This window comes from Triturus cristatus, chromosome 1_1 (assembly GCF_964204655.1).
Source record: "Triturus cristatus chromosome 1_1, aTriCri1.1, whole genome shotgun sequence".
NCBI lineage: Eukaryota > Metazoa > Chordata > Amphibia > Caudata > Salamandridae > Triturus > Triturus cristatus.
In genome coordinates, this window is record NC_140579.1 from 484,492,357 (window position 1) to 484,564,445 (window position 72,089).

The window sequence follows — 72,089 nt, forward strand, 5'->3', positions numbered from 1 at the left end:
TTCTCTGTGCCATGTGGCTACTCGGGTCGTGAGATTTGTCTTAATGGCATGTATCACAGCACCCACACAATCCTGTCTGATGGGCATATTCCGATGCCTGACAGACCGGAGACCATCACACATTGGTTATGAACAGGAACTGAATGACCTTCTGTAGTTGGTGACAGCTCCGCAAGTACAATGCCATTGAACCTTGTTCGGTCGCAATCCTTTGCTTTAAAATTTGAGCTTGCATTATTAACGCAATGCATGCTCTCATTGTAAAGAGCATGGGTGCATTTCATTTCTGCACCCGGTCGCAGGTACCTTAAGTTACCAGCAATTGTATCCATTGATCTAAAGTAGTGAGTCACAGGTATCCCCTAGGTTGCCAATCTGCATCCTTTCACCCATATTGTGTGAGATGGATTAAGCCACGCCCTATTTACAACACTAAGTTAGCATAACCGAAATCATAGTTAACAAGCAAGCTTGTCGTTTCTGCTGCGCTGCACACGACACTGTTGTTATGTGTTATTCATTTTAGAAATGCTGACTCGACTTTGCCTTACAAGATAACAAACTGTTGTTTAACATTCTTAACCGTGAAATGTGCCCTTGGTCTGTACATCATGCAAAGAACGCGTCTGGGTCACTAGAAGGTACAGAGTGTTGTATTTAGATTGATCGCACCACTTGTTAGACATATCATGCATACAGCTGCCAATATTTGAAGGACAAGCATCTTTAATATTGCAGAACAGTTTGGTTTTACATTCATTCGAACAAGAAGAGCTGATGCATGCTGTGAGAGCTGATCCTTTGATGTGATTCTACTAAGCTGATCTATACTGTATTGGGTCCCCCCTGTTAGCCTAAGAGACCTTCTAATAGTCTAATAATAATGATGTATTAGATTATAGTGAAAGGAGTGTGGCCGTATACCACTGTCATTAATAGTATGATTGCTCCTTTCATTCTATATGGTATTGTAATAATGCTAATGATTCTGATCTGTACTGTTAGTCTGCTAGTGTTAGCCAAAGTACTGCATCTTAGGACGCGAGGTTTATAAAATAAACTCTTTAAACTTTACCGTGTCTGTATTATTATGTTGTGGACTAATAAATAAGTACGAACAGGTATTTCGGATTCCCACCACTCCTGAGAAATATCTAAGTCGCTTGTTCTGGTTTGTCTATACATTGGGACCACCTAGCTAGATCTAGGTTAACAAATGAGATACTAAGCTAGTCGGATAAGGGGTTCTGGGTTCTGAGGGGAGTTTTCTGGTACACCACAATTCTCTGAGGTCCTGGTCTCCTGCGCATAGTTCTGTGCAAAAGCAGAATCCCTGCAACATGGCGCACCTAACGTTTGGTCTTAACGTCTGAGACGCTTTAGTAGTGCTGATTTTAGTCCACAACAACCCTCGCTCTCGTTTCCGGAAAACTTGAGTGACGTTTTAACCTACCTAGGTTTAGATTAAAGGTTCTATCAAGCTTGAAAATTAAAAAGGTTATAATTTTTGAGCCCAAGTGCTACTGTGTAAATTGTTGTTATTCTTTAAGGAGTCCTTATGGCGGTTAATATTCCCGCTCATAGTAGGGTTCCTCTGCGTGCTCATTAGAGGGCGTATGGGGTACCTGATGACGGGATGTCCGTAGTCTTTGTGGTCAGTGCTGATACCACCTACCCGTATGAGTTGTTTTACTCATGGGTGACCTTTGCGGAGGTGGATACAGACGATAATTTGTTCCACGAATATACAGCCTCGGCTGTACCTGCGGCTTATGCCCCATATCGGACTCTGGAAATTCCTATTTCTGCCTGGCAGCATACAATTTGGTTTAATGGCGCCCTCCCCCATGAGGTCGTATCGGCGAGAATGGGCCCGTTGTCAATTGCAGGGGCTACATGGCCGGTACTGGCCAGATATACTCCACACCCACGCTACCTGACGGTGGGAGTGGGTGATTTACGAACGCTACACACAGCCCTGATTACGGTCCATAGGGCTTTAGTGCAGTATGTGTCACGCACAGTTCAGGTGGGAGCACCTGCGGTTGCTGGACACGGGGCGGATCACCATCACGCGGTGGTGATTAGGCCTGTTATGGTTAACGCGGTTGTCGGCAAGCGCCCCCTCAGTAAGGATGAATTTCCTTACTGGCTTGCGGAAAAATTTGATCAATTAGAAGCCGTGTTTCCAAACACTACACCTGTGGATAAACACAGGATACTCACCATTTCTTTGCCGAAAGACCTAGTCCCTGAACTTGTTGATTGTGACAATTGGGGCAAGGTCTTTGCTGCGACATATTCGAAGTGCTACGGCACTCCGTCTATGGCTGTACTACCCTCCGTCATCAAGAAAGTTCAAGAAAGTCATGGTGCGGAGGCAGCTATTGAGTTGGGAATGAGGCTTGTCGACAGTTTCGATGTGGTTTGTTCCATGGTAATGGGCAACCTCAAAGGAGATGCCATGCAGTTCCAAGTTGGCAATATGCTGGAGCTTCTGGCTGATGCCGACAAGCCTAGGCAGTTCGCAAAAATTATTGCGAAAGCCTACAGGATGGTTGGACGTAGTGCCTTAGGTGTAAAACCCACCATCAAAATTCCAGATGTAGTGCAACAAACTAAGGTGAGTTCGTCTACAAAAGACGAAAAGCCCAACTTTCCTAAACAAAGTTGGCGAGCCAAAAAACAAGAGAAGCAGCAACAGAAATAGGTTTCTCGTCCTGCCTCACCAGTTCAGTCGTATAGTGAACGCACTTATGATTTGCGCGATCGTACTCGTATTAAGTCACCTGATAGGTTTCAGGTTTCTGAACAACGCTCTCCTAGTTCTTCACAGGAAACATCGACTTCGCACTCTGGTGGTGGAGATCGAGGAAGAGGACGGGGCACTCAAGGTCGAGAACAGCCCCGTCAGACTGACGGTAAAGGCAAGCAGGAAGACGCTGCCAGACCACGTCCACCGTTTCAGAAAAAGAAAGTTGCTGCTATCTCAGCGAGATATGCCTCAGATGGTCAGGGCACAGCTTCGGAACCTGACATGGGCACTAACGCTGCTAGACAGCGCGGCGGAAGTTACAGTAGTGCGGGAAGCATTGCGTCCATTTCTGGAGGCGACAGCAACTGACATATATGTGACAGTTGAAACTGCTGATACTCGCGTAGCCCCCCCAGAAAGATTATTTGAAATAGTCCTTAATATTGAGGGTGACATACAACGCAAAATTAAAGTGTTTTTTTGGGATAATCTTACCACCACATATGATATTCTTTTGGCGGAGAAAGATTGGCCTCCGGATTTCATTTTGGATGCCCCTAGGGGCGAGGAAGTTATACTTCCTTCCTTAGGGGACGCAGTGCCCATGGAGGAGTCTACTAGGTTGGCCGGGGAGTGGGCGCAGGTGCTTGCGCCTGCGTAATATCGTAATCAGGTTGGCTGGGATAAATGTTCTCCCAATCACGAGATTCCATTACGATCCGATCCCCAGCCTCAACCCCAATATCCCATGCGTCGCGAGGCTAGACCTCACGTCGCGTCAATCCTTGAACAATTGGAATATCAAGGAGTAATTGAGACATGTGTGTCACCCATGAATAATCCTTTATTCACTGTAACGAAGCCTGACGGGTCGTACCGCCTAGTTGTGGATTACCGGCATTTAAACTCACATTGCCGGACGTGTGCGGTACAAAATACTCATAGTTCGGCTCTCGTGGATAGTCTTGTGAGAAAACGTTTCAAAACTACGCTTGACTTATCCAATGGCTTTTATTGCCATAATCTGGCCCCTCTTAGTTATGAGTGGACAGCATTCACCTCGGGTGGCAAACAAAAATTGTTCAAGAGGCTCCTGATGGGCTATAAAAACAGCCCTGGAGTTTTTGCCGCTCGCGTGGTCTCTCTCTTGGAGATGGTAGACCCAGAAGCATACTCGTATGTCGACGACATCCATCTGACAGACGACGAGTTGCTTCCACACCTTGCTCGTGTCGATAACATAGTGACTATGTTTGCAGACTTCGGTTACAAGTTTAACTTTAAGAAGTCGCACATTGCTGAATTTACAGTGTTGTTTTTGGGGTACAAACTCAATAATGAAGGTCGAGGCTTGGCACCGCAGTTCCTTGAGAAATGCGCAAACCTTCGTATCCCTACGACATTGAAAAAACTACAATCCTTGCTGGGTTTTCTGAATTTCGGTCAATCCTACATTCCTGATTATGCCCAGCGTATCAAGACGCTTTATGCCTTGATACAACCAACTTATACCAGATCTTGCTGGCTGCCAGAGCACTCGTTGGCATTGTATACTTTGCAAACTGATCTTCTTACAGCTAAATATCTAAAAACTCGTGACAACCATACCAACCTGGTCATTAGAATTGTTCCAGGCGCGGAAGGTTTCACGTACTTAACGTTCAATGAGGGTGACACAGTCCCCATTGCTTACAAATCTCATCTGTACACTTCGGCTGAGCTGCGATTTTCCACTGTTGAAAAAGTCTTGACAGCAGTTCAGATGGAGATCTTGAAAGAACGAGCGCTATCACAAGGAAAGCGCATGCTGGTGGTAACACCGTTTCCTGCTCTTGAAGCAGTCACTAAGGCTAGTGTACCAAATTCTAAGGCTTTGCATCCAAGGTGGATACAATGGGCGACCTCCTTAGCTTCGCCTGACGTCGAATACATCTTTGACGCGGCGTTGCAGACTCAGGAGAGTTTGGAGTATGAATTTGTTCATCCTGCTCCGCAGTCATTGCGCCCCATCGAGGAATACCATTGTGTCATATACACTGACGGGTTGGCGCAACCCGCAACTGGATCAAGGCACGCTTATTCAGCGGCTTGCGCAATTGTAGTCGGTACTTTCATGAATGGAGAGTTCAAATCTGATGCAGTGCATACGCAGTCATTGGGTGATTGTACCGCACAACTGGCGGAGCTTCGTGCTCTGGTGCTTGCACTTGAGTTTGCTGATCACAGAGTCACTACTCTTATAGTGAGTGACTCTTACTATTGTGTTCAATCTTACAACGACAATATACTTTTTTGGATTATGAATGGTTTTCGTGATTCCAAAGGTTGCTCAGTAAAGCATAAAACAATTTGGGCTCGAGTGTCGGAACTCAAAGGGAGTCTGCCACTTGTGGATGTAATTCACACTCTTGGTCACCAACGAGTTGGTGTCCATGCTGTCGGTAACAGTTTGGCTGACGAGGCAGCTAAAACAGCAGTGGCGACATATTTAGTAGCAGCAGTTACAAGATCAAAATCTAAGATAGATGCAGACATCTTAGCAGCTATTACGGCATCAGAGACAGGGACAAACTTCCCTAGAGGTTTCCCTTCTCGATACCATTATCACTTAAGTCCTGATAACGTCCCATTAGTGAGGATTAATGACGTTGGTGATAGATTGATTCCCAACGCGGACTGCAGACCAAATCTGATAACAGCTGCCCATGAAGGTGTTGCGTCTGCGCATGCTGGAGTGTCAGCAACTGTCTCTCTTTTGCAGCAACGTTACTGGTGGTACGGTTTGTATAAACAAGCGCGGGCTTATGTACTTAATTGTGACATTTGCCAGCAGATCAAACCTTCTTCTGTTGCGCGGCCGCCTCCAACGCAGCTGCATATATCTAATCAACCACTAGCGTGTGTTTATTTAGATCACTGCAGTCCTTTTACCTCTGATACTGCGTACAAGTACATCTTGGTTGCAGTGGATTCGTGCACACGTTTTCTGTGGGTGTGGCCACAAAGGAGTGCTGATGGCAGGACTGTCATCAAAGCATTGCGTGTCTTTATAGGGAGTTTTGCGTGTGGTACCCTTCACTCTGATCAGGGCCCGGCGTTCGCCTCTAAGGCTTACAAAGAGGCAATGAGAAGTTTGGGGGTCCAAGTCAAATTTTCGTCTCCATACCGGCCTGAGGGCAATAGTGTTGTGGAGCGGATGAACCACCGTGACCTAAAGCAATCGTTGACAGCCAAGGTGTTAGGTACAGGCCGGAACTGGCTTGCCCACTTGTATGACGTCCGACGTGCACTTAATAATCTCCCTAGAAGGTCTCTGGGTGGGCGGACCCCGTACATGATGCACTTTGGAGTGAGAATGTTTGTTCCGGACCTTGATGGTCTAGACATGGCGGCAGCTGCCGCGCCTTTTGACCTCGATGACCACTGTGCTGTATTACAGAATCTACAAGAAGCAAGAGACACTCTAGCAAAGGAACACATGCCCTCTACATCTGAAGAAGCGCTCCTGATTCCGGTGGTCGGTTGGCTGCCTCGAGTTGGTGATCTGGTCCGTGAGAAGGTGGAGAACAAGAAGGAGTTTGGCCCCTCTTATCGTGCACCAGTCCCGGTGCTTGGAGTATTGGGTACACGTACAGTTGTTTTACCACCACTTCCTGGTCGCAAGGAAAAAAGGTACATTTCAATTGAAAATGTCAAGCTACACAGGGTGGCCGATTCTCCATAGTATGACACCTTCGGTTTCCTGCCCTTCAATGCTGAGAAACTCTGTTGTGTTGCCACCATCTGTCATCGTGCCTGAAGTTTCCATTGAGATGATTGCAGTTAATGATCTGCCACCTACTGCTGGTGGTTTGCCCGCTGATCCTGAGTATGCTTATCCTACAGAAGTCGCTTTGCCCCTTTTAAATACAACAACACTTACCCAGTCACATTCTTCCTTTAAAACTGAATCATTGACTTCCACTGTCCCTTCCAAAATCTGTATATTTTTTGCCTGATTCAAGAGACATTTTTTGGTTGCACCTTGGACTTACATCTGGTTGGTGCTGATTTGTATTTTTATATTCATGACAATTGGCTTTGTGGTAGTGTTTTTTAGACTTATCAATGGACACTACCTGAATGAGCGTTCTACAATTCAATTAATTGATGGAACTTTGGCCCCCCATTCCTCATCACACATCATGAAAAGAGACCAGACGTTTGTGAACATCACCGCCTGGCCTGTACGTGATGGGATTGCTTGGGATGCGGTGAACTTTCAAATTCATGGTGCCACCGAAGTCATTAATGTGCCAACTGTTTTTCATGTTTCTATGGGTGATGTAGTTAAACAAAACATCCGCTCAGATGATTGGGATGTACAAGCAATAGAAGCACTGTTTTCTGATTTAAAATATTATGCTGCATTTGATGCTGAAGATCTGTATTTAAATACTGCAAACTATGATGAGCAGTTTTGTTTTCAACATTATGGCACACATTTCCTACACAGAGCAAATACATTCAGAAATGTTGTTAATTTCACACAATGGGAACATTGTCCTGTCCCTATGCCTGGCAGCTCTGCCACTTTATTGAAAAAATTCACATACTTTTCGGATTTTAGTGTGTCAACCCCTGAGTCTTTTTATTTTAAGGTAGCGGTAGAACCCTCTTCTAAGGTAAGACTGACACACACAAAATTATTATATTCCAAAGCCTTTATGGAGGAATTGGCTATTGGAGGTTATGACGTATGGAAAGCTACTATCGATCTTAAATCGGTTTGGGGAACTAAACCGTGGCAGGTACAAGGAACAGAAGCTTTGCATCGTGCCTGTCTTATCCCTAACCATATTTTATTTTTAAATTCATCTATTTTTCAGACCACCTGTTTTGGATTGGCTATATCTAAAAAATTAATTTCCCCCTCGATCCCTGATCTGGGTGCTTATCCTGGTTGGGAAAATCACTCAGATCTGTCCCTTACTATGTTGCAGTCGCTTGTTTCCAATGGCACCTTCAATATTTCAACATTGAATCCTGAGGGTTGGTTGGTATGGCAAACAAGCTCAGATTCCTGTCAACGTCGATTTCTGGATTTGGCTCCGGGGTATACACAACTTAGGGTTGACCCTCGTTTCACATATTCACACACGGTGACTACCTACTCTGTAGGTAAGTTATGTCAGTCATGGCTGCAACATTCCACGTTAACTTCAGTTAAACTTCATTTGTCACGTTTAAATGAAAAAATAGATTTGAATGATTTCATTAATGGTCCTGTAAATGGTAGATCTAAACGATGGGCTTATGCTATTCACAATGAAATTTGGAAGTTGTCGCAAATTGAGGCTGCTTCTAGACTACGTGCTATTGACCAGGCCAATATGGAAAAAGTATTGGCTGTGATAGATAATAGTATTAATACGTTGTTTTCTAGAATTTATACATTAGATAATATTGTTTCTTTTTTCGTAGACATTGTGCAAGATGATGTATCTGTGTTGTATCATGGTCAAAATCAGTTGCTTTCAATTATGCAGTTTGCATGGACATTGCAAACGTTAAAGGCAGGGAAAGTCCCTTGGGATTACATGAATATTTCATCATTGTTCCTTCCATTTAATTTGACTGAAAAACAGCAGTTCATGTCCATGAAAGATGCTACTTATGCATTGCTGCACATTGAAAAATTAGAACCTTTACCTTTTTCTGTAGCTGAGTTAAATTCAGCCGTGTGGTTAATTCACGGATTAGTAACTTTACCGTTCAGTTTGTTCAAGTTTAGTTCGTGCATGAAACACTATGCTATCGGCAGATATGAACAACTTGGTGATGCGTTTCTGCATGAAGTTTGGTCACTTCCGTTCACTTACAGATGCGTGAGGGATGGCAAGGAAGTTTACTTAAAAGGTGAAGAATGCAATTCAGCTCCTGATCACTCTGTTGTTTGCAGACATATACAATTACATGGCGCTTGCAATATACACGCTCCTAATTTAGCTTGTGTCCTAAAGGGGATTCCAATGCCAGTTATAACGTCTTCTTTTAAGCTGCTTGCCAACGGTAGTTATTTGCTTTTAAATAGTGAAGCTTGCTGTGGGATGCTAGTGGGTATTCCTTACATAGTGACTGTTTCACAAAAAGTAGTTTGCTGTAATTATGTCCTTTTCCCGCCCCCGCAAGGCCGACTCGACATATCCATCTGGCCAGCGATTCCAACCTTGAACGCAGAGTTCAATAGGATGAGCAGAATAAGGGCTCTTTTGTCTAAAAAAGAGGTTGCGTTGACTTCATCCCGTGAAACATTTCTTCTTAATGTTGCAAACACAAGCACTGAGGTACAAGCTCTTTTAAATACCGACCTCCCCCTCCATTTTGGAACCTTGATTCAAACTATCTTTAATGCTTCGTCTACGACTGGCCTTGTTCATTTTTTTAAAATTGTGGGCTCCGGCCTCGTGACATCTTTCCAGACTGTTTTTGGTGTGATCCCCGCATATTTACATTCTATTTTTTCGAGTGTCTTCGGAGGGTTCCCCTTGCTCCTCGCTTTAGTGGCTGGGATCCTCTTGTTGATTTGAGCACTTCGATATGGCTGCACACCGGGAGTTGCAAGACAGAATGCTGCGCTTGCTCCATCTTCGTAGCCGGATGCTTGATTTCTACGGCACCTTACCACTGGCGGTATTAAGCGTCAAGTATGTATTGTCTTTCCGGTTTCCCTTTTTTACGTGTGTGCAACCTGTTTTTCATTGCCTAGATTGTCCCTTCCAATGGGCTCTGGACTTGTGCCTGTCAAACTTGGCGTCACCTGACCCGGATTTTGATGAACTAATGTGTCCCTTAGTGGCTCAAGAATTCGACTGTTCTGGTGTCGGGTTTATGGCTTTGGGTGCTGCACACGGAGTCCTTGGAAACTGGGATATCGGAGAGGCAGCTATTGATTTCCTTGAAAGGAGTTATATTGAGGAGACTGACAGTTGTCCTATCATGGTGCTGGATGCTCCGATAATTGATGAACATGTATGTTCCTTTCCCTTGCTCAACTGGATGGCAGATACTTTTGCGGAACGCTCCAATGATTTCCTCTTGGAAGCAGTCGCAACTTACGGTGCATATACCTTTATGGATTGACTGATTGACATTGTCAATGCAGCTTGCATCCAGAATTGTTAATTTTCTACGAAAGTTTTGCTTATTTTTTTACCACATCATTTTTCATTTTCTAAACGAACATTTGTTTTATTCTCGGACTTTACACTTACCTTATATGCCCTTGGTTCCGTTCTAAATCACTTGAACTCTGCGTTCTTGATAAGTGTATCCCTATTGGTTAGTGCTCCGATCATGGGGGGGTGTGAGATGGATTAAGCCATGCCCTATTTACAACACTAAGTTAGCATAACTGAAATCATAGTTAACAAGCAAGCTTGTCGTTTCTGCTGCGCTGCACACGACACTGTTGTTATGTGTTATTCATTTTAGAAATGCTGACTCGACTTTGCCTTACAGGATAAGAAACTGTTGTTTCACATTCTTAACCGTGAAATGTGCCCTTGGTCTGTACATCATGCAAAGAACGCGTCTGGGTCACTAGAAGGTACAGAGTGTTGTATTTAGATTGATCCTACCACTTGTTAGACATATCATGCATAAAGCTGCCAATATTTGAAGGACAAGCGTCTTTAATATTGCAGAGCAGTTTGGTTTTACATTCATTTGAACAAGAAGAGCTGATGCATGCTGTGAGAGCTGATCCTTTGATGTGATTCTACTAAGCTGATCTATACGGTATGGGGTCCCCCCTGTTAGCCTAAGAGACCTTCTAATAGTCTAATAATAATAATGTATTAGATTATAGTGAAAGGAGTGTGGCCTTATACCACTGTCATTAATAGTATGATTGCTCCTTTCATTCTATATGGTATTGTAATAATGCTAATGATTCTGATCTGTACTGTTAGTCTGCTAGTGTTAGCCAAAGTACTGCATCTTAGGACGCGAGGTTTATAAAATAAACTCTTTAAACTTTACCGTGTCTGTATTATTATGTTGTGGACTAATAAATAAGTACGAACAGGTATTTCGGATTCCCACCACTCCTGAGAAATATCTAAGTCGCTTGTTCTGGTTTGTCTATACATTGGGACCACCTAGCTAGATCTAGGTTAACGAATGAGATACTAAGCTAGTCGGATAAGGGGTTCTGGGTTCTGAGGGGAGTTTTCTGGTACACCACAATTCTCTGAGGTCCTGGTCTCCTGCGCATAGTTCTGTGCAAAAGCAGAATCCCTGCAACAATTGTACATGCTGGGGGGCCCCAAACATAGATTCCCAATGCTTTTCAGTGTCAGAAAGGCCTGCACAGAATGGCAGTGGTAATCTGACATTGTAATTTCTCTACAGTAATATAGCAGGGTGAGTGATTACTGCAGGACTTCTGAATGGCTGACGGCCTATCGATGCCCGTGGTAAGACATTCTGAAAACCAAATGGGACTCACTTCCAAACTAATTTATTGAAATGCGTCTGTCTGTACAGAATCCAAACGGACAATACAATGCAGGCAGTAGTTCTTCGCTGGATGTTCGCAGTCCTGACAGGCCGCATCGTAATTGGGCCCTGGGTTAGTCATGCTCTGTGTGGGACAGGTAACCTCTACCAATAACACATCAAGGAGGTGCATCCGCTGAACAGAGAGTAGTATCGACAAAGGGCAGGTTAGACCATGTATTGAGGAGAACCTAAGTAATGATTCTGTGGGAGGGAAGGAAAAGGTTGCTATTACAAGGGAAGAAGGTACCTGAATTCAGTTACCTGAGGAGAACAACTGACTATACAAAATTTCTTCTCCAAGTCCCCTGGCAGGGTGTATTATAACTAAAGTAGAACACAGTGAAGTGTATGCCTACCAACGTCTCGACCTCTACTGGTATCAAGAAAGCTATAGACCAGAGACATAGTAAAAATGCTGGTCAGTGGTTTTTATTCCCTGGCTCATAAATTGACAGTTATCAAACGAAAGCGGTTCAACAACAGCATAGTTGCTGTATAGGTAAAGGGGAAAATTAACTCTAAAACACATCCCACTGTTCACCTCATCCAAAACAAAAGAACGAATGTACATAACTCAGCTTTGAAGCCTAGTAAAAGAATTTACACTTATGTCACTTTTGAACACACGGATCATTTGATATCACAGTGTTCACGAAGCAGGTTTTCTACAACCAAAGATGAAAACATGGTGGTGCCAGCACCATGTCTTCTGCTTTTGAGTCAGTGGGCATAGTCACACTGGAGACAGCTTCACATAATCAGAGTTGGTGCATGTACTTCGACTTGATCTTGGACATCGACGACAATCATGTCACATCTAGGGGCAAGAAGTAGCTCACCTGGTGAATCAGATGTTCAGAAATGGAATCTCCACTTCCAAACCAACAGAATTAGGTTTCTGGGTGCACTCCAGGCATAGAACACCAGTGCGGGACTCCAGGGGCAGAAAAGCACTGTGTCAGCAGGGTACAGAAACCACTGTGCTTCCCCTCAATCCAAGGAACGAGAGCATGTATGACAATCCCGTTTCAAGTGAAGAGTGGTTGACATTGACATTTGACTCGGTTTTGATTCTAGCATGTCAGAAGACTATAATATATAAGCTGTTTTTCACCGTCTGTGGACTTTAAACTGTTTCTTCTTGAAATTTCCCTGGCATTGTGGCTGGACTGCTCTCGTCTAGTGTCAATGACCGTCCACAGCAGCAGCGTACCTGGGGCGATCCTTCCTGTGACAGTCACACTCAAATCCATGCCTAACTGCTAATCAAATCTGCAAGACCTTTAGGGCAATGCAACGTGTTGGGGCAGAAGAGAGGTAAACACTATTCCTAAAGTCCACTTACATGTTGTGTCTGAGGGTGATGGGCATCTAACAAGCCGAGCGGCTCCAGCTGCGGTCTACAACTGTCCTCAGAGCCCCCAGGCGCTCCACATGCTGTTTGGACACAATAGCTGGTGCCCCTAAGCAAAGGCCAACATTTTTTTATGTGCCCCCAAATGCTTTAAAGAATTAGCCACATTGTTAAGTGTGGCATGTCTTAATGTTTCATAAGGCTGTATTATAAAAAACTCTCCAAAACAGATGTTGTGACTTAGATGCTGGGTTGTGTCCACGCCGCTCGCATGCAACTTGGACTTGTTGTGCTTCTGGTCTTGCTCTTGGCTTACAATCTGGATAGCCTTGCCCCTTCCTTTAGGAAGCTGGCTCTTTATATAGTATTTCATAAATCAATATTCTGTACAAAGAGTCCTAGTATTCAAATATAAATGGGCATGGCTTGCTCTAGCAATCCAAAGGTTTCTTTTACGTGGTAGTGTCGTAGAGTATCCTTATGCTCATAAGCGAGGAGTGTTACACAACTGCAAACACACACAATATTCAAAAATTGATTCACACGACTCAAGTAGATCGATACGAATGTATAAAAAACATGTACCTTTATATATATTTTGGCCCAAAAACCAATAAGATCAGTTAAGTACGGTTAGCAAGATAAACATTTTCACATTTACAATGTCGCCAATGCATTTTTCAGAGGCTGCAAATTTGTCCTATGGGAGGAGAAACACATATTCAATGTAATGTCTTTGATGCAACTTACAACAGAACCCACTTTCTGTTAAGTTTAATATGGGCAAGTTCAATGGCAGCAACATCGGTTTACTTCCAGTGGCAGTAGGCTGCAAAGAAGAAATTCATCAAATTAAAATTTGATTCACAATGCAAGTCATTGTTTGGCAAAGCCAGGATTTACGAAGATCAGTGATTTTGGGACACCTTTGGTCCTCTTCTCCACAGTCCAGAGGTGACAAGGGCAGAGTTCTCCTAAGGCGTGGGGTTGTTTGTCAATGTGAATGCCCACGGTAGAGGGAGCATGCAAACAGAGTCTAAAGGCTGCGTCGGGAACCCCACAGCGTAGAAACACAATTGGTCCTGAAGTTGGTATGTTAACAAACTTGACAGAAAAAAAATTGTGTTACTTAAATATCTTCTAAACAATATTGCAATGTTCAAATATCCTTGAATGTAATAACAAGTTAAAAATAATCAAAATTAAGTCCCTCATTATTTTCTTCTTCTGAAAGCATCTGACATACAGTCTGGTTCCCATCGCCTGAGTCATAACCCATCTGCCCGAGTCGGCCGGAATAAAATCTTCCTAACCGATTCGAATGCTCACGGTCGGAAGGGGAACTGTTTGGTCATTCTGAATCGGTCACGGATGGCAATCGGAGATACTGACTTGGTCTGAGGTGATCCGTACAGTTCTTCATATACAGTTTACGACTGCCCTATTACGATTTGTTATTCTGATTGCCATTCTTACTTGGTATGTCCAACACGTAAAACGGATGTTGGAAACTGACTTTTGGGACTCCTATAAGGACACTTGTCATAGTGTATGGTTTTCCGCAGATAGTTATTTCCCCTATAAGAGTTTGTGTTGTTGTGGCGAACACAGGCTCCCATAGAAGTGAACGGGAGTCCTTCCAAATTTTTTGGGATGCATTGTATTCTGTCATGTTCAACCGCCGACCAGTAGTCGGTCAAATCCCTAATATGAGGCGGTGTTGGGCGCAAAATTTCAAACTGACATTTTCATGAGCTCCATGAGCTCATTGTTGTTATGTGAAATAATTCTGTTAAAAATAAACTACAATGAAATTGAGATTTTAAAATTTAAAAATAATTTTGTTATGTTTTCTTATTTATTGGAACTTTATCATAATATTTCTTTTGTTTTGTGGCGAATTTATATGTTGTTTACAATTTGAATTGTACGATTAATGGTTTTTCTAATGTTTAATTTTTTATTTCCCAACTTTTTTTTCGGTTATAACGTTATTGATTTTTGAAAATAAAATTCCATATTTTAAAAAAGTTGGATAAAATATATATTTTTTTAAGATTATAAATCGATTTTGAGAACTTTTTGTGAAGGTTTTTTTTATGGTGGATAAACAAGGGGAGTAATTAAATACATTATAAACATTTTGGTCATGATGAAAACACATTTCATTTTACATTTTTACATTTATCTACATTTAGTTTATATATCAGAGTGTGATGTTTGTTGTTTGATGTTAATTAAGTAGTTATTTATGTTGTTTTAAATTAACATTTGGAGGTTAATTACATTAAACATTTTTTTATTATTATTGGTAAAACAAAAGTTTTTAATTATTTTGCTTTATTTTTTTTAGCCTTGAAAACTTTGTTCAAATTATTTATATTATTTCGAGAATTATTTAAATATTGTAATTTACTTATTTAATCTATTTTAATTATAACAAATTTGCAAACTTCTTTTTTGTTTGCAGGTGTTATTTTAATAAGTCTGATTAGGTGACATTAGTTTTTTGTTTTTGACAGGTTGTTTACATATTATATTCAAAAGTATTTGTTTTTAAAAATATAAATACAAGGTAAATTAATTTTAGATTAGTATTGTCAAAATATATATATTTTTTTACTGACATATACTAACTGAAAGAGAATATTTTATTTCTATACAACAATTATTTTGCATAGAATTATATGGAAAAAAAATGTATACCGTCTTACATTTACTATTTAAAACAAATGTTATTTTAGAATAATTATATGTTACTTATATATTAACAATAGGTGATTATTAGGAGTCTTGTTTTCAGACTTAGGGGCTTATTACAATGTCGGGTGGACCATACCCAAATCTGGGCAGAGCTCCAGTCGGTGGTCCTGACACTGTCATATGGATGCGAGTGCACATGGTGTGGTCTCAAACTACCATTTCCATATGGAAACTTGTGCTGCATTTGGAAACAGATCGCATCACTACCTCCTATATAGAAATAGGAGTTTGTCTAAATCCATGCACAGCGTGACATGCACCTCACACATGCATAGGGATATGGGAGAAGAGGGTCTTGATAGGTGCCCCTAAAGACGCTCTTCAATACCAAATCCATGCCTGAAAGTCTTACATGCATTTCAGGTTGGAAAACGACATCTTAATTACAAAAGTAGAAACGCCTTCTCTAAGGAATCATTAGGCCTTTCCAACAGGACAACATTCTACTTGACACCTTAGGTTTCCATTCAGATCTCCATGCCTCTTTCAACTTCCACTTCCAACTTTGTAATGTGGCGGTTGAACTTTAAAACTTGCAATGTCCTCCGAACAGCCTCCCCACCAACGGGAGGAGAATTTACGAATGGCATGGTAATCAGTCCCGAAATTTCGGAAATTTGAAATCTATACTATATTTTATTATATTTTTTATATGTTTAAAATTTTAACTTTATAAACGGTACATGTCATATATATCAATATATATTTTAAATTAACATGTTTTTGGAATTCATATAGCAATTTACAATATTCATGAATAGTAACATGGTGTTACGTTACTGATTTTGTTTTTCTACAAGTTAAAGTTTTTTTTTAGGGACTACTACTTTGTTATACTTCATGTTCATTGAAGGGGGAAATACATATTTTGGTTTGCCTCTGTACTTTCCATGAGTTATGTTAGATTTCATTTGGGAAGATTGAATTATTTTTATGTTTACTGTTAAACACTTTTTGTAAATATTTTGGGTTTTATATGACTAAATTGTTTTAAAAATGTACTGCCTGCACTTTCTGTGGATTTAAAAAAAAAATTTGTGGGAGTACTATTTTTTTAAGTACTGTACAGCTGCTTCCCACAGTAAGGTTATACTGGAGAGAGATTACAAATTTTTGAATTTTGACTGTCCATTACGTTTGTTACATTAATTTATGCATCTATTGCTGATAGTTAATTACTCAAATTTACCTTTCCGCACCGCCACTAATTATGTTAGTTTAGTACTGGGAATAGTTGTTTTTGTTTATTTTTATTTTTTACACTTCATCTGTATTAAATTAAGTTTCCAATGAAATTTGGATATGTACAGTTTTTATTCTCAAACACCCTCTATGACTTAGCTAAAATATATGATTTGGAATATTGAAATAATTATGCAGAGTAACAACTAATTAACCTTACTTACTTTAGTTGTGCAATGGGGTTAGTTATTTCTTTCATTTTAAGTGCCCAGTAGCTTCACAGAATTAAGTTACATTGGAATGGAAAGAGTAGATTCTATATGTTTATTCTGAAGAGTTTTATATATATCAATTTATTTTTGGAATGCAAAAAATTAATTTAAAATATTTACTGTTACACACCTTCCAAGATTTAATTAATATTGTTTTGAAAATAATACATTTTGTATGTTTATTGATCAGAACTTTTACAGATCTTTTTTTTTACTAGGGAGTGGAAATATTACATTACTTAACTATGGGCCTCATTACAATGTCAGTTTGTAAGCGTCAGATCGCAGGTCTGAGGCATTCCGAGTTACATCGTAGGTTTCACTGCCGCATTACAATGCAGGTTATCGAAAGTGAAACTAACAGGTTATTTAGGCAGGATTCCAACCGGGTTAAGTAGACCTTGTGCCAGTCAGAGGCCCTACCGTATTCGCTAAGCTCCATGTTTCTGCTGTTGTTTTTACAATGTTGTTTTCCGTTATGCTTTTTATGGTGGGCTTTACTACAGTAAAGCCTTTTGAAAAGTTACTCTGGGTATCGCTACCTGGTCCCTCCATTCTCCATGCGGCCTATGTTGGGGGGTCTGATAATTCCTGCACTGTGTGGCAGGCACCCTGATCTGCCGGACACAGAATCCACAGCTTTACATAAATTTCCATTTCACAATGGGAGCTTGTGCTACAGTCTGTTTACTCAAAACCAAAGGGTATGATGGACGTAGTGTTGAACATTGCTAACACTCACCTCGAGTCAACTGTTTTCGTTTTAATACTTCATCATTCTTTAACTCGCTACGCCACCCCAGTTCAGACATGGCCATATGCAAATCAGTCTGACCCTGTGCCTCATGGGAACACTCCAGCCTGAACTGACAAAGCATTTCTTCTGTTTACCGCCGCAACACAAGCTCTCATAGAGAAATGGGACTATTTGAACACACCATGTGCGGTTGCACTGTAATAGCAGTTTTGGGACCGCCGAATGGAGGACGGACGGTCACGAGACAGCAACGTTCACCCAACATCGTAATAAGGTCAAAATTTGTACAGCTCCTTCAATTCATTTTGTTACATTGGAGTGTTAATGAAAAAAAGAAATTACGGTCCAACATATACTGTAAATTATTTAATTCAAAATTACAATGACATTAGTTAATTGTTTTATTTTACTGTCCAGCACCTTTAATGAATTAAAATATATTCAAGTGTGAATAGTAACCTTATGACCACAGTACTATGTTGGTCGTTGATGCCTTCCACCAACAAGGTTTTATTGTTTGCCAGTTCAGCACAAATTAATACTATCCGAACAAACTTAGAGGCTGATTATGATGTCTGGCACAAATCCTTCTTCTGAAGGTTGGAATTTCATTAACCATGTTAGAACCCTTTAGGCGTACTCATTTGTTTACATTCTGAATGACCAATTAATATGTTTGCACTCACTACGTAAATTGCAAGGTTATTTGGAATCTGTTGCATCAAGCTCTTGGAGTATCTTTGTTGGTATGAACCACAATGCCAACTCCTATGGACAGCGTTTCTGTCCTCAGTTTTACGATGTTGCTTTACAACATCCTTTCGGTGCAGACTTTCAAAAAGATAACGTATGACAGTAAGTGACTTTGGTGTGCACTCGCTGACTCCATTCATCATGGTCCCTGCGTTTGTGGGGCCGAGGGGGACATAGCGGACACACTAGAAAACCCTCCTCTGTTTGGTAGGCACATTGGGGCACCCGCAACAGGGTGCATGGTTTTCCAAAAACACATCAAATTTCCACATACCAGGCTGTGTTAAGTCCTGTTGTTGACAAGACCACGAGCTAAAAAAGGAAGCTGGAAATCCAGTAGAGCAGTGTTCGGTTGCATCGATAATATGGTTTGCGGAATTGCTGACTGCGAGTCCGTCAGAACCGGAATCAGAAAATGTGTTCAGCGTGAGGCGTTACAACAAAAAATTGTAATGAACTCTATAGTGTGGTCGCAAACTCACATTTCTCAATTGGGAGTTGTTCGCTATGTTTTCCTGTAGTTTTCCTAGATCGAATTGTTCATATTCAGTGTTTCCAATTTCTAATGTAGTTGGTTCATATTTCTTTGTATTTGTTTTATATTGTATTTTTAAACAGTTGAACATTTTTGATGGGTTTTTATTGTTTGGCTTATTTATAAAAAATTTGCTGTTATAGTCTATTGAAAAATGTATCTGCTGCATTATATAAAAATGTATAATGTTTTTAAAATGTACATGTAGTTTTATATGTTTATGGATTTTATATTTATTATTTATTACAAGTGGGAAAAAAACACTAGTTACTTATGTTCGGTTACAATATATCTGTCAGAAACATTAGTTAGTGATAGATTCCTTTGCTTAGAATTACACCCAGGGGTCAGTATGTATACGTAAAGTTTTCGTCAGCAGTAGTCCTGCGCGTCAAAAGGTGGTGATGTGCGGATCCCCGGTCGTCTTTGGAGTTGTGGGCGTCATGGTTGTTGAGATGATGTTGGCACAGCTACCTAGACGCCACACTTGCGTGCCTACGTCAGTTCCGTACCCGACTTTCTGTGCCAGGAATTAAGAACCATGCAAGATACTGACCAGTGGATCATAGAAACTAGGGCCCTAAAAGGGATGACTTTAACCCTAGAAATCAATTCCCAGAACTGGGATGATGGGTGGGAAGGTATGACTCTATCATTAACTCATTTTTCTTACAGATATATCTTTACCCAAGGTTAGTAATTTGTGCATCTGAAAGAAACCGGTTAGTTACAGATTCTTTACTTTTATAAACATACACCAGCAATACCTAGCCCGGTGCCGGGTCTGGGAACCAAGATCAGACCAGGAAGTCCCGGAGAACTGAATGGCCAAATAAACTTGTGTGTACACGCAATAATGCTTATTAAAAGTGTGCATCTTGGACCAAGTAGCTGCCTGACAAATGTCTTGCAGTGGCACACTACGTACCAATGGTGTAGTGGCTTCCGTCGCAGTGTTAAAATGGGTGCGCCGCAATACAGGAGGCTACTTTTTAGTCAGACAATAACAGGCTTTAATAGACAAGACGACCCATCTGGAGATAGTCCGCTTGTGTAAGTTCTAAACTATTTTTGCACCCACGTAGCCAACCAACAGCTGGTCATCCACCCAGCACTGTTGTGTGTGATTTAGGCTAAATGAGAGCGCACGTTTTGGGTCCAGAAGGTAGAGCCTCTATTCCACTCTAGAAGGATGCGGAGGTGGAAAGAGGTGGCCAAGGTGATGGTCTGGCCAATTTAAAAGTATGTGAAAACCTTGGGCAAAAAGGATACACGTGTCCTGAGCACAACCTTGTCAAGATGGAACAAAAACAAAGTAAGGTTTGCAAGAAAGAGCCTGGAGCGCAATCTCTCTACTGCTGAGGTGAAGGTAACCAGGAAAGCATTCTTCAATGTTAACAGACTAAGAGGACAGTTCTGAAGAGGCTCAAAGGGAGCGCACATAAAATATGTGTGAACCAGGTTCAAAGACCACTGTGACATTACGAAGGGAACAGGAGTGCAAACATGAGTAATGCCTTTGAGGAATCTATTAACAACAGGGGACCTGAAAATAGAGGGCTGATCAGGAAGACATAGAAATGCAGGAATAGCAGAAAGGTAGTCCTTGATAGTGCCCATAGCAGAGCCCTGTTGAGCCAAAGAAAGAAGGAAAAGTATTACTTCTAAAAGAGGTGCAGAAAGGGGATCCACAGCATTCGCATTACACCATGTCAAAAACTGGTTCCACCTGCAGGCATACACCAACAAAGTGTAGGGACACCTACAAGCCAAATTAACATCACAGAAGTTCAGCGCAAAGTCACATGGAATCAACCATCGCTGTTCAATGTCCTCGCCAAGAGGTGGATACTATACATGTACGGCTGGAGAACCGTCCCCTTATGCTGCGACAGAAGTTCCTCCCGAAGAGGCAATCTGATCTGGTGATCGATAGTCATACTGAGTAGCTTTGGATACCATACTCTTCAAGCACAGTCAGGAAACACAAGAATGACTTTTGGCCAGTCGCGCCTGATGTTATTTAGCACTCTGGCCAGAAGTGGTATAGGCGGAAAGGCGTACAACAGACCGCAAATCCACTTTCAACGAAAAGCATCACCTAGCTAAGGCCGGCTTGGAAATTACAACGTGCAACGCTGCTGACATTGCATGTTGTCTTAGTGGTGAATGGATCTAACCAAGATTATCCCCACTGTTGAAAAAGATCTTTCACCACCTCCTAGTAAAGACACCATTCATGATCCATCATGCTCCTGCGGCTGAGTTCGTCCTCCCTGGCGTTCAGTGAATTTGCCAAGTGTTGAACCACCAGGGAAATGCCCTGTTGTTCCAGCCAAGTCCAGAGGTGCAGAGCCTCCTGACTAAGATGCCACAACCCCACCACGCCTTGTATTTTTCAATACCACATGGCGCTGATGTTTTCTGTGAACACCTGCACTACTCTCCCCTTGACAGAGGGAAGGAATGCCTTCAGTGCAAGTAAGCTCGCCCCTGAGATCCGGAATGTTGATATGGAGCCTGGACTACGCCTGAGACCAGAGGCCTCTGATCTCCGCATCTCCCCTTTGGACGACCCATCCCAGGAGGGACCCATCCGTCACCACTGTGTGATCTGGGTGTTTAGCCAAAATATCGAGTTTTAAATTTCGACCTACAATAATATCGTGTTTTTAATATCGTAGGTACAGAATATCGAAGTCAAGAATATCGATGGACAGAATATCGATCCCAAGGTAAGTAATATCGAAGTTAATAATATCGAAGTAATTAATATCGATGTAAGTAATATCGTAAGTAAAAATTTCGATGTCAATAATATCGATATTTATTTAGTGTAATGTCATTTAATATGTATTTTATTTGTATGTTAAAGATTATTGTAATGTATTTTAATACATTTAAAAATAAATGTTTAGAGATTTATAATTATTTTACATTTAATTTAGCGTTTTAGTATCAGAGCGGGTTGTGGGTTTATAGGGGAATAGGGTGGGAAGTAATTTAATTATAATTAATGAATTAATATGTATTGTGTAATTGGTATTTATGAATAATTAATTGGTAATTAATTAATAATTGGTAATTAATTGATTAATTAATTGTTAATTAATTATTAATTGTACAATTATTTTATTAATTGGTTAATTATATACATAATAATTAGTTTATTATTAATATTTATTTATTGTTATTGTTAATTACTTAATTGTTAATTAGTAATTAATTAGTGATTTAATTTTATTAAGTGATTAATTGATAATTAAATTAATTATGTGAATTTTTATGTGTAGTGGGTTGTGGGTTTATAGGGGAATAGGGTGGGAAGTAATGTAATTATAATTAATGAATTAATATGTATTGTTTCATTGGTATTTATGATTAATTAATTGGTAATCAATTAATAATTGGTAATTAATTTGATTAATAGAATAATTAATTTTTAATTAATTATTAATTGTAAAATTACTTTATTATTTGGTTAATTATATAAATTATAATTAGTTTATTAATAATATTTCTTTATTGTTATAGTTAATTAATTGTTAATTAGTAATTAATTGGTGATTTAATTTTATTAAGTGATTAATTGATAATTAAATTAATTATGTGAATTTTTATGTGTAGTGTGTTGTGTGTTAAAGGGGGAATAGTGTGGGATGTAATTTAAATTTATTTATTTAAATATTTATTTTACATAATTGGTATTTAATAATATTTTTTTTTAAAAAACATTGTTAACATGCAATTTTTTTATAAGAAATTATTGAATTGGTTATCATGTTAATAGAATCACTATGCTATCTAGTGGTTTCCCAACTGTTTTACTATCTGGAGTGGGAATAGTAATTTTTACCCCTACGCTATCCAACCTTTTCTCTACTGTTGCACTGTCTGGAGTGGGAATAGTGCATTTTACCCTTACGCTATCCAACACTTTCCCTACTATTGCACTCTCTGGAGTTGGAATAGTAATTTTTACCCTTACGCTATCCAACACTTTCCCTACTATTGCATTCTCTGGAGTGGGAATAGTAAATTTTACCCTTACGCTATCCAACACTTTCCCTACTATTGCACTCTCTGGAGTTGGAATAGTAATTTTTACCCCTACGCTATCCAATGTTTTCCCTACTGTTGCACTCTTTGGAGTTGGAATAGTTATTTTTACCCCTACGCTATCCAACGTTTTCTATACTGTTGCACTCTCTGGAGTGGGAATAGTAAATTTTACCCTTACGCTATCCAACACTTTCCCTACTATTGCACTCTCTGGAGTGGGAATAGTAAATTTTATGCTTACGCTATCCAACACTTTCCCTACTATTGCACTCTCTGGAGTTGGAATAGTAATTTTTACCCCTACGCTATCCAACGTTTTCCCTACTGTTGCACTCTTTGGAGTTGGAATAGTTATTTGTACCCCTACGCTATCCAACGTTTTCCCTACTGTTGCACTGTCTGGAGTTGGAATAGTAATTTTTACCCTTACGCTATCCAACACTTTCCCTACTATTGCACTCTCTGGAGTTGGAATAGTAATTTTTACCCTTACGCTATCCAACACTTTCCCTACTATTGCACTCTCTGGAGTTGGAATAGTAATTTTTACCCCTACGCTATCCAATGTTTTCCCTACTGTTGCACTCTTTGGAGTTGGAATAGTTATTTTTACCCCTACGCTATCCAACGTTTTCTATACTGTTGCACTCTCTGGAGTGGGAATAGTAAATTTTACCCTTACGCTATCCAACACTTTCCCTACTATTGCACTCTCTGGAGTGGGAATAGTAAATTTTATGCTTACGCTATCCAACAGTTTCCCTACTATTGCACTCTCTGGAGTTGGAATAGTAATTTTTACCCCTACGCTATCCAACGTTTTCCCTACTGTTGCACTCTTTGGAGTTGGAATAGTTATTTGTACCCCTACGCTATCCAACGTTTTCCCTACTGTTGCACTGTCTGGAGTGGGAATAGTAATTTTTACCCTTACGCTATCCAACACTTTCCCTACTATTGCACTCTCTGGAGTGGGAATAGTAATTTTTACCATTACGCTATCCAACACTTTCCCTACTATTGCACTCTCTGGAGTTGGAATAGTAATTTTTACCCCTACGCTATCCAACGCTTTCCCTACTGTTGCACTCTTTGGAGTTGGAATAGTAATTTTTACTCTTACGCTATCCAATGTTTTCCCTACTGTTGCACTCTCGGGAGTTGGAATAGATATTTTTACCCCTACGCTATCCAACATTTTCCTTACTGTTGTTTTTGTTGAAGTTGGACTAGTAGTTTTATTGTGTCTGATATTAAATATGTTTTGTAATATTTTAGCTATTGTAATATATAATTAATAATAAAAAAAATTCAAATTAAAATTAATGATTATTATTTGCTATATGTAATTATTTAATATTTATTAATGTTATTGTTTTATGTGTATAGATGTATTGGTAATTTAAATAAATATTTAATAATTTATATGTTACAGAAATTATTATTAAAAGTAATTATTAAGTAAGTGTATATATTATATATTATATATATGTTTAATTAAAGTTTCATTTAATTATATATATTTGTTATAAATTTTACATATTATACAATATATTTAATTATGTTTCTTTGATTTATAAGTATTATTTGGTTTATTTTACATATATTTTTAAACTAAAAAAAAAACGATATTTTTGAATTACGATATTTTTGACATTGATATTAAATTATCGATATTTTTGTACTTACCATGTTGTAGATAGGATGTCGATATTCTTGACCACGATATTTTTGTTGCGATATTTTTGTAGGTCGAATTTTTGTCTTTCGAAATTATGTCATACAATCGTGATCTGTATGGGGAAGGGAGTGGGATCTCCATTGACCCAATGCCGGTACATGAGACACCACTGCAATTGTTTTGCAGTGCCCTCCGAGAGTTGGACGTAATCTGACAGGTTGCCCTGATGCTGCACCCACTGGAACTTCAGGTCCCACTGCAGAGCCTGCATATGCCATCTGTCATGATCGACCAGCAGGATGCATGAGGCCACGAGGCCCAGCAGTTTGTCTTAAGTCAAACTTAAGACAAAATCCTAAGTTTAATACTAATAAATACCTTCTAATAAATACCAAAAGTAGTAGGACAGACTTAAGACAGACTTAGGACAGACTTAAGACAGACTTAAGACAGACTTAAGACAAACTTAGGACAGACTTAACACAGACCTAACACAGACTCAAGACAAAATCCTAACTTTACTACTACTAAATGCCTTCTGTGAATACAAAAAGTAGTAACTTTAGGATTTTGTCTTAAGTTAGTTCTGTGAATCGGGCCACCTGTGCACGTCAGCTCTGCCAGGGAAAAGCCTGACGTAGCATCAACAGTCAGATCACGCAATATGCCTTGGCTAAATTGCAAAGGTTACTCCAAGCATATTAAGAGTTTCCTCTCAGTCAGGGTTTACATGGCAGTTGAAGCGCCATGAAAAACATGTTGGAGAGGAAATAAATGGGGCAGTGCAGAGCCCCCCTGTGCCTTCAATACATGTGCATGCACACAGAGGGGCATAACATGTGCCAAACTGTGTGCATGCACATAGGTTCATGTACGTCATGGACTTTCAAGTTCACGGCGTTTATGAACCTTGTAGTGAAGTCCCATTACAATGACTCTAACAGTGGGGCAGCCTTACAATGAGGCATCGCCATGGTAATGCCACGCCGCCCTTGTCTCCGAATACTATAAATTCATAATCTGGTGATAATCAGGCGTTACCTTTAGCGAAGCAGTGGCAATGCTTTTTTCAAAGCATCCACATTGATTTGGTAAAAGCTTTTCATAGACCCTTATTGGGTATTTAAAACTAGGGCATAGGATGTGACATTGCATGCCCCACAGCATCGGCGTATTACAAATGTGTTGATCGAAACAGCAAAGGACAACTGCAACCTATGTGGATCAGCGAACCATCTGACTTGCTGCAACAGTATTGTGTGCCAATATGCAGGCAGTCCCAATACAACAGCGACAAGCATATTATGAGTTTCCAGAACTTTTATTGTCGGGAGGCCTCCATGAGAAATGTCGCAGTTAATAAGGTAAGAGCGTCTTACAAGTGACCCTGTTTTGCAAATCTTCTTTGTGGTGCATGCAGAGCGGGAATCTGCACAGCCAGTAACAGCAGAGGAAGAAATGCAGTTTGTGTTTACGTGTCTTCCCAGGCTGGAACGTGGTTTGTTGGTGCAAACGTACTTCATTAGTAAGGTTCTCATAGTAGCCTTATAAGGGAGGACAGTGGGAACACAAACTAAACAAACACAAGAACATGTTTTAATTAATATTAGTGTAGGAGGTGTGACTGTGCGAGCATTGATTGCCACTACAAGAGTGCAAAACCCCTAATCAAGACATAAGTTAAAAGAGCAGAATGGTCATGCCTGCATATTAATTTTTTTTTAATTTAAATCAGTTGTAACCACTGCTTGCAGGAGGGCTTAGCACATCTCTGGAAGATGATAGATCAGATTAAGTAGTAAATAACGGAGGGCAACAAAGTTGTAGAGAACCTTTTTAAAAAAAAAATATCGCTGATGATAACATAAACTTTGACAGTTCTCGAGGATATCAAATAAGAAGCATGGGCTTCATTATTAACTGAAACTTTACATTACAATAATCATATTCGATTGATAATTCGAATTAGGCGCACACATATCAGAAACATAACATACATAGAGAGTTAATCGAATTTTGTGTATGTGAAAATTAAAACGTAAAGGGAATTGAAGATTATTACTTTATTAAATGTGCCCCTGAACTTCAAAGGAGACCTAAAAAACACTATTTCATCAAATGACTATGTTGGGTAATAACATAAGTTTGTCCAGTGTCCCAATCTTGTAAAGAAAACATAACCATAAAAATGAAATAAAAAATCTCACCTGTAACACAAACTTCTGGCTAAGCGAAAACCAGTGTACTCTGTGAGGTCCATAAGTTACACAATACCAAAAGTAAAGTGTAGAAGAAGTCCGTTTGTGAAAAAATTGGAAGAATACTTTTTGATTATAATAAATCAAAACTACTGCATTGTTATGAGTACCTTCTAAAGCCCTGTCTGCATACAATAGACAAGACGCCTGTTTTGAAAAAAAGGGTACACTAGAACATAAGTGACTACACAAAAGGTGAGCTGCTTTATGCAGTGTTGTAATGCGAAGCAGGACACATAGTAAATAGAGCAAAACAACAAGAGCAAAGGAGGAGTGAACAAGGGGGAATTATAGGATGATGCCCTGTTGCAGCAGATTCCAGCAAGTACGATTCATATAGAAAACCAATATCCGTACGAATCGTACAAAACTACGTACGGCTAAAAAATACCAAAGATTCTGATCCGGGACAGCGCGTACGTGACGTCCGTACGGAGTCAGGCAGCGTTTTACGGACCAGCAAGTACGATTCGTGCCTACGTCACTCCGCACTGCTTATTTTTTACGTCAGCCAAAAACTCCTGGGAAATTGAGTACGACGCGAATAAGGCCCTCCTAGCCTACGACCTGGTGCACCGAAACAGCCGCGCACGCCACAGAAGGTCAGAACAACACCCAGGGGCAAAGGGGGGGCGAGGGGCAGGAACCATAACCCCTACCCAATTGAAAAACTACTATATTCTGTACATACATTACCTCCAGGGTCTGGTCACTCTGGGGGGGGCGTGTCCAACAATCCCTGCGTCCCGCAACAACGGAAGTGGATGTGGACGCGTACCCCTACGTCACCACTAGATTATTGATACGCACCGTACCCACACATCCATAGCGTGGGTACGGTCCGTATCACTATTGTAGTGGTAACGTAGGAGTACGCGTGGTACGTGCCGTACACACGCTCTCAGAGCGGGTGTACGGCCCGTACCACTATTGGATTGGGACCTTAGGGGTACGCGTGGTACAGTCCATACACACCCTCTGAATGCGGGGGTACGGCCCGTACCACGCGTACTGCTAGGTCACCACTACAATAGTGATACACACCGTACCCACACATCCATAGCGTGGGTACGGTCCGTATCACTATTGTAGTGGTGACTTAGGAGTATGCGAGGTAAGGGCCGTACACATGCTCTCAGAGCAGGTGTACGGCCCATACCACTATTGGATTGGGGACTTAGGGCTACGCGTGGTACAGTCCGTACACACCCTCTGAATGCGGGGTTACGGTCCGTATCACACGTACCCCTACGGCACCAGTACACTTGGGATACAAGGCGTACACATGCCACGAATGGTGTTGTATGCCCTGGTGCAGCATATCACCATTATATTGGTGTGTGTGGAGGTCAAGGAGAGCAGTGTACAGCACCAAGGGGGTGGGTGGGTGGGTGTGTGGCTGCATAGGATTCCCAGCAGTGGCCAGAGACATGGGGGTGGGTGCACATCACTACCAGCAGTGGACCGACATATATGGGTGGGTGCACCTCACTTCCAGCAGTGGACAGACATATATGGGTGGGTGCAGAGGACTCCCAGCAGTGGACAGACGTGAGGGGTGGGTGTATATGACTCCTAGCAGTGGCCTGCAATATGAGGGGTGGGTGCAGAGGACCCCCAGCAGTGGACAGACATGTGAGTGGTGGGTGTATATGACTCCCAGCAGTGGCCTGCAATATGAGGGGTGGGTGCAGAGGACTCCCAGCAGTGGACAGACATATATGGGTGGGTGTATATGACTCCCAGCAGTGGACAGACATATATGGGTGGGTGCACCTCACTCCCAGCAGTGGACAGACATATTTGGGTGGGTGCAGAGGACTCCCGGCAGTGGACAGACATGTGAGGGGTGGGTGTATATGACTCCCAGCAGTGGCCTGCAATATGAGGGGTGGGTGCAGAGGACTCGCAGCAGTGGACAGACATATGTGGGTGGGTGCACATCACTACCAGCAGTGGACAGACATATATGGGTGGGTGCAGAGGACTCCCAGCAGTGGGCTGCAATATGAGGGGCGGGGGCAGAGGACTTCCAGCAGTGGACAGACATATGTGGGTGGGTGTATATGACTCCCAGCAGTGGGCTGCAATATGAGAGGTGGGTGCAGAGGACTCCCAGCAGTGGACAGACATATATGGGTGGGTGCACCTCACTCCCAGCAGTGAACAGACATATATGGGTGGGTGCAGAGGACTCCCAGCAGTGGACATAGACATGGGGGTGTGTACATCATTAGCATATGCCCACGACTCCATTCGTGTATGTACGCATCCCTGAGTTTTGACTATGATAATAGTGCCATAACAACACATCGCTGACAGCAGTGTCCCACTCCCAGGAGGATGGCTGTCTTTCCCCCACTGCATGACACACCACATGTGGGTGTGGGGACAAATGACACATGCATACCCACCCCTGGCAGATGCAGCACAATACACACACTGAGATCATGCCACAAGACTGTATAGTCATGTCACTGCCTACTAAACTAAGAGAGCCAAAGGGAACACACATGGTCATGCACATCCCAGGAATGATAGGAATGTACAGGTGCTAAGCCAGCCACCAAGATGTCGTCTCTCATGGAAGGAATAGGGTGGAGTTTCCACAGATACAATGCCCACAATTGTGAGTCACGTGCCCAAATACCCTGCAGAACAAGTACCAGATGTGTGCTAGGCCTGGATTACACACATGCATAGTGCTGAAAAGGGAGAATTTCCACATGAAGGCATTTCAACATACTCAATACACAAGTACAGTGACTAGCAAGGCTGGCACAGACGATGCAGCCGGAGACATTGCTGAGCAGGCATGGCCATAGTTGAAGGGATCCGTCACCAACAAAGGAAATGTAGACACAGGTCAGCACAACAATTGGGCAACTCTTTGCAGGGAAGATGTCAGGTGCCACAGAGGAAGGAACACTCCTTGGGACAATGTCTCAAAACCATCATAACACACACTACAAATGATACTTGGCAGAGACCTTGTGATGGCACGCAGATACCATGGTCAACCTCAACACCATCAGACTCGAACATTTCTCAGAAAAATAACACATTACCACAACCTCAACTCCTGGAGCCTCAGCACCAACATCAATACCTGAAATGCAATAGTGTTCAAAGGAAAAATAAAATGCTTTATTCAGCATTAAACAAAAGGAAGTAATAAGACTATATACAAAGGCCAATGGCCAGTCCATCATATAAGTCCTTGGGGGGACACTGGGGCACATGACTCCCCTAGCTTGCCTGCACACTGGAACCCTCAGGTTCGTCGACCGGGGGGGGGGGCATCATGTGGGGAAGGACCAGGCACCGCAGGGACAGGAGGGGGAAGGGTAGGTGGGGTGGGTGCAGGGGTGGACGTGTCCACCACAGGGGGTGGGGCAGCGCCAAAAGGTGGTGATGAGCTCGGCGCTGCACACTTCTGCAAGGGCGGACAGAGTAACCCCTGCCCCGGAAGAAACCCCAGGGACAACGGAGGGGGTGGGCGCAGGGATGGGTTTCAGCGCTCCTGGGGGAGAGGGTGGACATGGGGGTGGACTCAACTCCCCTGCCGGTGGTGACACAGTGGGGGCAGGGAAGCCAAGGGGAGTGCTGGTGGAGGGACTGGGTTGTGAGGCATGCATACTCAGACTGTGGCTGCTTGTATGGCTTTGTGCCCCAGACCCAGTGGGTGTGCCTATCTCCCCCTGAGTGTGCGTGTCAGGATGTGTGCGCTTGCCCTTTCTTGGTGGTGTGCTGGATTTGTCTGGTGTGGTGCGTGCGTGGAAAGGTCTGTGTGTGCATGGGACAGGTATGAGAGAGGGAATTGTGGATGGGGCTGGGGTAGGGGGGGACGAAGCGATGCAGGAGAGACACTGCTACCATCAGTGAAGAGTCCATGGACTGCAGATACCGGCGTTGCTCAGACATCGCTGATGACATGTCCTCCATGAACGACACCATCTGTGTCAGCAGTCTGGTGTGGCCATGGAGGACATTGAGCATCGATGCCTGGCCAACCTGCAACTGCCGCTGTATGTCCACAGACTCAGCACTGAGGGCAGCAGGGGTGACAGGGGCAGGGGGTGCGGTGCCTGGACCGAAGGAGACAAGGTGGTGGTCAGCACGGACAGAAGGGACCGAAGCAACTGGGAGGGCGGTGATGGGAATGGAGGAGGCGGGACCAGATGTTGGGCTGCTGCAAGTTGCAGTGGCAGCCTCCGCCCCCTCGATGAGGTCAGCCTTGGACCCGTCTGCGTCGTAGTTGGTGTCGCCACCAGACAGGTCCTCTGACTTCCCTCGCCCTCCGTGCCACTGGCTCCCGAAGACTCGCCAGCACTGGTGCCACTGGTGCTGGGTCCCTCCTCAAGGTCTGTGCTGGTGTCTCCCTCGGTTACCGTTGATGATGCTGTGGGCAAGGTGAACATACAGAAAAACATCAGTCACCTATATACATCTGACACATGAGTACCAAAACAATAGGTCACAGTGCATATCAGGCAATGCTTAATGAGTAACAGCTAGATTACTCCGCACATATGTAAGCCCTGTACTCCCCAGTTGGTAGACACACCATGCCACTAGGACACAAGGGAAAATAGGACACACCATCCCAAAATTATACTGAGAAATATACTGAGAAGCTAGTGATTGGGAACAGGTGAGCACAGCAATACAATGAAGTCATGCCACCTCTTGTTTACCCTGAAAGAAACACGAGTGGTGCACCCAAGGCAAACTAACACACCTCAATACTAAAGGTGTCCCCACACTCAGAGCCTTGTAAGTAATTTTGAACAGTAACCCCAAAAACTTTAGTCACTTGGGAATAACAATACTTCACACAATCGACATGTCAATAATGTGGGAATGTTCCATTTTGTGAACAGAACACACATGTGCCTGTATAAAAGATGTCTCCAAAGGAGGTGCACACCAAACTACATTTACCCAGTCATTGAAGAAGGTGGCAGCCTTATCCACAGGACCCACTGTCCAAAAGAAATGGTGTTGCAGAAAGTACATATACATGGTCCCACAGAGGTCCTGATGACTTGACACTCGTAAGTTGGTATCACCAACAACCAAGCACTTACCCAAATTCCACAACACTCTGGGAACAACTATATGTATAATCTGCTAAACAGTCTGATGAGAACAGTGGCTTCTTTTCAAAAGTGCCAGCGTGTTCCATGAAAGTGTAAAGGTGGTTTGTTGTGCACTTCCTTGGGAGACATCTGTCATGCATGCACATTATTGTTCTTCACACAAAAACATCAAACTAAAGCATTGAAAACTGGAAGACATGTTGACAAGTGGAGTGAGTGCCAAGGTGCAAGACTCTTTTGACTAACAACTTTAATTATGCCAGTTGTCACATGGCCATCCGTTCCCTGATGACACAGTTGGCAACACATCTGACCCACTGCCTGTCATGTGGAGTGGCACACATGTCCAAACACAGGACAATGCAAAAGCTGCGGGGCCTGCAATTGGGTCGTAAAAAGGCACACCTGCACTGAGCAGACACCCTCATGGCAAGCCAGAATGTCCACACAGATGTCAGCACACACAGAAAAAACTACGTAGCATCTGGACCACACACTGGTGCCAAAAATGGATGACCAGGAATCATGTATTTAAACTATTGACACATGCTGCAATGCACAAACATTAAACAACGCACAACATGACTGGGTCACTGCACGTTGAGTCTCTGTCAAGACAATTATTGCACACAGGTCAGAGCTGGTAAGGAGACATAAGGTTTGGCCATGTAGGCCTCGCCCGCACAAACCCCCCATACCTGAGACAAAGTGATTGAGACAGATCAAGAATTGACACCTCTTAATCAGTGTTTTCTAAACTTTGCTCAAATGCTCCCAAAATTTACTCAACATCACCTCGTGAGGCTGCCAACACATATATGTGACAAACAACCATCAACAGATAGTTGTGAATAGCCACACAGGCACTGCCCAGTGTGAGTATGCACAAGCCAAATGGGGTCTCCCTGTCCAGTGAACACATGGAGCACACTTCGGATAAATATTAATAAGGCCAGGGAACAATGCCACAGAGGCAAACCAATGCTGAACACACAGAGAATGGGCACAATGTTGGATGACACACCTGATTACGAGGCAAGGGTGTCTCAGGGGCCTGTAGTGGGCACACTGCTCCTTGTTCCTGGAATGATCTGACTGTGACATGAGCAACCGTCCTGGCACCATGCATATCTCCCACTCATGCACATCATGTCTCAGGCCACAACATCGGTCATGCATGCTGCAAGTGTGTTCGTTCACTGGAAACCTCACACTCCTATGGTGAGACTCATCATCAGTGCAAACCGATATGGACCCCCAACTGAGTGATGAGGACAGGGCACAGGCAAGATACCAACACATGTCACAGACCACCCTCACACATGATGCATAAAGCAATGTGCACTTGGATTAACTGGCAGCCCAGATGACCATGTGCAATAGTGATTACACACAGACCAGGGTACACATGTCAAGGAGGGGAAGGGATGAATAAGAGCACCGTTTGACTTTGGGGAACAGAATATGCACTGCACATATGAACCCTGGCAGTGTATCTAGGCGACAGAGCACTTCGAAAGGCTGGTGACACACAACAAACACACATGTACCTACCCCCTCCTTGCTGCTGTATCTCCTGTACCCGCCTATCCAGCTCAGGGAAGACCACCGCCAGGACACGCTGCATGTGGGGGGTCATGCGTCGGCGCCTGCTGTGTTTGCGTGGAGGTGATAGTTTCAGCTGGACCCGGGCGATCCGCCGGGTCCAGCACCAGATGTCGTGCCAGCGTTTCCGGACTTGAGCCAGGCGCCGTCTGCGATCCCCCGCCGCCCACACGGCCCTGACGATCCTCTTCCAGATGACCCCCTTCTCGTAGGCAGTTACCTGTGAGGATGACAAAGTGAGACAACATCACTACACATGCTCCATGTCACAGAGACACACATTTGAACATCTTTGACATGTTGGACAGGGCATCGGATGCTGCCAATGAATTTATTATTTCTCATATGTCCATTGGCCTCTGTGGAAGCCCCAATGCACTACATGGCATTGAAAGTACACAGGTGGCAGGAGGGGTGCCACACACTCCCTGATCATGGCACACACTGTGCATCACATGCAACACCAGGCTGATGGACAGCACCTCTAAGCAGTTACGTGCCCTAGGCCACAGACGCAACCTCAGCAGAGTACACAGACACACACAGGCACAGAACAATCACCTGCCATTGGCAACAGCGGATACATACATTACTCTGCACATGTGCCACTTGCCTGTGGGGTGTCACAGGTGTCGGGCTACCTCATCAAGTCAGACACACAGCACAGCTTACTTCTCACATCAGATGGTTAGAGCTGTTGCCTCCTCCATGCAGCTGTGGTGCAACACTTCACATACACACTCACCCACATGACAAGGAACATTCACACACATCAATGTCCATGGGGTGTACACATCACTTGGACACTCTCACCACAGCTCCACTCAACTCACACACATCTGTGGGTACAGTCACCTGTCACACTGGGGGGACCACTGAATCACCTTAGAACAATAGACAAAATAGGGAACAAAGGATTTGCCAGGCTGAATGTGTCATACACTATGCAGTGAATGTCACAGTAAGCACAATGCAAGAGAGGAATGCACACCTGAACTACATCATGCTCAGCATGAGAGACATAAGCCTTTCCCCCCCCCGGGACCCACTGTAAACAACATTGCATGTCTGTCACACCTGCACACAATGGCAGAAGTGGCAGTCACAAAAAAGGTGCACAGTCAAAAGTAGTGGAGTCAGCACTCACCTGTTGCCCTGGTCTCCCATACAGGCTGGGGTACTGTGGGAGGAGCACATCCAACAGGGCCTCATTCTCCTCCAGGGTGAATGGCTGTGCCCTCTCCAAAGTCCTTGACATGGTGCCAGAGAAAACACACACAGCAGCAGTGGTCGACAGGAAAGTTGTGCAGGCAAGTGCCCTCTCATGGGTTCAGCCTGACTTATATCTGTCTTGCTGGGGGCTTTCATTTACAGGAGTACAGAGTGATTGGTCAGACTCATTTGCATCCTACGTTTCCTCCAATCCCTTTAAACATACACCAATGACACGAATTTGCATGGTTCAAATTTTGAGCATCATAGCAAGGCAAACACCACTTTGCAACATTGTAATTTTTGGGCCAACTGACTTTTCAAGCTGACATGATGGCCACATTGCAACTGAAATCTCTGTATCCATGATAACCAGCATGCATTTTGGGCCTAATACTTGTCCCCTATGTAATTTTTGATTCAAAAAAACATGTACGGTGCGTTTCACACGTACCCGTACATCACCACTACAATAGTGATACGGACCGTACACACGCTCTGAGAGCCTGTGTACGGTCTGTATCACTATAGTAGTGGTGCCGTAGGAGTACGCGTGTGTGTACGGAGCGTACACACACGCGTACTCCTACGGCACTACTCCTATAGTGATACGGACCGTACCCACGACGTGAGTACAGTCCGTACCATGCGTACTCCTACGGCACTACTCCTATAGTGATACGGACCGTACCCATGACGTGAGTACGGTCTGTACCATGCGTACTCCTATGGCACTACTCCTATAGTGGTACGGACCGTACCTACGACATGAGTACGGTCCGTACCACACGTACTCCTATGGCACTACTCCAATAGTGATACGGACCGTACACATGCTCTGAGAGCGTGTGTACGGTCCGTATCACTATAGGAGTGGTGCCGTAGGAGTACGCGAATGTGTACGGAGCGTACACACACGCGTACTCCTACGGCACTACTCCTATAGTGATACGGACCGTACACACTCTCTCAGGGCGTGTGTACGGTCCGTATCACTATAAGAGTGGTGCCGTAGGAGTACACGTGTGTGTACGGAGCGTACACACACGCGCGTACTCCTACGGCACTACTCCTATAGTCATACGGACCGTACACAAGCTCTCAGAGCGTGTGTACGGTGCGTTTCACATGCTTACACTGGTGATAGGATGCGCACACGAAAGGAATGGAGATATCAGACTCGCACAAGGCTGTACATCAAGTCATTGTCATTGCAGACTTTTGTGTGCATGGCCTAGGTGTGTCAGGCAGTAAAATTGCACATGTCTCCTCATGTAGTTGCACAATTGATGTGTGATGACCTGTGTACACATGCCATGTGTGATGGGGCACTATGTGGCACACTTCCCCTTCACACTTTGCACATGTGTGCCTGTACTCCACACCTGTCACGCACAGCTTTACTGGCATGGCACAGTCACCACCACCCACAACTGTCCCCTGATGCCATGGACAGGGACACCACCAACTGACATTTCACGATCAGCCTGCCCCGATGTGACTATGTCATGTGTGTGTCATGTGTTCCCATGAGCTTGCTGTTAGTGTTCCGTCAACTACATCTGCTGTTGCTGCATCCAACATGTGTCTGTGTGGAGATGGGCATGGCACACATCTGCGCACACCATGCCACATGTGGATTCCCACGTAAGCATGGTCTGTGTGCATTGGACATTACATTTTCACATGAGGACATATCTGCGTCGTATCAATGTCTGTGGTTTCTGTTTTCACGTGTACCCCTTCATTGCAATGTGTTGGATCTGTACATTTGACATTCCATGTGACCTGTGCGTCGAGCTTGCCGTCAGCTGTCTGTATGTATGAGATGACATCCTTTAAATGCAGCTATGTGGATGTATGTCACTCCTGTGATGGGCATGTCATGTCGACTTGCCAATCAAGGGATGTATCTTGGTTTTTGTAGGAGTCTCACCAAGCTGGCATACGTGTCCTGGATGTATTGCACAGACCAGACCCTGTTTTCATCTGATGTGTGGTAGCAGTTTAGCATGTGCTCTGTTCATTGACATTGATGATGTCATGCTCAAAATCTTTGGTATTCAATTCAGTTTTCTGCAGGGCACCGCCTGTCCCCGACCAATGCCAGACTTGGGTGCCATGAGGGAACGTGACTGCATCCGACGGTACATATTCACACCACAGTTGATTGAGGACTTGACCACTAAGCTGGAGCCACACCTCTAACCGCGACACAGGTATCCTACTGCGCTGACCCCCAAGATGAAGGTGATGGCAGCCCTACATTTTTTTGCCACCGGTACATTTCAATTCACCATAGCTGATGTTGATGGCATGTCCCAGACAATGTTCAGCCGTGTCCTGCGTGATGTTTTGGCAGCTATGTTGGTACACCTTGATGAATTCATCCATTTCCCTACTCCTGAGGAGTTGACAGGTGTCAAGGGTGATTTTTATGCCCTGGGAGGGATGCCCCATGTCATTGGGTCCATTGATGGGACAGATGTAGCTTTGGTACCACCACAGGCACAGGAGGTAGCCTATCGCAACCGTAAACATTACCATTAATGCCCTTGTGGTGTGTCTTGCTAACATGCTGATTTCCCATATCTGTGCACGGTTTCCAGGGTCAGCACACGATGCCTGCATCATGAGGCGTAGCATGGTGCCACAAATGATGCTGCGGCTGCACAACAAACGAGCATGTCTTGTTGGTGGGTATACTCTGTTTGGCCTGTGTGTTGCAGTATCTTTTGCGCTTACGGTATCTCCTGACCCACTTTTTTACATGATGTTTCCATGTAGGAAAGTCAGGATATCCCAACATGCCATGGCTGATGACACCTCTCCGCAACCCAAGATCAGGTGCAGATCACCGCTACAACAATGCACATGGGCAGACAAGGCGAGTGATTGAGAGAACTTTTGGGCTCCTGAAGAGCAGATCCCGGTGCCTTCACAAGACTGGCGGGTCCCTCCCATATGCACTAGTGAAGTTCTGCAATATCTTCCTCGTGTGCTGCATGCTGCACAACATGGCAGTGGAGAAGGCAGTGCCACTCATCCTGGATCCTGTTGAGCAGGAACATCCACCCGTGGAGGATGAAGGGCTTGGTCATGAGGCAAGTGACGAGGAGGAGGAGGATATCCAGAGGCAGCTCATACGCAACTTCTTCTCATAATGGTGAGTCACTGGGTCTGAGGGTGCACGCTTGTATCCTTGGGTGGCATGTGTTGCAATGTGTGTGTCCAGCTGACTGTATGCTAAGTGACTTAGATGTGTGTTCTGATGTGTCACTCGAATGAGGATGTCATTCAACACATTTTCCCAGAGACACTGTCTTTTAAATTAGCATGGGGACAACATTGTTCAGGTTTAGCAAATGACCATGTATGCGTAGAAAACTCTTTGCGCTGACTTCTTGTGTGTCTGTCATTCCCAGGTACTTGCGCATGTTGTCTGCTCGTGTCATTGTTGTCCTCCTGCTATTCCTCATGAGTATTGCAACATGTGGTGAATCAGCGTTCCATGCACGGACATGGGGAAAGGTCATTTTGGGTAAGGATTGAAACAAGGCAATTTTTGGGGTGGTAGGTGTTTGGAATGTGTGGGTACTGCTCCTGTGCATGTTGTGTTCCCATGCATACATGTCGACTCACCATGGGGCACATAACATGTAGCATGACTCCCATGAATTGATAGTCACCCTTCCTGACAGTCATTCTGTAATGGGTGTAGGATTCAAGTGAAGGCATCAATGTGTGTAAAAATTCCCTCTGAAACCTATGGGATGCTACGGGTGGACATAGTGTGGGACATCCCCATGACAGGCTCAATGGGGAATTGCAGCCTCTCCGTGTGCAACAAGAGGTGTTTGGCTCATCCCCTTAACTTGTGTGCCAGTTCATTTGGATTTACAACATCCGTGTTTTGAAGGGGGTGTCCAGCGTAGGTCCCACATGTTCAGTCAATTGACCTGTAAGTCTGTGCACATAGATGCATTTCCCTTAGTGTGAGTTTGAATAATAAAGGTGTTCCTCACACTCATAAGTGCCTCATCTCTGTCAATGCAGGTCTCTTGCCACTTTGCACGTGTCATCTCTGGCATAGTTGCCAAAGATTGTGCCTAGGAGTGTATGTGTATTTCGTCAACATGCATGCATTTCTTCATGGATAATGATCTCTATTGTGCATGAGGTCCATGGGTGTGTATGTTTTTGTCCAGGTTGCTCACCCCAACGGGCCAGACATGCCTGCTGAGGGTGTTTCTCCTGTGCGCAGATCGGCATTCTGTTCCCTGATCCTTTGTCAGTCATCTTTGGTGATTGTTCAGCCATTTTCTCTGGGTGAACCATGACTAACCTGACATTCCTTCCTTTACGTACGCCTGTTGCAATTGTTGTCCTTTCTGACCTCCTTGTCTTTGTGTGCTACTTTCGGCCTAATTTCCAGTACATGCCGCCTGCTGCTGCAGCCCCTGCGGCAAGGGCCCACCAAGTTCCCGGATTCTGCAACCCACACGCCTCCAAGTTGCTCCTCCCTTCCTCCCTCCACCCATTCATTGGGCTGGCATCAGCTTGTCTGTGCCACTGTTGCCGCCACGCGGTGCCAAAGACAGGACCGTCAGCGCATGCAACGTGCACATTGCACGACACTCATGTCCTTGCATGACCCACATCACACAACAGTCTCATGTTGCGGCCACCCCCCAAGCAATGTGCAACCAAAAATCAACCACATGCTCTCAGCCATACCCTAAGCACGGACATGACCCCTTCGCATGCTGAGTGTGCAACTCCAACTGCCTACACATCGCTGCCCCGTCTTCCAAGCCCGAGCACACCAACCAGGTCATGTCCCTCCTACTCCACACCGGCTCTGTCCAACAGCACACCATTGGACTCTGATACCTCCTCAACACAACAGTACCACACATCACCTTCATGACAGTGACGTGGATAAAAGCATCCGCAGCACACAACTTCTTAATTGCCATCTCAGACGGCTACAAGAGCAGCTGCAGGCACAACACTAACAATCCCGGGGGAGGAATTGATATCTATTCCCAAGTATGCACTCAGGGTCACTAATCGGGTTTGGCACAAACCCCCTGCAAACCCTCAGAGTAACACTCATCTACAGATCTCCAAGCCTACATCCACAATTCAACAAAGCCATCAACACGTCCATCTTCACGCACGCACTCACATCCACAGGATACATGTGGCTGTGGGCCCAGAACTTCTGGCTGGATGAGAACCACACCAGCAACCATCATTGGTCCATCAACATTGGCATCCACGTTTCTGACAATCAACATACTGCCACACACCCCGCTACCAAACCCCCACAGATGCTTGATGTAAGTCAACACAGACATGCTGTGTGGGACACTGGAACCAACACCACCGCCACACCCTGCAACCTCACACACTGGATCAGCAACTGATCCAACAATCTAGCCACGTTGACGGACTTTCCTGTGACGCACATCAAGAATTACGCCACCTGTGACCAGGCACAGCTAGTGGACTCATACAATAGTCCTCTATCAGGACTATTGTGCACAGCTTGCAACACAAATAACCATCAGTGGCCTTACAAGCAGGGCAAACGGCACACACAGCCATCACCATGTCATCATCAAGGACAATTGGAGATCCTTCAGAAGATGCAGAGGCAAACACAGCGCACAACATCAAGGAGCTCTTCTGCATTGTGAGTGCACTGACATCAGCTCTCCATCCACAAGACAGCCCACCCTTGCAAGGCTGAGCCAATCCCTTTCTACTTTCTACCACTGCAAGCAAATGGACATACACGCAAGGCTTGGCACACAGAGGCAGAACACACTATTATACGCGGGACCAACCCCCCTCAGGTTTAGCACTTCCATCATCAGGAGATACAACACCCGGCTCATGTGCAACATCCACTGGGGATCTCCATCAGGCCCCTTCCCACACAACATCTCAACCACATCATTCCCCATCCTTGTAGCCCCCGTCCAGCACATCATGTATGTATCATTGGAGTTAGCCACATTCCATGGTAGATAGATGCATGCAGTGACCCAGGCCCTTCTTAGACAACGGACGGCAGGAACGCAGGCTCCCAAGGAACATCACCGTGCTTCCCTAGCCAGCAAATGTCATCAGGAAGACAGGCAACGAGCAACTGACAGACTTCCTCCACGCAAAGAGCTCCAGGCAACCTGCACAAGGCCATCTTCCACTGTAATCATCCCACTGCAAACGTCATCATTACCACCAACAACGACAACTTTGCCCTGCTCCACAATGGTGAGGCCACCCCCCTTGACCATTCCACAGCATTAGACATGATGTGCTCACACACTGTCAGCTCACACATCTCCAACACTGGTATCCAGGGTATGGACCCTGATGAAATCAGCTAGTAGCTCACCGGCAAGGCCATGGGAGTGGGACTCAAGCCTTAAGCATGTAGTACAGTGGCCTCATCTGGAACATGGCCAAGGGCTCATCTCTCAGCGTGTCAATCTTCAATGTGTCCATGACCCCCTCTCCACCATCACATGCGCACACAACCTCATCATCATCTCGTATGCCATTGACAGCCAGCTGCTCCTCACCCTCACCAAAGTCACAGCCATTGCCGGTTCCAACATTCAAGTAGGCATGAGGTCCGTTGATGAATGTGTGAGCATCAGCCACATGAGACTGGACTTGGCCAGGACGGAGGTTAGAATCTGAGGATTGTCCCCTTACAGCTGGGTCAACTCCTTGTGTCCCACCCGCCAGGGCACTGCACCAGCACCCAGTGACCACGCACACAAGATGGTGTGCATCCTGTACTCAACGCTCACAATTGCCATGCTACTCACCAGCATCTGTACCTCATGCTGCAACACCATCCGCATGATGCACATGATCCACAGATAGATACACTCCAAGGCAAGACAGACCATCCCCAAGGTCCACGACACCAGCTGTGTCAACTACAGCCCCGCACCATACAGAGATAGTACAGCCAAACCCCCGGCAAACTTGTCCACATCCAGGGTGCATCTGCACACTTCAGCTTCAACATCCCGTGCACCAGCCACATCAACGTCCACCTGAGATAGCTGCAAGGGATCACTGTGTGCTGCAGGATGTCCTTCACACTCCTCACACACACTCAGGGGGCAGTCAACAACCCCAGACCCCAAAATCAACCTTGTACGTCTGTCATCCAAGACCCCATTGGGCCACCTCTATGCATACAAACTTGCCCTGGCCACCATTCTTCACATCCACAAAACTCCAGCATGAAGGAGATGGTTCTCCCACCTGGCCAAACATACCTGGGACTCCCTTCCCGGGAACCTCCACATGAGCCATGACCTCTAGGCCTTCATCATCCTCTTCCTGATTGGTCTGTCCGCACAGTATTGCAAGCAGCAGCTTGAGGCCATCACGGGTGAGTATTGGGCTCCCAGTCTGTATCGGATGATACATTGTGACCCATGTGTGTCCTGTACCGGACTCAGATCCCAGGGTATGGATGGCTGGAGTTAGTTAGTTAGTTTGACATTTACCCACAAGTATGTTGTGGACTAATGCAAAATGACTGCAACATTTAATAATAAAAAATTATTTTTATTCTCGGTGGGGTGCGTGTTTTGTTAGAAATAAATAAGGTGCTCTGCCGGGTGCATAGAATCCAAAGTTCACAGGGGGAGATGGGATCCTTGGCATTTGAAGTCATCAGAGTCCAGACCACAGTGTTGGTCATCATTGGTCAGACTGTGACCAGCAAGTCCATGTGGCAGAGAATGTCAGTGAATGAGGTGATGCTGTTGCGCATGAAGGCCAGGTGCCAGGCCAGGTGACCTGGGAGATGTGGATGGTCCGCTGCCTCTCACAGTCTTTTCCGTGGACGACCCACCTTCCTCTGGGGACCCTCAGATGCAGGCCTTGACGATGCTTGGGACGCTCCATCGGATGAATCCTCCTCCTCCTCCTCCTCCCTCCCTGTGGCTGGTGGTGGTCTTCGCCTGGTGGCACAGGGAGGGTTGCCCATGTTGTCGATTATTCCGACGGAGTGAACTGCTTATGTCCGTTTCCACCGCCAGGAGCTCAGCCAGTCTTGCATCCATCCATCCTTGGTGTTGTTGTTGACTGGCGTGTTGCTCGGCCTGCTGATTCTTAATGTCTGTGAGGGTCGCCACTACCTGAATGATGGCCTTGGTGTCGCACCGGTATGCCTCCATGATGTTGCGTACGTGTGACATACCGGTCCCTTCAGCTGGCTGGTCAGGTTCTCGCCTCCGCCTGCCTCCACTCCCACCACCCCTGCCCACATGAGCCTGGCCTGCCGTTGTGGGCACATCGGGTCTACGGGACCCCTGAGGGATGGCAGTTGCGGTGTTGTCTGCCTCCTACTGGGTGCCCGGCGAACCTTGTCCCTCCAGGTCAGACTGGCTCAGTTGTTCAGTGTGGGCAGGGCTCCTGGGTGTCTCCTGGGATGTGGCAGTAATGGGGGTGGTGGTTGGCACAGATGTACCTGAAGCAGGTGCTGCAGGGGCTTGGACACCAGAGGGGCCAGGTGGGTTGGGGTCATCCGCGGAGTGTTGTGAGGTGTCGCTGCCGGTGGGATCAGGTTCCTCCTGAGCCTGGGACCGTGGTACTTCCCCCCCATTGTTGGGGGGAGATCCATGACGTTGCCCTGTGTGTGTGAGAGAGACAATATTCATGCTGTTTAATGCGACATCTATGTTTCATACATATTCTAGTTGCCACAGTTACTCCAGGTAGTTGTATGTACCTAGCATTCACATCAATGTTCACTTGTGGATGGGTATGTTGCAGGGGACTGATTGAAATGTTCTCCAGAGTGTTTGACATGTTTGAATTTGGGCTTGGATGCTTCTTTGGCTGTGGCTTGATCTTGTTGTGTCACATGTCCATTGTGAGAGTGGGTAACTCCATTGGCTGCCCCGGGGGTGTGTGCTTGTGTGAGGGGTGTGTGATCATCCCTCAGCCCGACGCTGTTCAACATCCACATGGCCCCCTCACACAAGTGGCCTGCCACCACAACCTCAACATCATCTCCTACGCCGACGACACCCAGCTCATCCTCTCCCTCACCAAGGACCCTCACACCGCCAAAACAAACATCCACGAGGGTATGAAGGCCATCGCCGACTGGATGAGGAGCAGCCATCTGAAACTGAACTCGGACAAGACGGAGGTCCTCATCCTCGGACCCACACCCTCAGCCTGGGGCGACTCCTGGTGGCCGACCGCTCTGGGGACAGCACCGACACCCACTGACCACGCACGCAACCTACGATTGATCCTCGCATCCTCCCTCTCCATGTCCAAGCAGGTCAACGCCGTCTCCTCCTCCTGCTACAACACCCTACGCACGCTCTGCCGGATCTACAGGTGGATCCCAACCGAAACAAGTAGAACAGTGACACAGGCCCTCGTCAGCAGCAGACTGGACTATGGCAACGCACTCTATGCAGGACTCCCATCCAAACACCAACGGCGGCTACAACGCTTCCAAAACGCCTCCGCATGACTGATCGTCAACGCCCCCCACCACAGCCACATCACCCCCCTCCTGAGAGACCTGCACTGGCTCCCCATCGACAAGAGGATCACCTTCAAGCACCTCACCCACACAAGGCACTCCACAATGCCGGACCAGCCTACCTGAACATCAGAATCAGTTTCTACACCCCCACCCGCCAGCTCCGCTCCGGCAGCCTCACCCTCGCAGCTGTCCCCCGCATCCAACGTACGACCGCCTGCGGCAGATCCTTCTCCTACCTCGCCGCCAAGATCTGGAACACCCTCCCAACCCACCTACGACTGACCCAAGACCTACTTGCCTTCAGAAGACTCCTCAAGACCTGGCTCTTGGAGCAGTAGTGGAACCCACCCCCCTCAGCGCCCAGAGACCCTCACGGGTAAGTAGCGTGCCTTACAAGTACCCTGATCGATTGATTGATTGATTGACGGTGCCTGCTGGTGGGTGTAGTGTGATTTGGCAATGGGTCTCCCAGGTGATGTATCTGTCCCCCCATGGAGCATGCTGCCATGTCAGTGAGTGTGAGTTCCTGTCCTAGATATCTGAGCTTGTTGTGTTTGTGTTTGAGTTTGCAGTGGTCACAGGAGGGCCTTGTGCTGCCTATAGCAGGGCCAAGTGTCAGCTACCTTGTCAGTACTTTGCCAGTCCCTGTGCATTGAGCATGGTGCATGGGTATGTACCTGGGCCATATGGGCTGAGGGCAATGGTGTCTGTTTCTGAGTTGTACAATGTGTTTTGTGATCTCCACCCTCCCAGCATCCCGGCCATTCAGTCTTGGGTTAGCGGTTTGTGTAGCCTGGGACATGGCATGGCCTTGCTTTGTGAATGGGGCATACACATGTTAGTGGCATGAGCGTTGTTTTTGAGTGTGGTTGTGTCCGGTGAGGGCTTGGGGGTAGGTGAGTGCATTTGTTGTAGTTGGGGTGTGGATGCCATTACCCCCATGTTACGTAAGTTGTTTGTGTACTCACCAGGCTCGGCAACTCCTTTGACTCCGTGTACTCCAACCGGCGGAAGCAGGGCCATCACCTTCTCCTCCCAGGGATGGTAATGTACCGGTCTGCGGGGCAGCCCACCTCCAGTGATGTTGCTCTGGGCGTAGTCCTCGTTCATTTGGCGCTTGACTGCCCTCCGCAGATCGTACCACCTGGCTTGGCATTCATTCCTGGTCCTTCTGATGGGCGCAACAGCATTCATCCGATCGACGATCCTCTGCCACATGCGTGCTTTTTCGGCTATACTGGTCTGTCTGACCAATGTTCCAAAGAGCTGTGGCTCGACTATGATGACTTCGTTGACAAGGATGTCCAGCTCCTCCCTTGTGAACTTTGGATTCTTGTCTGTGGGCATGGTGTGGGGTGAGGGTGTAGATGGTTGTGGGTGTGTGGGTGTGAATGTGAAGGTGTGTGTGGGAATGTGGAGAGGGGATATGTGTGAAGAAGTGTGTTTGAAGGTGAATATGTAAAGGTGTATGGGTGCAGTTGTTGTGGTGTGGTCTGTATCTGCAGTGAGTCTGTTGGTAAGGCTCATGGTTTGTGTGTGAGGGCCCTTTTTATTGGTCCATTTGTGGGTGTGCCTGAGTTTGAAATTTGGGTGGGTGTGTTATAAGAGGTGGTTGTGAGTTTGGGCCTCTGTTTGCCTGTTTAGATGTGCCAGGTCAGTCATTTTGATGTATTTTCTCCTGTAGACGTGTTTTGTGGTGTTGTGCGAGTTGAATTGACCCTCGCTGTGCTGTTTTACAGTGTCCTGGTTTAGTACGAGTCGTTTTAGCGTATGTACGGTGCGTACAGACGTGATGCTGGTGTACAGGGCTGGGGTACGGTGCGTCCAAGTACGGGGCTGGGGTACGGCACGTCCAAGTACGGGGCTGGGGTACGGCGCGTCCAAGTACAGGGCTGGGGTATGGGGCTGGGGTACGGTGCGTCCAAGTATGGGGCTGGGGAACGGGGCTGGGGAACCACGTGCCAAGTACGGGGCTGGGGTACAGGGCTGGGGTACTGCGTGTCCAAGTACGGGGCTGGGGTATGGTGTGTACAAGTAGGGGGCTGGTGTACGGGGCTGGGGTACGGCGCGTACAAGAACGGGGCTGGGGTACGGGCTGGGGTACAGTGCATCCAAGTACGGGCTGGGGTACGGCACGTACAAGTAGGGGGCTGGGGTACAGGGCTGGGGTATGGCGCGTACAAGTACGGGGCTGGGGTATGGGGCTGGGGTACAGCGCGTCCAAGTACGGGGCTGGAGTACGGCATGTACAAGTAGGGGGCTGGTGTACGGGGCTGGGGTACGGGGCTGGGGTATGGCGTGTACAAGAACGGGACTGGGGTACAGAGCTGGGGTCCGGTGCGGTAATGGGGGGGTACGGTGCTGACATACGGGGGGTACGGTGCAGACATACGGGGTACGTGCACCCATATGCAGGGGGATGGGGGGGCTGTACGACTCGTATCCCGGGCACAGGTTTACCCGGGATACGAGTGGTACGGAGTTCGCTCCGCACGGGACTTTTTACATCCGCTTGTGTATTGGGAAGGGCGGTACGGATCGTACTTGTGCGCTCGGACTTCATTTTTACGAGTTGTACGGTTGTACGTAAAACATTACGACGACGTCTCGTAGACATTTTCCCGATATGAGTCGTATGTATTTTACACGTACGAATCGTACTTCACCGGTGGGACGACACTTACGGATACGAGTCGTACGGTAATTTTTTTTAACGGATCGGAATCGGCACCTTATATGTAAAACCTTAATCAATTTGAATAAGAAATTATTTTATGAAAGAGAAAGTTTTTAAAATTTGAAAAAACGTAAGGTACAATAAAAACTTTTGTCTCATGTGAAAATACCATATTTCCTTTATAAACTATACAAAACTCACTGAAAGGGTGTATTTGAAAAGGACTTACATTTACTAATCCAGTGTGACGCAGTGCAAGATTAGTGGTAACTTTTTTCTTGCAGAGCGAAAAAATTAACTAGTACAATATTGGTAAATCTTGAGATAGTAAAATGTTTTTTTTTTTTTTTAAATGAAATCTCACAACTACAGTCAGTGACTTTAACCGTATATTAAGTGTTGGATATATGAGGAATGAAAGGTATAATTCACTGTCCATTCATTTGAAATTATGAGCCTTAGTTCAATGTAGGATGATAAAACCTACAACCGCTAATCTAGGCGTTTATACTGAAATGTGTTGTTAGAAGTCCGTCAGCAGGGGCGTGGCCAAGGGCGTCAAGATGGCGGTCGCACTCTAAGAGTGCTCCGGACCCCCTCTGTCATCCGCCTGGCATCCGCTGCCATCAGCTGCCTGTTTTTTCCTAAACTGCTCCTACCTTCCTCCCGGACCTCCATGGCTGTTTGTGGAGCCGTTTCGGCAGTGCTGGGGCATCCTGTGGACCCGGATTTGCCCAGGACTGCTCGGCGCAGCGGCGTTGGGCTCGGCGGCTGGGCCGCTCCAGGGCTGTAGAGGGCCGGTGGCTTTCCCCTTCTGGCACCTTTCCTGGCAGGCCTTCTGAGGTCCGGTGGTGTGGAGGGTGCTGCGGGGCCCCGGCGGCGATTCGGAGCCGGGCCGCCCTGTACCTGGTGAGTGGCCGTAGGAGGGGGTGTGCTGGACTCGGCTGCCTGGGCTGGGCAGTGGCGGACAGCGGATGGTGTGCCTTCGGTGGTGTCTGGGGCCTTGCTCGGCCGTCGGATCGGGCGGCGGCACCCTGCGGGGGGTAGACCAGGCCACTACCGTGCTGGGGCTGCGGGCAGCGTGACCCTGCCTAGCAGGTGCGGGCCTGTAGGAGCGTGGCCACTATCTCCTACGTGGCCTTGTGGGCTCCTGGCTCCTCCCAACTAACCCGTGCATCCGTGTCTGGGCCCTTGATCGGCTGTCAGGTCGGCCAGCAGTGCTCTGCCTTGGGCAGCCCAGGATTTGGCATTACTGGCGGTGTTGGCGGTGTGAATCCGCTCTGCAGGTGGGGGCCTGCTGGAGTGTGAGCCCTAGCCTCATGCACAGTCTTTTAGGCCCCTGTCTTCTCCCGGCTACATCTGAGGCTGCGGCACGCCCTCCCCGATTGAGACTGCGGCACTGGGGGCATGCCACGTGACTGTGGCTTCTTAAGTGCAGTGGGACCTGGGGCACTGGCTCTCTGCTCCTGCTCAGCCACTAAGTCGGGTGGCAGCGTGCTGCGGGGGTCGGGCCCTGGGCCGTACTTGGGGCTCGGTTGCCGGGGTACCCGCGGCAGGACTTTGAGGGGGACAATCTGGGAGGGTGCTTTCTCCCCTTGCATCAGATCGCGGTGGGGGCCCTCCCCCTGGCGGTATAGTGCCTACTAGAGACCTCTCTTGGTGGAGACAGCCATGGTGGGATGGTGCGGCCCTGTCATCCTGCTGTGACCATGCTTTTACCTGTGGCTAGGGTCCGGCAAGGGGTGGGGGCCCACTGGCGGTCGGTGGGGACGGTGCCCTCCCTCCTTTCTCCTTTATGACGGCGGTGGGGGGAACCGGCCATCATGCCGGGTGGCTGGGCATGGTGGAAGCTGGTTGCCCTCGCCCACCCTCCCCCGTAGGCACTGTGGTGTCTTTTGCTGTCGTTTGCCCGTTGGCTGTGGCTTTTGTTGGTGTATCGGCTGGTTTCCGGACTGGTGAAGCCCCCTCATGAGGCCTGTCCCAGGGGCCGTTGATTGAAGTTGCCTGGCTCCTGCTGGTTGGCCCTGCCTTCGGGTGGCAGCCGGACCTAACATCGCCAGCGGGACGGGATCGGCCATCATTTCGGGTGGTGGTGCTGGTGGGTGGCACCTCTGCTTCCGTTCTCCCCCGCCTCTCGGTGTACGGGCCGCGCTGGAGGGCTCCTACTGTGCTGGGCGCCTTCGCCGCTTCCCCCGCCTAACTTGGCCCTATCCGCACGGGCCCGAGTGGCACCGGCCGTGGTGTCGGGGGTTCCCCCTCCCTCTTGCTTCCCCTGTAGTCCCACAGCTACAAATGGACTCCAATTTGAGGCATTAAGACCCACGCCCCTTCGGCCGCCGTCCCCCTGACTCAAATTAAAATGGATCAGTTCACCACGATGGAGCGGGATTCAGGCGGGGGGGCTCCTGCTGCACCGGGGGTTTCAGGTGGTGACCTCTCCGCCATTCTCCAGGCGATCAGCACGTCCCAGGCCTCTGTTGAAAGTAAGATCGGTGAGGTGCGGGTGGGCGTGTCCCTCCTCCGCCAGGATCTATGCTACGCCACGGCACGCATCTCGGAGGCGGAATCCCGTATTTCTACTGCGGAAGACGATATCAGCCAGCTTAAGTTTCAGGTGGTCCGCCTCGAAACCCAAGCCTCCGAGATCCACCGGCGTGCGGAGGATGCTGAAAATAGATCACGGATGAACAATCTGCGCCTTATTGGCTTTCCGGAGGGCGTAGAACAGGGTCCCGTCGACACGTTTGTAGAGACCTGGGTGCGCTCATGGATGCCTAAGGTGGACCTTTTGACCTGGTTCGCCGTAGAGCGGGCCCACCGCTCCCTGGCTCCTAAACCCCCACCCAGAGCCCCTGCCCGCCCCATAATTTTGAGGGTACTGAACTTTCATGACCGGGATGCCATCCTCAAGGCGGCCAGGGCACACGGTCCCCTCCAGTTCCAAAATCATCGTATCATGGTGTTCCCTGACTATTTCAAAGAGGTGCAGTCCCAACGCCGTTCCTATGAAGATGTCAAACTGAAGCTCCGATCCATGGGAATACGGTATGGCCTCCTCTTCCCCGCCCAACTCAAGGTTATCTTTCAAGACATGACACTTTTCTTCGACACTCCCCAGGCGGCTTGGAGCCGGCTCACGGAGGAGCGGCCTCTCCGGCAGGGGCTGGGGCCTCCCCGGCGGGGTTCCTCACGGCCCTGCTCAGACAGCCGGGGCCCCATAGGCGCCGGACCAGGTCCCGTAAGAAGACTGATCATCTGGGGCGTCGTCCTGATCGCTGGGCCTCCTGTCCCAGGTTCCGCGGGGGGGTCTCCCTCCCCTGGCCCGGCTGATCCTCCGATCGACCTTAGCGGCCTCCCCGGGTCGTCGGACGCGGTGCGGCACCCTGTGTCAGACTCTGACTTGTCCCGGAACCCAGAGATCCACCAATCTGGTACCGATGAGAATGATTGAGGGGGCCACACATGAGGATCCTTGTTCATGCCTTCTGACTGCTTCTATAGTGTCACTGGCCTTAACACCTTGTAGCGAGGAGGTTCTGCTTCATAGTGGGGGGGGCCGGGTGGTATATGCCCTAATTGCTGGGTCCTATTGGTGTTTTTCCAGGTGCAGAAATGCTCTCCTGTTATTAGCAGCGGATGACGAATATCCATCTGATTCTATGGAGGGGGTCCATCTCCGCTTTATCCATGTTCAGCTAACCGTTTTAGCTTAGCATTTAGACTCATTGGTGGGTTGTGTTATATGCTGTTCCTTTTTCAGGGCGACAGATGCTTCATCTTTGGAAGTGTAGGGAGGGGGGTGTTGGGGGGCGAGGGACCGTTGTCTCCCATTTGTTTGTTGTTTTCCGCCGCCTACGGGCTGCTGTTTTTAGTTTTTCTTGGCAGAGATCTATGCATGCCCGCTCCTGGCGATGCCCATGGACTCAATATATTGCACCGCTTTCACCCATCCACTGACCACTGCCCGACGCCGCCCCTGGGACTCGGGTCCACCCGTGCTCGCGGCCCATTCACCGCATATTTTCCACTCGAATGGCGTCCACGCTACTTAGAACCCTCCATGTCCTATCCTGGATCGTCAATGGCCTCCTGGATCGCATAAAACGTACTGCCTTGGTTACGGCTAGATCAATGAGCCCGTTGCACAGTCAGCAGGGCCTCAGAATACTTAACAGACAGTCTTAACGACGTTGGAATTATGATGGCACTTACACATAGCAATTCATGTCGGATTTCCGAGAACTGCTCTTAGAAAGTGTATTTGGGGGCCATGGCAGGGCCACCATCTTCTTAAGGTATCCTGATGTGGCCTTTGGGGGTACCTATGGTGCAACATTAAAAATGAATGCACTGTGTGGCAGCACCAATAAGGTACCTGACACACAGTGCAGGGATTTACACAAAATTCTAATTCGATGTGGGAGATTGTGCTGCGGGCGGTTTCGCAACCATAACACAAGCATAAATAAAAAAAATTGAGTTTGCGCGCGCACCATGGGCCCGCTTATGATGTAGGGTGGACTTAGGTCTTCACAAACACTGTCGTGGAATCAGTCCCACACATATAGGAGTTTAAGGTACCGCTGCCGCATTATATTTCATCTGCTTTCACGACAATCGCAATGTGTATTCTTTATATTGCTGCATGTGCTGTGGCCTGCAGCACACTCTGCAAATTTAAAACGAAATATATCTGACATATACATGTACTATGTGGCAGGCACCACAGTGCAGGAATATGTAGGGGGGCACCATAGGTGCACCCCATGTGCCATCTTAAAGTGCAAAGGGGAAAGGGGTCGACTACAGGGCCCAAAGACCCTATTTGAGTGCATTTTTATGGCGGGTTAACTGCCATGAAACAGCAAGCAGAAAAGTATATAGTAATTTCTACGGTAATCGCTTCGGCGGTGCCTGATCAGGCACTGCCACTGGTGTAGGGATTACAGTCCCTATGACGACCAAATTGATCATGTCAGATACATGGCTGTCAATGCATCTGCCCTCCCTCTCTCCGCCCACCATGATAATGCGGTGGGCGGTCCAGAAGGGTCAGATGGCGGTGGGCAAGGAACCGACGGGCCGATGTTGGCGGACAAACCGCAATCCTATTGAGTGCCAATTTGCGGTTGCATACTATTCCAGTACGCATAACCAGTGAAGGTGTAATTATGAGGCAACAATAACGTATATCATAATGATGCCCTATGTGAAGTGTTGGATTGCAGAGGGGTAACATTAACTCACACACATACTTTCAGTGAAACAATAGAGTAAGTGTTTGATTTGGAGGGGTAAGCCAAAAACGTCATGTAATGCAAGAATATGATAAAGTATTGGGCTGTAAAGGAGTTTAAACTTCGTATTCTCTCAAAAGTGGTGCAAAAAGTATAGAATTGTTCTGGCTGCGGAATGTTAATATTTAGTATTCTACACCATTAAATTGAAATGTACTAAATGAGTAATGCACTACTAATTAATAAATGATTTTAAAGTACATAGTAAAAAAAATATATATATAAAAGTGTTAATGACCCTGATATTGACATAAAATGAAAAACGAATTAAAGATGGCTTTCAATGGTTCAGTGACATGATATTGATGTTAAAAATATAGATGTAAAAAAAGTAGATTAAAAAATGTTGAATGCAAAAATAATGACTACCTATACTTAAACAGGTAAGTACAAAATTTTGTTGTTATAAGTATAAACAAAATCCAAAATGATAATAAATAATCAAAGTATTAAATTATTAAAATATATTATTTTTATGTAAATATTGAGTTAATATACATTTTAACAAATCTATAAAATAAAATATAATTTAATAGATAAAAACTTATACCTAATTTATCAAGTTGTATATATTTATTTTAAAACAATAATTAAACTATTTATAAAAAAATGTTTTATAATTTAAAAAAAAATATATATATATAAAGATTGACTAATATATACATAAATTAATATATACATACACACACATTGATATGTATATATATATATATATATATAGATAGATAGATAGATAGATAGATAGATAGATAGATAGATAGATAGATAGATAGATAGATAGATAGATAGATAGATAGATAGATAGATAGATAGATAGATAGATAGATAGATAGATAGATAAATATATATATTTGTTTATATATAGCTATATATATATATATAAATGTGTATACATACAGAGGTGAGATAGTCTTTTTTAAAAACCATTATTTTTTAATTAAATACTTAAGGTATTTAAACATCTTTCAAATTAAATTGAACACTAAAATCAGTGCAACAGTAGGAAAACTGTTGGATAGTATAGGGATACCCAAAAACTAGTCACACTCGAAATAAGTGTATCAATAGGGAAAGTGTTGAATAGTGGAGGTCTACAAATTACTATTCCCACTCAAGTCAGTGCAATAATGGTGAAAGTGTTGTATAGCGGAGGTGTAAAACTTACTATTCCTACTACAGAGAGTGTAACAGTAGGAAACGTTTTGGATAGCGGACATGTCCAAATTATTATTCAAACTCTAATGAGTGCAACTGTAGGGAAATTTTGTAGAGAAAAGGGGTAAAACTTACTGTTCACACTCCAGTGAGTGCATGAGTAGGGAAAGTGTCGGATAGCGTAGGGGTAAAAATTATTTAGCCCACTCCATTAAGTGCAACAGTAGGGAAAATGTTGTATAGAAAGTGTACCAGTAGGTAAAGTTTTGTATAGCGGAGGAATACAATTTATTTTTCCCACTTCAGTGAGTGCAACAGTAGTGAAAGAGTTTGAAAGAGGAGGGGTAGAAATAAGTATTTACCCTTCAGTGAGTGCAACAATAGTGAAAGTGTTGGATAGCGGTGGTGTAAAATGTACTATTCTCACTCTGGTAAGTGTACCAGTAGGGAAAGTGTTGGATATTGGACCTGTAAAAATGAGTATTCCCACTCCAATAGATAGCGGAGGGGTAAAACTTACTGTTCCCACTACAATGAGTGAAACAATTGGGAAATAGTTGAATATCCAGGGAGTGCAACAGTAGGGAAAGTGTTGGATAGTGGAGGTAAAAAATGTAGTATTCAAACTCCAGTCAGTGCAGCAATATGGATAGTGTTAAATAGCAGAGGGGAAAATTTACTATTCACCATCCAGCAAGTGCAACAATATGGAAAGTGTTGGATAGCTAGGGGTAAAAATTAATATTGCCACTCCAATAAGGGGCCGATTCTGATCTCGGTCGGAAGGGCAACAAATCGGGTTCGGCAGTAGCGGATCCGATTCCGATGCTTCTTTTCCGACCGATCCATAAACGGGTCCGGGCGACAAAGTACCATGCGAAGATGCGCAAATTCTCCGACCGACTCGTTCCCCGCTCCGACCCGGTCCGTCCAACTAAGTCGCACGCAAACCGACACGCGCAATGGAGACAATTCTCGACCAAATGAGTACGATGCTTGAATTAGACAGCTCGAGTCGGAGCATCCAGCTCGCAAAAGCTCTCAGAGTCGGACTTCGGGTGTCCGCGTCGGACCCCCCGACACCTGCAGCCGTACGACACGCACACAGGGGGAGACACATGGGTCTCCCCCACACAGGCATGTACGGCACTGATGGCACTGGCGAATACCCACTGTAGGGAACGCACTTGTTCGAGACATACCCATTCAGTCAATGGGAGCGCATGTACACGTCGTACAACTGGCTTCCATTGACTTCTATGGGAGTCCGACCAAACCAAGTCCGACAGCATACGTGCGCATCGTACTCACTCGGTCGGACTGTAGGGGTCCGGCTTGGTCAGAAAACACTCCGGATCCGACTAGGTCAGAGTGCTTTCCAACCCGGACCAGAATCGGCAACTAAGTGTAACAGATGTGAAAGTGTTGGCTACCGGAGGAATACAATTAACTATTAACACTCCAGGTTGCTCCACAGTAGGGAAAGTGTAAAATACAGAGGAGTAAAAATTACTATTCACACTAAAGTGAGCGCAAATCTAGGGAAAGTGTTGGATAGTGGAGGTGTAAAGGTTACTAATCGTACTCCAAACAGTGCAACAGTCGTGCTACTATTGGATTGCTGAGGGTTTAAAATTTATATTCTCAATACAGTCAGTTCTAAAATTTAAAAAAAATAATAATTAATCAAGAACTTTTTGAAAAGAAAAAAGCTACAGAAATATATAAAGAATTTATAAATTAAAAAACAAATATATTTAAGATTCCAAATGTAAATTAAACATATTATAATGCAAATGACGCATGCCTAGAGATATTAAAGAAAATTAAATCCAAAAGTATATATATTTAATTTGAAATTAATTATATATAAAAATCTCATTTCATTACCTACATTTAATTTTTATTTTTCATACCCTATAACACGACATGATTCACATTACAAATATAAATTTAAAAGCTAAGAAATTACTTAAATAAACTATATAAGAAGTATTGTAAGAAATGTCAATCATGAAAAATAATTAAAATAGACAATGTTAATAAAGTTTAAACCTATACCAACCACAAACCACATCTAAATTATACTTTTGCAAAAAAATATTTACATATTTAAAATTATGTTTCATTTAAAAAATAAAAAAAAGGATTTAATAAGTAATTAAAAGGAGGTTAAAATTAAATGGCTCCACACCCTCTACCCTATATAAATGAAAAAGCAACCCCAAAAAATATAAGTAATTGTGCCAATTAAATAGCCATAAATATTTAATATCAACGATAAACAAAATATTATAAAAATAAACATAAATTAATTACCAACCTTAACGCCTATCAACCACACAAGCCACACATAGAGAAAAATTTGAATATTTCAGTATTTTTTGTTCAAATAATTATTATTAATTATGAACTATTAATGTGAAAAAAATAGTTACCGGCATTTATAACTTTCAAACCCTGAACCCACAAATAAAATTAATCACACAATGTACGTAATACAATTCCAATCAATGAATTATTATCATTTTGTAACAAATTAATAATTAATCAAAAAAACATAACTTCCCAAACTTTACCCCTATAAACCACAGAATAAGTATAAAGAAAAGTTACATAATTAGCATTATTAATTAGTAAGTAATTAATATTGACTAACTATAAATTTATAAATAATGAATAATAAATAAAGTCCCAAAATTAACGGTATGAAATATAAAGTAAAAAAATAAAATAAATTAAAAAATAAACCTTGAAATTACTATAATGAAAATACTTCACACCCTAATCCACCATTAAAATAAGAACCCGCAACGAAAGTAAATTAAAATAAATTGAAATTACTAAAGCTATAACACATTTATAAAAAAAAACAGTTCTTATACCAAAAAAGACTGCACTTAAATTTAAATTGTATAATAAAATACATAACACTAATTATGACTTATACATTTTATACATGCATTTTTTAGGAAACACTATTGAATATATTTATATATTTAAAAACTATATTAATTAAATAATATAAATATATAAATAATATAAATTAAAAATGATGTTCATGAAGACGATATTCTTGATGTTGAGATTTCTGAGTCATGACATTTAGGGGCTGATTCCGATCCTGGAAAAACCGGGTACGAATCGTCGGACGGAGCGTTTTCTCCGTCCGACTCGTACCCGGTAAAAATACCTTACAAACATGCAAGTACGATTCGTACGGAAACACCATTTCCGTACGAATCGTAAAAAACACCGACCGACGAAAATATACATACCAATGTGATCCGGGAATGCTCCGACGTGACGTCGGGACGCATGCAGGCTGCGGTTCACGAACCAGGAAGTACGATCCGCACCGACGTCATCCCGCACGGATTATATTTTCCGTCTGCCAAAAACTGCCGGGAAACCAGAACGACGTGCACAAGGAGCCCCTGTACGCGATGGACAGCCATGGACAAGAACCTACGTGTCATCCCAGCCCTCATAGCAGTCCACCTGCTCTACAGGCACCGACGCAGATGCCGCAGAAGGTCAGAATAACACCCAGGGGCAAAGGGGGGGGCAGGGGCAGGACACATAACCCCCACACAAGTCACAAATCACACATGCCCTGGACATACCTGACCTGCAGGACCTGGTCACCTCGAGGGGGTGGGGGCGTGTCCAGCAACGCAAGCGTCCGCCACAACGGAAGTGGATGTTGACGCGAACCGGCAACACAACAATACCGGTACGTACCGTACCCACGCCTTAAGTGCGTGGGTACGGGCCGTACCACGCCCACCACTACGTCACCCCGACAATGGTGGTACGGCCCGTACCCACGTTCGAATGGCCTGGGTACGGGCCGTACCAGCATTGTTGGGGTGATGTGGGGGTACGCGTGGTACGACCCGTACCCACGCTCTGAAGGGCTGGGGATGGTGCGTACCCCTACGGCACCCCATTGGGGGTCTGCACCGTACCCAGGCCGTCAGAGCGTTGGTACGGGTCGTACCACGCGTACCCCGACATCACCCCAACAATGCTGGTACGGCCCGTACCTAGGCCATTCGAACGTGGGTACGGGCCGTACCGCCATTGTCGGGGTGACGTAGTGGTGGGCGTGGTACGGCCCGCACCCACGCTCTTAAGGCCTGGGGACGGTACGTACCCAGGCCTGCAAACCATGGGTACAGGAATGTACGGAGCGTACCCCCACCCGTGTATGAATGGAGCGTAACCCCACCCCACCAGTGTATGTACGGACCGTGCCCCCACCCCACCAGTGTATGTACGGAGCGTACCCCCACCCGTGTATGAATGGAGCGTACCCCCAACCCACCAGTGTATGTACGGAGCGTACCCACACCCGTGTATGAATGGAGCGTACCCCTACCTGTGTATGAATGGAGCGTACCCCCACCCCACCAGTGTATGTACGGACCGTACCACCACCCCACCAGTGTATGTACGGAGCGTACCCACACCCGTGTATGAATGGAGCATACCCCCACCCCACCAGTGTATGTACGGAGCGTACCCACACCCGTGTATGAATGGAGCGTACCCCCACCCGTGTATGAATGGAGCGTACCCCCACCCGTGTATGAATGGAGCGTACCCCCACCCCACCAGTGTATGTAAGGACCGTACCCCCACCCCACCAGTGTATGTACGGAGCGTACCCACACCCGTGTATGAATGGAGCATACCCCCACCCCACCAGTGTATGTACGGAGCATACCCACACCCGTGTATGAATGGAGCATACCCCCACCCGTGTATGAATGGAGCGTACCCCCACCCCACCAGTGTATGTACGGACCTTACCCCCACCCCACCAGTGTATGTACGGAGCGTACCCACACCCGTGTATGAATGGAGCATACCCCCACCCCACCAGTGTATGTACGGAGCGTACCCACACCCGTGTATGAATGGAGCGTACCCCCACTCCACGAGTGTATGTACGGAGCGTACCCACACCCGTGTATGAATGGAGCGTACCCCCACCCGTGTATGAATGGAGCGTACCCACACCCCACCAGTGTATGTACGGAGCGTACCCCCACCCGTGTATGAATGGAGCATACCCCCACCCCACCAGTGTATGTACGGACCGTACCCCCACTCCACCAGTGTATGTACGGAGCGTACCCACACCCGTGTATGAATGGAGCGTACCCCCACCCCACCAGTGTATGTACGGAGCGTACCCACACCCGTGTATGAATGGAGCGTACCCCCACCCGTGTATGAATGGAGCGTACCCCCACCCCACCAGAGTATGTACGGAGCGTACCCCCACCCGTGTATGAATGGAGCATACCCCCACCCCACCAGTGTATGTACGGACCGTACCCCCACCCCACCAGTGTATGTACGGAGCGTACCCACACCCGTGTATGAATGGAGCGTACCCCCACCCCACCAGTGTATGTACGGAGCGTACCCACACCCATGTATGAATAGAGCATACCCCCACCCATGTATGAATGGAGCGTACCCCCACCCCACCAGAGTATGTACGGATCGTACCCCCACCCCACCAGTGTATGTACGGAGCGTACCCACACCCGTGTATGAATGGAGCGTACCCCCACCCCACCAGTGTATGTACGGAGCGTACCCACACCAGTGTATGAATTGAGCATACCCCCACCCGTGTATGAATTGAGCGTACCCCCACCCCACCAGTGTATGTACGGACCGTACCCCCACCCCACCAGTGTATGTACGGAGCGTACCCACACCCGTGTATGAATGGAGCGTACCCCCACCCGTGTATGCATGCAGCGTACCAACTCCCCACCCGTGTATGTACGGACCGTACCCCCACCCCACCAGTGTATGTACGGAGCGTACCCACAGCCGTGTATGAATGGAGCGTACCCACACCCGTGTATGAATGGAGCGTACCCACAGCTGTGTATGTCCTGACCGTACATGCCCAGACATAGGAGGGGTGTGTGCAGAGTCCTCCCAGCAGTGCCCAGACACAGGAGGGGTGTGTGCAGAGTCCTCCCAGCAGTGCCCAGACACAGGGGGGGTGTGTGCAGAGTCCTCCCAGCAGTGCCCAGACACAGGAGGGGTGTGTGCAGAGTCCTCCCAGCAGTGCCCAGACATAGGAGGGGTGTGTGCAGAGTGCTCCCAGCAGTGCCCAGACATAGGAGGGGTGTGTGCAGAGTCCTCCCAGCAGTGCCCAAACATAGGAGGGGTGTGTGCCTATCACTCCAGCAGTGCCCAGACATGGGAGGGGTGTGTGCAGAGTCCTCCCAGCAGTGCCCAGACACAAGAGGGGTGTGTGCCTATCACTCCCAGCAGTGCCCAGACATAGGAGGGTTGTGTGCAGAGTCCTCCCAGCAGTGCCCAGACACAGGAGGGGTGTGTGCAGAGTCCTCCCAGCAGTGCCCACACATAGGAGGGGTGTGTGCAGAGTCCTCCCAGCAGTGCTCAGACATAGGAGGGGTGTGTGCAGAGTCCTCCCAGCAGTGCCCACACATAGGAGGGGTGTGTGCAGAGTCCTCCCAGCAGTGCCCAAACATAGGAGGGTGTGTGCCTATCACTCCAGCAGTGCCCGGACATGGGAGGGGTGTGTGCAGAGTCCTCCCAGCAGTGCCCAGACACAAGAGGGGTGTGTGCCTATCACTCCCAGCAGTGCCCAGACATAGGAGGGTTGTGTGCAGAGTCCTCCCAGCAGTGCCCAGACACAGGAGGGGTGTGTGCAGAGTCCTCCCAGCAGTGCCCACACATAGGAGGGGTGTGTGCAGAGTCCTCCCAGCAGTGCCCAGACATAGGAGGGGTGTGTGCCTATCACTCCAGCAGTGCCCAGACATAGGAGGGGTGTGTGCAGAGTCCTCCCAGCAGTGCCCAGACACAGGAGGGGTGTGTGCCTATCACTCCCAGCAGTGCCCAGACATAGGAGGGGTGTGTGCAGAGTCCTCCCAGCAGTGCCCAGACACAGGAGGGGTGTGTGCAGAGTCCTCCCAGCAGTGCCCAGACATAGGAGGGGTGTGTGCAGAGTCCCCCCAGCAGTGCCCATGGAAAGAAAGGGGTTGAGTACACACAGATACAATGGCCACAATTGTCAGTCAGGTGCTCAAAGACCCAGCAGAACACGAAACACATGTGTGCGAGGCTGGGAGTACACACATGCATAGTGCGGAAAAGGTAACATGTACACATGAAGTCCTGTCAATATACTCCAGTCACAAGTACAGTGACCCCCAAGGATGACACAAATGATGCAGGTGGAGACCTTGGCCAGCATGCATGGCCAAAGTTGAAGGGGTCCGTCACACACCCAGCAAATGTAGACACAGAACTGCACAAATGTCTTCACAACACCCTGCAGGGAAGATGTCAGGGTCCACAGAGGAAGGTACACACCTTGGGACAATGTCACCATGCAGTAACAGCTTACATGAGCAAAGTTTGATAGCAAATACCGTGTGATGGCACACAGATAACAGTGTCCACCCCACGAACAGCACACTACAACATATCCCAGAAAGCTAACACATTATCGCCACCCCAAATCATGGAGCAGCACCACCAACAGCAATGCCAGAAAAGCAGTAGTGTGCCAAGGAAAATAAAATAGCTTTATTCAGCAATGTTCTAAAAAGAATTGTATGAAGAGTTCCATATGCACAAGGCCCATAGGGCAGTCCATAGTTCCAATCCAGGTGGGGGACACATTGGGATGCGTGTCCCCTAGCTTGCCTGCACAGTTCAGATTACAGGGGGGGGGCATCATGTGGGGAGGAAGGACCAGGCCCCACAGGGACAGGAGGGGCAAGGGTAGGTGTTGTGGGTGCAGGGACGGACGACTCCAACACAGGGGGTGGGGCAGCGCCAAAGGTGGATTCGAGCACAGCGCTGCACACTACTGCCAGGTCGCCCAGCGTCTCCCCTGCACCCGAAGGAACCACAGGCTCCAAGGAGGGGGGGGGGGGTCGCAGGGATGGGTCGCAGCACTACCGGGGGAGGGTGTGGACAGGGGGGGGACACAACTACCCTGACCGGGGACTCCTTTGACCGCTTGCGGGGTGGTGTCACTTTGGGGCTCAGGAACAGAGCGGCCATGAAGGAGTCTTTGGTGGAATCCTGGCCAGGAGAGCTGAGGGGAGTGGATTTGGAGGGTGGTGGTCGTGAGGAATGTGGACTCCCACTCTGGCTGCGTGTCTTCCGTTTCCCCCCCGACCCAGTGGGTGTGCCTACTTCACCCTGTGTGTGCGTGCCAGGAGGTGTGCACTTTGCCTTCCCTGGTGGTGTGGTGCCTGTGTCTGGTGGTGTGCGTGCATGGGGACGTCTGGGTGTGCTTTGGACAGGCATGGGAGTGGGAAGTGTGGATGGTACAGGGGTAGGGGGGGGACGTAGCGCTGCAGGAGACCCACTGCTGCAGTCAGTGTCGCGTTGGTCAGACTGCGCAGCTGAAATGCCCTCCATGTATGCCTCCATCTGGTTGAGCACTCGGCTGTGGCCATGGAGGACATTAAGCATCGCAGTCTGACCAACCTGCAACTGCCGCAGGATGTCCACAGACTCGGCATTGGTGGCAGCAGTGGAGACAGGGGCAGGGGGTGCGGTGCCTGGCAAGAAGGAGACACGTGGTGACCTAGCACGGCGGGAAGGGACACAAGCAAGTGGGAGGCCGGTGATCGGAATGGAGGGGGCGGGTAGTGATGGAGGGCTGGAGTCAGCTGTGGGAGCAGCCTCCGCACCCTCGGAGTGCTCAGCCTCGGACCCGTCTGCGTCATAGTCGGTGGTGTTTTGACTGGACAGGTCCTCCGCTGCACTCCCGTCGGCCTCCGTGCCACTCGATGTGCCAGCCAACTCAGCACTGCTGGCACTGGTGCTCACTCCCTCCTCACGGTCCGTGCCAGTGTCTCCCTCGTAGTCCCCCGAGGATGCTGTGGGCAAGGTGAAGAGACAGGAGAAATCAGACACCTGTATACATATGTCACATGAGTCAACTCTACATAGGTCACAGTGCATAGCCCTAAAAGCAACAAGAGTAACATCTACAATACAAGGTACATATGTAGTCCCTGCAACACACAGTTTGTTGACCCACCATGCCACTGTTAAAATATGGATAGCATGACACAATAGCAAATAACTTGATAATAAATTGTACAGAGGAGCCAGGCTCTGGGGACAATCTAGCACAGCATCAGCGACACACAGCGTAGCCAAGAAAGGGATGAGCAGGAACCATGTCTATCAACTCTTGGGACATGCTGCAAAGGTAATACTGAAAACCATGGCAAACATGACTGGGGCACTGCACCTTGAGTGTTTGGCCACACAAACATCACACACTGGCCAGACCGAGCAAGAAGACTTCAGGTTTGGACATGTAGTCCTTGCCCGCACCAACCCCCCCCTACCTGAGACAATGTGATTGAGACAGAGGAAGTACTTACACTTCTTAGTCTGGGATGAAAACACATGGCCTGCAATTAATCCTGATCGTACACAAACTACCCCTGGTGCGCCTGTCCACATATATCACTGACAAACAACCATCATCAGATAGTTGTACCAAGACACACAGGCACTGGCCCCTGTGAGTTTGCACCAGCTAAATTAGGTCACCCTGTACAGTGGACACATGTAGCACAGTACACGTGAATACAAATAATGCCAGGGTACTATGCCACAGGGCCCAAACTATGCTGAAGACACAGAGAATGTCCACATTGTCTGATGACACACATGATACCTAGGAAAAGGTGCCCCAGGGGACTGTAGTGGCCACACTACTCCATGGCCCTGGATGCATATGACTGGAACACAAGCCACCATCCCTGCACTATGCATATCTCACACTCAAGCACATCATGTCAGAGGGCACAACATTCGACATGCAGGCAGTAAGGCAGTACACATGAAACACACACTCCCATGTCGGGACTCAGCATCAGTGCCAACTAACATGGACCCCACAATGACAGAGCTGGCCAGGGCACAGGCAACGTGCAAAAACCTGTTACATACCACCCCCACACATGATGCTGCAAGCATTGGGCACTTTGAGTAACTGCCAGCCTAGATGACCTTGTGCAAGAGTGACTACACACAGATCAGGGAACACATGGCAAGGAGGGGAAGGGAGGAAGAACAGCACCGCTTTACTTTGGGGAACAGGATATGCACTGCACATTTAAACCCTGGCAGTGTATCCATGCAACTGCGCACTTCCAAAAGCTGGTCACACACAACAAACACACATGTACCTACCCCCTTCCTGCTGCTGCTTCTCCACTAGGCACCTATCCAAGTCAGGGAAGAACACCGCCAGCACACGCTTATGGATGTGGGTCAGACGCCGGCGCCCACGGTTTTTGTGGCTCACAGGTGAGTCCCCCAGCAGGACCCGTGCGATCCTCCGCGTCCAGCACCGGATGTCCTGCCAGCGTTTCCTCATCTGGGCTAGGCGCCACTTCCGACCCTCCGTCCTCCTCACGGCACTGACGGCTTGCTTCCAGATCTCCCCCTTGGCACAGACGCCTACCTGTGAGGATGCAAAAGTAACAATACATCAATCCACCTTATCAATGATACAGAGACACACATATTACAAATTATGCATGTTTGGACTGGCCATAGTATGCAGCCAACTCATTGCACCTTTGTCATAGTGACATCATCCTCCTGGGAATGGGCAAATGCAGTAGGTGCCATTGAAAGTACACAGGTGGCATGAGGGGTGCAACACAATCAATGATGCAGGCTCACACTGTGCATCCCAAGCTACAACAGGAATCTGAACAGTACCCCTAAGCAGTCACATGCCCCAGCCCACTTACGCTACCTCAGCAGAGTACACAGACACACACAGGCACTGAACAATCACCTGGCATTGGCAACTGCCGCTACAAACCTCACTCTGCACATGTGCCACTAGACTAGGGGTGTCACAGATGTGGGGCTGTCTCAGCACGGCAGACATCCAGCACAGCTCCCTGCTCACATCAGATGGGCAGGGTGTATCCATCCCACATGCAGCTGGGGTGCAACACTCCACATATGCACACACCCACATGACAGGGGACTCACACACACACACCAATGTCCAGGGGACGACCACATCATTTGGACACTCTCACCACAGTTACACTGAACAGACACACATCTGTGGGTCCTGGCACCTGTCACCCTGGGGGGAGCACAGACTCACATCAGGGCTGTAGAAACAACATTTCCAGGAGGATTAGGCAGTCCGAAAGCGGCATGCACCATGCAGTGATTGTCACAGTAAGCACCATGCTAGTGCGTTGTGCACACAGGAACTACAGCATGCTCTGCATGGGAGACATGAGCCCTCCCCCCCCCTGGGAACCACTATAAAGAACCCTGCATGTCTGTCACACCTGGACACAATGCCAGAAGTCACAGTCACAAAAAGGGGCACAGTTTAAGCTAGTGGAGTCTGCACTCACCTGCTCCCCTGGTCGACCATACAGCATGGTGTACTGTGGGAGGATCACATCCACCAACGCCATATTCTCCTCCATGGTGAATGGCTGGGCCCTCTCCACAGACCTGGACATGGTGCCAGAGGAATCACAAGCAGCAGCAGTGTTGTGGAATGAAAGGATGTGCAGGCAAGTGCTCTCTCAAGGGACCTGGCTGCCTTATATCTTCCTTGCTGGCCTGTTTCATTTACAGGAGTACAGAGTGATTGGCTCAGTCACATTTGCATCCTACGTGTCTTCCAATCATTTTAAAACTACCCCAGTGACAGGCTTTGCATGGTTTTAAAATTGAGCACGATGTAATGTCAACAATCACATTGCAACAAAGTATATTGTCTCCAACCGACTTCTGCTGGCCACATGATGCAAAATTCAAAACTTAAACTCGGTCTCCATGACAACCAGCATGCATTTAGGCCCCTATACTTGTCCCTCATGTGTCCCCTATGTCAATCCTATGTCACAACACAGGTACGGTGCGTTCCACAGCCCTAGGGCACCCCAAATGCATTGCAAAGGACCGTACACGCGTGTGTACGGTCCCCATCACTATGGGAGTGCTGGCGAATGCGTACGCCATAGTGATACGGACCGTACACGCGTGTGTAGGGTCCCTATCACTATGGTGGTGCTGGTGTATGCGTACACCATAGTGATAGGGACCGACCCTACACGCGCGTGTGTACGGTCCGGACTACTTTGGCGTACACGTACGCGAGCACCCCCATAGTGATAGGGACCGAACCTACACACACGTGTGTACGGTCCGGACTACTATGGCGTACACGTACGCGAGCACCCCCATAGTGATAGGGACCGACCCTACACACGCGTGTGTACGGTCCGGACTACTATGGCGTACACGTACGCGAGCACCCCCATAGTGATAGGGACCGTACACACGCGTGTGTACAGTCCGAACTACTATGCCGTACACGTACGCGAGCACCCCCATAGTGATAGGGACCGTACACAAGCGTGTGTACGGTCCGGACTACTATGGCGTACACGCACGCGAGCACCCCCATAGTGATAGGGACCGACCCTACACACGCGTGTGTAGGGTCCGGACTACTATGACGTACACGTACGCGAGCACCCCCATAGTGAAAGGGACCGTACACACGCGTGTGTAGGGTCGGTCCCCATCACTATGGGGGTGCTCGCGTACGTGTATGCCATAGTACTCCGGACCGTACACACGCATGTGTAGGGTCGGTCCCTATCACTATGGGGGTGCTCGCGTATGTGTACGCCATAGTAGTCCGGACCGTACACACGCGTGTGTAGGGTCGGTCCCTATCACTATGGGTCTGCTCGCGTACGTGTACGCCATAGTAGTCCGGACCGTACACACGTGTGTGTACGGTCCCTATCACTATGGGGGTGCTCACGTACGTGTACACCATAGTAGTTCGGACCGTACACACGCGTGTGTATGGTCCCTATCACTATGGGGGTGCTCGCGTATGTGTACGCCATAGTAGTTCGGACCGTACACACGCATGTGTACGGTCCCTATCACTATGGGGGTGCTCGCGTACGTGTATGCCATAGTAGTTCGGACCGTACACACGTGTGTACGGTCCGTATCACTATGGCGTACGCATACGCCAGCACCACCATAGTGATAGGGACCGTACACACGCGTGTACGGTCCGTATCACTATGGCGTACGCATACGCCAGCACCACCATAGTGATAGGGACCCCACACACGCCCTCGGAGCGTATGTACGGTGGGATTCACACCTGACAGTGGTGACAGGCGGCACACAGGAATGAATTGAGCTGTCATACATGGCCAAGGCTGGACATCAAGGCATTGTCTGTGCAGTACTACATGTGTCGGGCACAGGTGGGTCAGGCTGTGATGTGGCACCATACTCCTGAGGTGTGAAGCTAATTACAGTATGATGAGCTGTGTACACATGTCACGTGTGATGGTACCCTATGTGCCACACATCCCCTTCACTCCTTTGACATGTGTGCATGTAGTACTGACTTGGTGGGCCATGCGTCACTGGCATGGCACAGTCACCGACACCCGCAAATGTCCCCTGATGCCAGGTGTTAGACCTGGCACCTTGGCGTGAGTCTCCCTTCCTCTTTTTGTCACTGTGCCTTATGTGTTTTTATGGTGTTGGCCGCTCAGCGCGCTGTGCCACTGCCAACCAGTGTCGCGGTGCGAGTGCTCCCTTGTAAATTATATATGTTGGTTGGATTCCATGATTGGATTGTTTGATTTACTATCAGACCCCAGTAAAGTGCGCCAGGAGCGCCAGGGCATGTAAATGCAAACACCGCTGGTGGGCTTGCAGCACGGGTTGTGCCACCCACAGAAGCGGCCGGTAAAATACGTCTAAGGTCTGCCATCGCAGAACCTGCGTGCAGTCTGGTACTGACATGCTGACTGGCAAGTGCCCACACTTGCCGGTCCCTACAACCTTCCCTTGGCTGCATGTTAGTCACCCCTCTGGTAGGCCCACGGGCAGGGTGCGTTGTGAGCATAAGGTAGGACAAGCCTAGATGCGTGGCATGTCCTAGTAGTGAATTACCGCCATCTTGTTGTTCACTACTGCAAGGCTACCCTGTTCTCATAGGCCAGTATGGGCGGCCTAGATTGTTACACCCTATGATCCTAACCGACCCAGGGAACATGGTAGAAGATCGAGTTTAGTATGCCTGAACTCGGAATAATAAGGTACATCTTTTCCCAAGGTTTACTTTAATATTCCGGGTTTGCAAATGCCGCTTTTAGAAAGCTGGCCTTTGCTTGCCTAAACATATCAGCCCGCCTCTGCGTGATGTGTATCTGATGTCTGGCTGGTGTGAGTGACAGGGCTGGGGGAACCCAGATGGGCAGGGCTAGGTAGCCTGCTGGTGAATAGGACGATCGACAGGTAGATGGGTGGGAGGAGTGCTCCTAGGCTCTGAATAGGACAGTGCTCTGCCACCTCAATACCGGCTCCGCCCCCTGTGGAGCGTCTGAGGACTCTGCCCTGCACTCTGAAAGAAGAAGCCTGCATCGCGTAAACAAAGTGCTCAGAAACCGGACTGGACTAGGCAAAGGACCCCCTGGCCTGGGAGAACAAAAGATTTGCTGTATAAATGGAGGAGCCCTGCTCCTAAGAAACTAGATCCGCTTTTGACCAAGAAGAATCTCTGCCTGAGGAGGAGGCACCGGGAAAGCTGTAGGAGGAAGACTGTCCCTATCCTGGGGGATTGGCCTACAGTGGTGACCTTGCTGCCAAAGGGGAGAAGAGAAACTGTTGCTGAAGACTTTGCTTTATTTTTACTTTCAAGACTTGTGCTTTTCCAAAACGATCTCCAAGGGCTTGGAACTGAGCTTGCCCCCTGAACTAAGCCCCAGGACCATTGGGCTCTACCTGATCTTCACTCGCCTGCCACTGGACGGTGGTGTCCTTTCCCTCGCCGGAGCTGTGACCCTCGTGCCCCAGTCCCTCCCTGAGCCGTGACCAGGACTGCTTAGCCGCCCCCGCCTTGGGAAGAGCCTCGCTCGATCGGAGCCGCTCCCCCTACGCTGTGCTGGGCTGCCCCTGTCACCTCGCTCGCCGGAGGCTCGCTGTGCACCTTCACCCTCCCGCCGGAATCGGCGGTTGTGAGCATCTCCAAGCCTCGGACGGCCCGGACGTAATCTGCGTACCCGGCTGCCCCGCTTTGTTCACCCGCCACCTGCAACACCCCGCTCTTGTCGTGAGCCTGAAGATCAGACCCCTATCGTGAAGTGTGGGAGCCCCGGACGCCGCCTCGCCCTTCTGTGGAAGAGCCGCTGAAATCCCGCACCCACCTTCGCGTCAAGAAACAAGGTACTGTACTTACGAACTCGACCGCGAGCTCGCATCGGATCCAGGGTCCGCAACGTTCTGATTTCCCTGTCATCTGCCGTGTGCTTCCCGGACGCCGCCTCAGCATGAAGTGCGCTGAGGCCCACAGTTACCTTGTGCCCGCCTAAAGAACTTTCCGTAACAAAGAGAACTTTACCGTATTTCCAAGAGTTGTGGCCCCATCAGTTCAACGTTACTGGGCTTTGTATTTGAATCTGCTGAATCTACATAAAAGCTATTTTTATATACTTCCTGATTGGTGTCCGTTTGTGGTGCATGCAAGGGGTTTACTGTATGTGTAATTGCATTTGCTTAACCGTGTATGCCTGAGACTTAGCCTAGACTGCTCGCGCCACGCACCTACAGGGTGAGCAGGGGTTATTCTGGGGAGTCATCCTTCGCCCTGACAAGAAGTAAAGGGTCCCTGCTTGTTGTGGGTACACACCTGCGCCAACCAGAGCCCCCTCATTTCTAACACCAGGTACACGGAATGTTACCCCTGACAAGTGAATGCCCGCGTTGCACGCTGTAGCTATGTCATGTGTGTGTCATGTGTTCCCATGGGTTTGCTGTAGGTGTTTGGTTAAATGCATCTGCAGTTGCTGCAACCAACATGTGTCTGTGTGTAGATGGGCATGGCACACTGTTACGCACACCAGCACACATGTGTAATCCGACGTTAGGTGTGTATGTATGCATCCACATGGAGTTCCAAAACAAGGACGTATCTGCATACTCTCAATGTATGTGTGATCAGTCTTGACATGTAATCCTTCATGGCAAGGCGTGTGGTCTGTCCTTATTCTATGACATGCGACCTGTGTCTCTAGTGTTCCGCAACCTGTCTGTACAATAAACATCCTTCTTCTGCACATATTTGGACGTCTGTAACTCCTGTAATGCGTCTGCCTGCTCACTTACACTGGCCCACAGCTAGTTTCATGGCATGGCATATTGAGGTTGAGAATCAACGTTTGTAGCTGGCTCTTGGTAGCAGTGTCACATGCCTGGCATACGTGTCCAGGGCATATTGCACAGACCTGACTCTGTATGTAGCATATGTGTATTGGCTGTTGAGCATGTGCTGTGTACATTGACATTGGTGGTGTACTGTACTCACTCTTCGTTGTCCCTTCTAATTCACTGCAGGGCTCCGCCTCTCCTTCGACCAATTCCGGACTTGGCTGACATGCGGGAAAATGGCTGTATACGCCGCTACCGCTTCCCCCAACGCTTGATTGAGGACCTGACGACACGGCTGGCACCACACCTCCAACCGCTACACAGGTATCCTACTGCACTGACACCCAAGATGAAGGTGATGGCAGCCCTACATTTCTTGGCCACGGGTACCTTTCAACATACCATTGCCCATGTTGGTGGCATGTCCCAAACCATGTTCAGCCGTGTTCTGCATGATTTTTTTAGAGGCCATGTTGGAGCACCTGGATGAGTTCATTAAATTCCCAACTCCTGAGCAGTTGACAGCTGTCAAGCGTGAGTTCTATGCCCTGGGAGGGATGCCCCATGTCATTGGGTCCATAGATGGAACACGTGTGGCTTTGGTACCACCACAGGCACAGGAGGTAGCCTTCCGTAACCGCAAGCATTACCACTCCATTAATGCCCTTGCGGTGTGTCTTGCCAACATGGTGATTTCACATGTCTGTGCTCGTTTTCCAGGATCAGCACACGATGCGTACATCATGAGGCGTAGCAGGGTGCCTGAAATGATGCTGCAGCTGCGCAACGAACGAGCATGTATTGTTGGTGGGTATACTCTGGCAGTCCTGTATTTAACGTCATCTTCTTGTCTTACTGCTTCTCCTGACCCACTCTTGTCCATGATGTTTCCATGTAGGGGACGCTGGCTATCCCAACATGCCATGGCTGATCACGCCTCTCCGCAACACCAGCACGGCTGCCGATCACCGCTACAACAACGCCCATGGGTGGACCAGGCGAGTGATAGAGAGGACGTTTGGCCTCCTGAAGAGCCAATTCCGTTGCCTCCACAAGACCGGTGGCGCACTCCCATATGCACCGGTGAAGGTCTGCAAGATATTCCTCGTGTGCTGCATGCTGCACAACATGGCAGTGGAGAAAGCTGTGCCACTCATCCTGGATCCAGATGAGCAGGACCATCCACCCGTGGAGGATGAAGGGCTTGGTCACGAGGCAAGTGATGTGGAGGAGGAGGAGGCGGTAGAGGACATGCGGAGTCGGCTCATACGCAACTTCTTTGCTTAGTGGTGAGTTCCAGTGTCTGAGTGGGCACGCATTGGGCTGTGTGTGGCAAGTGTTGCAATGTGTGTGTCCATCTGCATGTCTTCCAAGTGAGTCAGAGGTGTGTTTGGATGTGTCACTCGAGTGATGGTGCAATAGAAGAATGTTTTTCCAGAGTCATCATTGTCACCTAGCATGTTGACAACCTAATACGTGTCGAGTACATGCACATGCATGCGGATGTGCTTCTTTTGGCTGACTTCTGGTGTGTCTCCCATTCACAGGTTCTTGCGCATGCTGTCTGCTGGTGGCATTGTTGTGCTCCTGCTATTCCTCATGAACACAGCAACATGTGCTGAATCAGCGTTACATGCACGGACAAGTTCGAAAATCTCCTTCAGGTAAGGGATGCAGCACGGCTTTTTGGGAGTGGTATTTGTTTTGAATGTGTGTGCACTGCTCCTGTTCATGTTTGGATACTATACATACATGTAGAATCACCATGGGGCACATGACATGGAGCAGAATTCACCTGAATTGATGGTCAGACTTGGTGACAGTCATCTGTAATGGGATTGTGGATTGTGATGGAGCCATCAATGTGTGTAACACTGCCCTTGGAAACATACGGGTTGCACCGGGTTGACATGGTGTGTGAATTCCCCATTAGGGGCTCAATGGTGTATAGCAGCCTCTCCGTGAGCAGCAGGGGGTGTTTAGCTGTAACCCGTCACTTGTGTGCCAGTGCCATGGATTTCCAGCATCTGTGGTGGTAAGGGTGGTGCCAGTGTTGGTCCCACGTGTTCATCCACATGACCTGTGTATGTGTTGACAGAGTTGCATTAGCATTCCGACACACATGAGTAATAAAGGTGTCCCTCTGCCTCCAAGGTGCCTCATCTCTGTCAATGGTGGTCTGTTGCCACTGTGCATGCGGCATGTCTGGCATTGTTCTCAGAGATGGTGCATATGAGTCTATGTGTAGAGTAGCAAGATGCAAGCTGTTTGTCAGGGATTACATTCTGTAT